Below are 60,948 nucleotides of genomic sequence, written 5' to 3' on the forward strand. Positions count from 1 at the left end.
ACAGAGACGAACGATAGTTCAGAAGGAAAAGGGGAAAAACTTATCAGTCTGTAGTCTTCTTGATTGCAGCGTCTTGGTTCTCCAACGGTGGCACCGGCAACATGTGACGTCTCGGAGGTGACTGTAGGGAACTGGGTTCCAATCCACGGAGCAGGAGATCAGTCTCTGATGGAAGTGGGAAGTTGACATACACAGAAATACCACACGCTGTGCTATTCCAGTACAGGTAACCGCCGGTGTGAGGCTTCACACCGCGGTGTATGGGAAACTTGGCTGAAGGGCTCTGGCCTAATCACTTGCAACTTGGAGTGGGGCGAGAGCGTTACAGTCTCTGGTCTCTTCTGTGAGTCACCTCCCGGCACAGAGGATAGCGGGGCACAGGCTGTCCGTAGACTAATTGCAGCGGACTTGTACGCAGGGTATAAGGCGTGTAACCCATGGTACTGTGTTTACGATTGTTATACACCCATACCAACTCAGCCACATATTCAGGCCTCCGAGCATTCCTATCCTCTTCCAAGGTCCTCAGCTTTTGAATCAAAGTACAGTTGAACTGCTTGCAGGCCCCATTTCCCTGGGGGTGATAGGGTGTCGTCCTAGACTTCTCGATCTGATACAACCGATGTAACTCCTTCATCACTTTTCCCAGGAAACAGGCGCCTTGATCTGAATGTATGTGCTTCGGACACCCGTACACCTGAATTAAGTTCTTGCAGATAGCGTATGCTGCGTACTTGGCCGTCTGGTCTCGCGTTGGGGTCACAACAGCAAACTTTGTGAAGTGGTCTGTCATCAATAAGCAATGTTCATAACACTGATGTGCTGGGCCAAAGGTCAGATAGTCTATCATCAGTAGCTCCAGGGGAGCAGATGTTACTATGGCCTTTATGGGGGCCCTTTGTCCAAGGGGCTTGGCCAACTCGCAGCTCCGACATAGTTGACAGATTTCCTCCACTACAGTTTTTAGTTGGGGATGGTAAATTAGTCGTTGCAACCACTGGAAGTTTTTTTCCGGTCCGAAGTGAGCTTCTCTTTCATGGGCCTTTGTAGCCACCTGGGGCGGCAATGCTTCAGGGATCACCATTTGCCAGGTAACGCCCAGCTCCCGTGGTAGTAGAACTTTTCGGTACAGTACTCCTTCACGCAAATGCAGTCTCTCCCACTGCCGCAGCATCCGCAGAGCACCAGGGGACAGAGCATCTCTTTCTTGCTGGCTGGGCAGTTGTCTGGATGTCACCCGCCATCTTAGCTGAGCCAGTTCTTTGTCTTCCTGTTGTATTCTGACCCACTTATCACATGGTTGCCACAGTATACACGTACGAGACACCATCTGTTCTTGCTCGAGCGTGGCTGCCACCGTCCTGGCTGAATCTTGGAATCTAAGTACCTCTTCAGCCTCCAGTTCCTCATCACGGTTAGGCCCTGACTCCCCGTAGTTCACTCGAGACAAAGCATTGGCATGGGTATTCTCTGCTCCTCTCTTGTCTCTTATAGTTGATCTTATAATGAAACTTCGCCATCCAAGCTACCCAATGTTGTTCCAGCGCTTTCCAAATGCGCTAACGGATTGTTTTCCGTGCGCACGTGAACCTCAGAACCAGACAGATATTCGGCAAATTTATCCGTCATAGCCCATACCAACGCCAACAACTCCATCTTGAAAGAACTGTAAATATCTGGGTTCTTTTCTGAGTCATGAAGAGATTGACTTGCTTAAGCGATTGTCACGCTGGCGCATTGGCAGGTTGGCGCGAGCGAGGGGGTTGTGGCCCCACTGTGCCACAAACCAGACAGCCCTTGAAGGTGCGTTACTAGGACAGCTACCTCGGTCTTCGCTGGAGCCTCTAATGGTGATGTCAGGCTTGTGCGACAGTAGCTCAAAAAATTGATCAATTATTTGCTAAATGTCTCATTTGAAAGTACAGTTAGAAATGAATGTGTATATGCACTTTATGTATTGCGTTCTAACCTTAGGCAACGCTGGCTTCTCTATTTTATATTTGTGCGGTAGATAGCTGTCATGTGCCACTCCAGGGTGGTGTCTGGCTGTGGCTGCTGATCCCACTGGGGAATAGGGCGCTGTGACAGGTGTGGGCGACAGGCATGACTGGCAAACAGGCAGGAGAACACGGCAGGCACGGATGACACTGGCAGGCGTGCACGGCAGAGACACTGGCAGGCGGGCACGGCTGAGACACAAGGACACGGGCAGGAAGGAGTAGTTTATGGATTAGGTAGAGACCTGTTCACACTGGAAGTTCAGGTACCGATACTGGCAGAAAGGAGTGGTGTATGAAGGAACAGGTTTGGACCTGGTCCCACTGGGGAAGAACTGCAAGGCTGCGGTGAGAAGCTGCAGTTAGTAGCAAGAGGTTCAGCAGCAGCAGAACAAAGCAGAACCGCAGGAGTGCGAAACACCAGCAGAGCTGCAAGAGTGTGGAGCACAGGCAGAGCCACAAGAGTGTGGAGCAAAGACAGATGGAGAGGACACAAGGATAGACAGCAGGGAAAGGAGCCACAGACAAGGAGACCGAGAGACAGAGATAGGACATAGTTCAGACAAGGTAACGGTGCGAGACAAGGTACTGGAACAAAGACACAGAGAGCCAGATATACTGTCTCCTGGAGGGCAGACAGGACAGGTACGAGACAAGGCAAGGAACAATAGCACAGGGACCAGGATATTCTGCCTCTTGGAGGGCAGAGCAGAAGCAGACAGGTACAAGACAAGGCTAGGAACAAGGACTCAGAGACCATGATATACTGCCTCCTGGAGGGCATACGGGCAGGTACAAGACAAGGCTAGGAACAATGACACAGAGACCAGGATATTCTGCCCCCTGGAGGGTGGCAAGACAGGCACAGACACAGGACTAGGAATCAAGCCTCCAGAGAAGGCGAAACACAGGACAGGACCTGGCAACTCAGCAGCAAGACACTAACTGAGTTAAGACATTGCTCAGGCCGCTACCTGTTATGAATGGGAAACCGAGGAGGAAAAACAAGACAACAAGCTAAGTCTCAGAAAACCAGAGAAGTTGGTAACTATGCAGATTGCAGATCCCTGATCTTAACCGCAACAACTAGCAGCAGTCGTGGAGCGTTCCTACGTTGGTCCTAGACGCCTCGTCACAACCAGAGAACTACATAAGCCTAAAGCAGGAAAAGAGGAAAACTAACTGCCCCAGAGCAGACCCCAAAGGAAAGACAGCCCCCCACATGTTTTGACGGTGAAACAAGATGAAAATACAAACAAAGGCAGAAAAATAGGCTGAGCAAACGATGGGGCCCGGCTAACTAAAAAGGACAGAAAAGGAAAGACACTGTCTGCAATCTGCCAAAAACAACCTACAAATATATTGTCCAACACTTCTGATAGCAAAATTAACCCTGAAGTCACTAGACTTCTAAACCTATATCAGCACTCTGAAATATTCTGAGACAGAGCAAAAAAGAGGCCAATCTAATAAGGGACAAAAAGCAGATTGGAAAATACTGATTAATAGGAGTGGAATTACAGCATAGCCCCAGCAGGGGCAGGCTGATTACACAACAAACTGAATTGACCAACAAGCGCAAGTGTGAACATTAGCAAAAAACAAACTTTATGTTATGAATGAGACACCGGAGGAGGAAAAAAACAAAAACACAAGCTAAGTCCAGAAAACCGGAGAGGTTGGTAGCTAGCAGATTGCAGACCCTTGATCCTGTTCACCACAACTAACAGTAGCCGTGGGGGGTTCCTACGGTGCCCTAGACCCCTCGTCACAGCCGGAGAGCTAAATAAGCCTAAAGAAAGAAAGGGGAAATCTAAACTGCCCCAGAGCAGACCCCAAAGCAATAGACAGCCCCCAACATGTATTGTTGGTGAAAAACAGAAGAAAACACAAACACAGACAGAAAGACAGGCTGAGCAAATGATGGGGCCCAACTAACTAGATAGGAAAGGACAGAAAAGATGCTGGCTGCAATCACGCAAAAAACCCTGCCAAAAATAATGTCCAACACGTCTGATAGAAAAGGCCCTGAAGTCACTAGACTTTAAAATCACTATATCAGCACTCAGGTATATTCTGAAGACAGAGCAAAGAGATCAACTGATCAGAGACAAAAATGGAGTTCAGCCCGTCCCAACCAGGGCAGGCTGAACACAAACACTAAGTAAACAGACAAAATCTCATGGAAAAATAGCAGAGCAAAAACTTAGCTTTTAGTAGACAGGAGCTAAACTGGATGCCAGAGCTCAGAGCAGAAAGGATCACCAGCAACCCTGGAGGGCGTCGGCTGCCTTATATCCACTCAGAAATTCCGGATGTCCAATTAAACTCCACCTGTTCAGATGACAGGTTCTTCCCATCCAGATCAATTTCACTACCTCCTTTCACCAGCAGAGGGAGTTCATCAAACATCAGAGGTGAAGGAGAAAATGAACTCATAACACTTTACTTGAGAAGACTGGAAGAGAGCTGAAGTCCAGGACCTGAGAAGCAGACTGAATCACCAGCACCCGGATAGGGCGTCGGCTGTCTTATATCCAGTCTGATACTCCAGAGATCCAATCATTATCTTCCTCATCAGGTGGCAGATCACTACCACTTAAACCAACCGCACTACCTCCTGTCACCACCAGAGCGAGAACGGAAGGGGAAATCTCAACTGGTGGAGCAGAAAATGAGTTCATGACAGCTACCACTGGGTGGAGCTGCACTAAATACTAGAGGCCTCTTGGTAATTGGCAAGGGGCACATTAGACAGGTGCACCCTGATTCCATAAGAACTAGAGAGTTCTGGCGCCGCCCCCTATGCATACAGCCAGGAAGCATTCAGCAAGCAAGCAGGAAGCAAGAGGCACACAGCATGGAGCCTGCTGCAGACAGAAGTCACAGCATGGCCTGGAGCAGTGAGTAAGTTGGTAAGTTGGTGTGTGGGGGTTGGGAGGCCATGCAGTAATGCCGGCAGGGTTGTTACAGCGATTACTCGCTCTTCCCCCTTCTGAATCTGGGACAGTACTGCTCCGAGTACATGCAAACTTCCATCTGTATGTACAACCCCTGTCAAAAATTATGGAATCACCGACCTTGGAGGATGTTCGTTCAGTTGTTTAATTTTGTAGAAAAAAAAGCAGATCACAGACATGGCACAATACTAAAGTCATTTCAAATGGCAATTTTCTGGCTTTAAGAAACACTAAAAGAAATCATGAACAAAAAATGTGGTAGTCAGTAATGGTTACTTTTTTAAACCAAGCATAGGAGCATAGGGAAAAAAATATGGAATCACTAAATTGTGAGACAAAAATTATGGAATCATGAAAAACAAACCAACAAAAAACACTCCAACACATCAGTAATATTTTGTTGCAACACCTCTGGCTTTTATAACAGCTTGCAGTCTCTGAGGCATGGACTTAATGAATGTCAAACAGTACTCTTCATCAATCTGGCTCCAACTTTCTCTGATTGCTGTTGCGAGATCAGCTTTGCAGGTTGGAGCTTTGTCATGGGCACTAAAATGGGAGCCGGGCTGCTATAGTATCTTTATAGAATTTTTATAGAATCTTTCTTTCTTTCTTTCTCTCTCTGTTCTTTATTTCTCAGTCTAATCTTTCTTTTTTTCTTTCTCTCTCTGTTCTTACTTTCCTCTCTTTCTCTCTCTCTTCTTTCTTTCTTTCCCCTCTTCCTCTATCTCTCTTTCGCTGTTCTTTCCTTCCCCTCTTTCTCTCTAATCTTTCTTTCTCTTTCTCTCTGCTTTTTCTTTCTCTCTCTGTTCTTCCTTTCTCTCTCTCTGTTCTTTCTTTCTCTCTCTGTTCTCTTTCTTTCCCCTCATTATTTCTTTCTCTCTCTGTTCTTTCTTTCCTCTCTTTCTCTTTCTGTTCTTTCTCTCTCTCTCTGTTCTTTCTTTCCCATCTTTCTTTCTCTTTATCTGTTCTTTCTTTCTTTCTTTCTTTCCCCTATTTCTTTCTTTCCCCTATGTCTTTCTCTCTCTCTGTTCTTTCTTTCCCCTCTTTCTTTCTCTGTTTTTATTTATTTCCCCTCTTTTTCTCTCCCTCTCTGTTCTTTCTTTCTCCTCTTTCTTTTTTTCTCTCTCTCTGTTCTTTTTTTCTGTCCACTCTTTCTTTCTCTCTCTGTTCTTTTTCTTTCTCTCTACTCTTTCTTTCACTCTCTCTGTTCTTTCTTTCCCTCATTCTCTCTGTTCTTTCTTTCTCTTTCTATCCCCTTTTTTTCTCTCTGTAATCTTTCTTTCTTTCTCTCTCTAATCTTTCTTTCTCTCTCTGTTCTTTCTCTCTCTGTTCTTCCTTTCTTTCTCTCTGTTCTTTCTTTCTCTGTTCTCTTTCTTTCTCCTCTTTCTCTCTTTTTTTCTATTCTTTCTTTCTCTCTCTGTTCTTTCTCTCTCTGTTCTTTCTTTATTTCTCTTTCTTTCTCTCTCACTCTGTTCTTTCTTTCCCCTCTTTCTTTCTCTCTCTGTTCTTTCTTTCCCCTCTTTCTTTTTTTCCTCTCTCTGTTATTTTTTCTGTCCCCTCTTTCTTTCTCTCTGTTCTTTCTTTCTTTCCCCTTTCTCTCTCTGTTGTTTCTTTTTTTTCCTCTCTTTCTTTCTGTTCTTTCTTTCCCCTCTATCTCTTTCTTTCTCTCTCTGCTCTTTCTTTCTCCTCTTTCTTTCTTTCTCTCTCTGTTCTTTCTTTTTTCCCCTCTTTCTTTTTTCTCTCTCTGTTCTTTTTTTCTGTCTCATCTTTCTCTCTCTGTGTTCTTTTTTTCTGTCCCCTCTTTCTTTCTCTCTGTTTCTTTCTTTCTTTCTCTCTGTTCTTTCTTTCCCCTCATTCTCTCTCTTCTTTCTTTCTCTGTTTTCTTTTTTCTCTCTCTCTGTTCTTTCTTTCTTTTCCTCAGTACCAGTCAGTGTGCCCACAGAACCAGTAGAATAAGAGGGGTAGGAAACTAGGCGGCACTGGTCACATTGATCCTTTCATACTTTTTACTGGTGTATAATCATATTCCCTGAGCACCCCCATAAAGTGGGCCAGCCCCAGACAACAGGGTACAAACAAATCACTATTACTATCAGTCCAAGTGGACAATTATATAGGTAAAGTTAATGATGTCCCTGTGCCAAGCAGTGTGGAGAATCAGAATACACTAAGGTGACCAGAGCAGCAGGTTATGGTGAGAAGAATTATATGGGGCACAAATATGCTGTATGAAGTAATATATGGTGCCCATTATACTGTATGAAGTAATATATGAGGCCCACTATGCTGTATGAAGTAATATAATATATAAATGGAGTTGGTTCACTACAATACCCAGAAAGGTTATCAAAATTAGGTCTATTTACTCTAGAAAAGAGAAGACTTAGGGGAAACCTAATATATATGTACAAGTATATCAGAGGGCAATACAGAGATCTATCCAATGAACTGTTTGTACCAAGGACTGTGACAAGAACAAGGGGGCATTCTCTTCGTTTGGAGGAAAGACAATTTCTGCACCAGCATAGAAGAGGGTTCTTCACGGTAAGAGCAGTGAGGCTCTGGAATTCTCTTCCTGAGGAAGTGGTGATGGCCAACTCACTGAATGAATTTACGAAAAGAATGGATGCTTTTCTTGTGAGTAACAGTATAGAAGGTTACGAATAACAGAATATTATAGGTAGATGGTTGACCAAGCTTAGGGGAAGGAATTTTTTTCCCTATGGAGAAAATGGGCTTCTACTCTGTGGGTTTTTTGCCTTCCCCAGGATCAACAATGCAGAACAGCTGCACTAAAAATAGGCTGAACTAGATGGACATAAGGTCTTCCTTCAGCCTTCAAAACTATGTTACTATGTTATGTTATATGAGGCTCACTATGCTATATGAAGTAATATATGGGGCCCAATATACTGTATGAAGTAATATATGGGGCCCATTATGCTTTATGAAGTAATATATGGGGCCCATTATGCTGTATGAAGTAATATATGGGGCCCAATATACTGTATGGAGCATTATATGGGGCCCATAATACTGTATGTAGTGATATATGGGGCCCATAATACTGTATGGAGCATTATGTGGGGATAGGGGATGACTTTCTGTTTGTTGTGGATCTCACCGCTGGCACCCCCATGATCCTGGGAAATGTAGCTTTGAAGAGCACCATGTAGATGGAGCTGTGGTCAATCATACGCACTGTGGTACCATTCACATGTGGCTCTTCAAATAACTCCTTTAAGAGAGTGATGAAGGGACGACAAAGTATAGCAAAAATTCACTGATTGGGGCTGATGAGTGTTATAGTTTGTGGGCTGGTGGAATTTGTGTGGCAGGGCTGCATTTTTGTCCCAGTCCGGCCCTGTGCAAGGCCTACCATTGCCATTAATGACCCTTGTTCTGGATACTTCTGTGTTGTTCTTGTATGTGCTTGTGTTGGCGCTGACATCCTTGTGTTTGGACACCTTTTTTTTCTATTTATCTAAATCAAAATGTCCACTATTGTACTCAGGTTTACAGGATAGATATGAAAATTTACTTTGTGTGCGGGGGGCATCATTTTGCTGTTCGCCTCAGGCAGTAGAGAGGCTAGATTCACCCCTGGTGGCACCGGCAACAGCGGCACGTGACATCTCGGAGGTGTCTGTAGAGAACCGGGTTCCAATCCACGAAGCAGGAGACCAGTCTCTGATGGGCGCGGGAAGCTCCCGTACACAGGAACTCCACACGCTGTGCTATTCCAGTACAGTTAACCGCCTGTTAGGGATGGCGGAACGCACTAATAAATAATAATAAGTTTGTTCGCCGCCAGGGGTCCACAGTGCAGTAGGTGTTACACTGCTGCTAGATAATGGCAGATGCACAATATGGCGGTATATCGCACACGGGTTGATTGTCACCCGGTGTGCACAGAGCGTACTCTGTTGTCAGTGACCGTACTACCACCAGACTTGGGCAGGCCAACCACAAAATCCATGCCAACCATCTCCCAAGGTCTGTCTGCCACCGGCAGAGGATACAATAACCCAGCCGGCCTCTGTCTAGAGGACCTTTTCCGCGCACACGAGACGCATGTCTGCATGTATTCCTTCATGTCTCGAGCCATGTAGGGCCACCAATAAGATCTTGCCAGGAGTTCTGTGGTCAACTTATTGCCGAAGTGACCACCCACCCTGCATGCGAGAACCTCCGGCCGTAGCTGAGGAGGGACAAAGGTCTTGCCCGGTGGCACTGACTGGAGCCACGGTCCTAAAACTCTCAGTAGGGAGAATTAGCTGAGGCTCAGCCTCCTCTTCCTCCGCTGAAACCACTGAGCGCGAGAGCATCCGCACGGACGTTCTTCTCTCCAGAGAGATAGTGCAAGGTGAAGCGGAAGCGGGCGAAGAAGAGCGACCACCTAGCTTGACGAGAGTTCAAGCGCTGGGCCGTTTGTAAATAGACCAGATTTTTATGGTCCGTGTACACCTGTGTAACAACCCTTCTGGCATCACTGCATGGCCTCCCATCCCCCGCACACCAACTTACTTTCGGCTTCAAGCCATGCTGTGAATTCTGTCTGTTGCCAGCTATGTGCCTCTGCTCTCCATGTTTCCTGACTGTGTGTATAGGGGGCGGCGCCTGAACTCTCTGGTTCTTATGCAGTCAGGGTGCACCTGTGTAATATGTCCCTTACCAATCACCTAGAGCCCTTCACTATTTAGTTTCGCCACACCCACTGACCTTTGCCTGAGCAATGTTTAATCTCAGTTAGTATCTTGCTGCTGAGGAAGCCAGGCCCTGTTCTGTGTATTTCCTCCTTCTCTGGAGGAATACTTCTTGTCTTGCCTTGTGCCTTGTCTGCCTGCCAGGAGGCTGAATATCCTGGCCCTTGAGTCTTGGTTCCAGTACCTTGTCTGTACTCTGTCCTACCTTAGTCTCCTTTCTCCTTGTCTGTGGCTTCCTTCCTTGCTGTATCTTTCCTTGTGTCCTCCCTGTCTGTGAATCTGCACCCTTGCAGCTCTATCTGTGAATTTGCACCCTTGCAGCTCTATCTGTGAATCTGCACCCTTGCAGCTCTATCTGTGAATCTGCACCCTTGCAGCTCTATCTGTGAATCTGCACCCTTGCAGCTCTATCTGTGAATCTGCACCCTTGCAGCTCTATCTGTGAATCTGCACCCTTGCAGCTCTATCTGTGAATCTGCACCCTTGCAGCTCTATCTGTGAATCTGCACCCTTGCAGCTGTCTGTGAATCTGCACCCTTGCAGCTCTATCTGTGAATCTGCACCATTGCAGCTCTGTCTGTGAATCTGCACCCTTGCAGCTCTAGCTGTGCATCGGCTTCCTTGCCGCTCTGCCTGCACGGCTCCCTAGCCGCTCTGCCTGCATGGCTCCCTAGCCGCTCTGCCTGCACGGCTCCCTAGCCGCTCTGCCTGCCCGGCTCCCTTGCCGCCCAGCCTACTCCACACTCCTGCAGCTCTGCCTACTCCACACTCCTGCCTATATCCATACCTGCACCTCCTGTGTGAACAGGTCCAAATCTTGTTCCAACATACACCAATCCCTCCTGCCTGCACCTGCTGTGTGAACAGGTCCCTACCTGCCCCTTCTCATACCACGCCAGTCTGTCCTGTGTCTCCAAGCCGTGCCCGCCTGTCCTGTGTCTCCAAGCCGTGCCCGCCTGTCCTGTGTCTCCAAGCTGTGCCCGCCTGTCCTGTGTCTCCAAGCCGTGCCCGCCTGTCCTGTGTCTCCAAGCCATGCCCGCCTGTCCTGTGTCTCCAAGCCGTGCTGCCTGTCCTGTGTCTCCAAGCCGTGCCGGCTTGCCCTGTGTCTCAGCCTGCTTGTCACTCGCACCTGTCCAGGTGTCCTGTTCCCGAGTGGGATCAGCAGCCACAGCCAGACACCACCCTGGAATGGCACCCGGCAACTACCTGCCGCACAAGCCTGACCTCACCATCAGAGGCTCCAGTGAAGACCGAGGTAGCTGCCGTAGTTACGCCCCTTCCAGGGTAGTTTGGTTTGTGGGACAGTGGGGCCACAACCCCCTGGCTCGCGCCACTCAGCCAAGGCGCTAGCGTGACAACCTGGAAGGAAAACCGGGCTCCCTCCAGGAGATGTCTCCACTCAGAAAAGGCAAACTTCATTGCCAGCAGCTCCCTGTCCCCGATAGAGTAGTTCTCCGCCGGTGAGAAGGTCTTAGAGAAGAAGAAGCAGGGATGCTTCCGACCTTGAGCATCCTTCTGGAAAAGGACTGCTCCTGCACCGACGGAAGACGCATCTACCTCTAGGATATAAGGTTTATCCACATCTGGACGGTGTAAGATGGGAGCGCCAGCAAAATGGGATTTTAGAGACGTGAAGGCCTTGGAGACTTGTTCAGGCCAAGCCTTAATATTAGCTCCTTTCTTTGTGAGAGCAACCAGAGGAGCTACCAGTGTGGAGAAGTGGGGGATGAACTGGCGATAATAGTTGACGAACCCCAAAAAGCGCTGCACCGCTTTGAGTGAATGTGGCTTCTGCCAGTCCATTACCGCTTGCAGTTTGGCAGGATCCATAGCCAACCCCTGTGCCGAGATGATGTAGCCCAGGAACAGCAAGGACTCCTCAAACTGGCACTTCTCCAGCTTGGCGAAAAGAGAGTTCGCCCGCAGACGGTCGAAGACCCTGCAGACGTCTCTCCGGTGGCGAAAAGATGAGGATGTCATCCAGATAGACCACCACCGAGGTAGTGAGCATATCGCGGAAGACGTCGTTAACAAAATCCTGGAAGACAGCAGGTGCATTACAGAGGCCGAAGGGCATGACCAGATATTCATAATGGCTGTCCCTGGTGTTAAATGCTGTCTTCCACTCGTCTCCTTCGCAAATGCGGATCAGGTTGTACGCCCCCCGTAGATCTAATTTTGTAAAGATCCGGGCCCCTCGCAACCTGTCAAATAACTCAGAGATCAACAGAAGAGGGTACTTATTTTTAACTGTTATGGCGTTGAGACCTCTGTAGTCAATGCAGGGACGTAACTCTCCGCTCTTCTTCTGCACAAAGAAGAACCCTGCACCAGCCGGCGACACCGACTTTCTGATAAAACCTCTTGCCAGGTTCTCCCGGATATATTGAGACATAGCCTCCGTCTAGGGGAGTGATAACGGATACACACAGCCTCTAGGCGGTTCCGTGCCTGGCAATAGATCTATCGGACAATCGTAAGGACGGTGTGGCGGAAGCGTCTCCACAGATTTTTTAGAGAAGACGTCCGCGTACTGATGGTACGGTTTGGGAAGCACGGAGAAATCCGCGGGTACTTCAGTGGAAGCTACCTGAACACTACCCCTCAGGCACCTTCCCTCACAGTCCTTGCTCCAACCCAGTATATTCCCCGAAGCCCAATCAATATGAGGGGAATGGCAACAGAGCCAGAGGACTCCGAGAAGCACCTTGTCGATGCCATCAGGCAAAATGAACAAGGACAAAATCTCACGGTGGGACGGTGAGATTGAGAGACCGAGTGGTGCTGTCAGGTGGGTCACCTGAGATGGTAAAGGTGCACCATTAACCACCCTGATGGTAACACCAGAGGAATAGCGTGCTTTAGGGCAAAGGTCGAGGACATAAAGTTCCCTTCTGCCCCAGAATCCACCGTGACCTCTACCTCCCAGGTGGAAGCCCCGCTATCTAAGGTCCCTCAGAATACTGGTTTGGGAGAAAGGGGTTTCATATTAGTTAGACCACCACCTACGACCACTGGACATGATCATTTTTTCGACCGCAGAGGACACGTGCTAGCCGAGTGACCAAACTGCCGGCACTGGTAACAACGTGCGAAGCTTCGCACCGGACGTGTCCATAGGTTCAGAAGGTGTAAGCTCCTGAGCGGGAAATCTTAGCGGCTCGGAGAGGTGGGAGCCAAGTTAACCCTTCGTCTGGATTGCGCACGTTCCAGCCCGCGCACCGTAAACCGGAGATGAATGTGGGTGGAGATGGTAATCAATTCCTCCAAACTTGTGGGGACCTGGTTGCTAGAGAATCTTTGACATGCTCCGCTAACCTTCTCCAAAACACAGGGACGAGTGCTTTATCAGGCCACTCCAGTTCGGAAGTCAATGTCCGGAATCGGATGGCATAATGGCTGACCGAGAGAGACCCCTGTGTTAGGGCCAATAATTGAAGAGAGGTGTCGTGCGTGATCCATGGTCTCAAAAAGACCTGCTTCAGGGCCGTGAGGAACTGAGCAGCGCCCTGAACCACGGAGTCATCACGCTCCCACAATGGCGTAGCCCACTCTAACACCCTGCCTGATAGGAGAGAAACAATAAACCCCACCTTAGCCCGCTCTGTAGGAAATTGAGTGGCCAGTAACTCAAGCTGGATAGAGCACTGACTCACGAAACACCTGCAGGTGGTGCTGTCACCAGAAAACTTATCGGGCAACGGGAGGCGGGTTATTGTCGGTATAGGCGTGGACATGCATGAGACAGCCTCTGTGACTGCATGAGCAGCGGCCACTATAGCATTCGCAGCTGAGGTGGAGCTCTCAACAGCCGCCAACCTGCTCTCTAGCTGCCGAATGTACCGCTGTAGCTGCTGCAGGTCCGCCATTACTAGTCAGACCCTGGTGCTAGTATGTTAGGGACGACGGAACGCACTAATAAATAAATGATAATAAGTGCGTTCGCCGTCCGGGGTCCACCGTGTAGTAGGTGTTACACCGCTGCTAGATAATGGCAGATGCACAATATGGCGGTATATCGCACACGGGTTGAACGTCACCCGGTGTGCACAGAGCGTACTCTGCTATCTCCACAGAGACGCTTAGAACATAAACGTGAATACCGAGCCTGTTGACCTCACAGGACTCGGCCGTGTGCACACACGGTAATCGTTCACAGGACTAGGCCCTAGACTCTGGGTCAAAGTCCATCTTGACCTACTGTGCATACGGCGTCGCTACCGCGAACGCCCCAACTGCTGCTGACTGCAGCGCGGGGACTAAACTAGCCGCAATACGACAATGCCTGGACATCATCATACACACAGTTAGCATCTAGTGTCTATACTAGCGCATGGCCGAGCGGCCATACGGGCCTTTTATAGCCGTGCGCTTCCGGGACCTTCCAGATCTCTGAGATGGACCAATTAGATCAGGAGAAGGATCTGAGCACGTGACTCCCGATCTCCACTGGGAGATCGTCTCGTGAGCATGCCCAGTAGCGCGGCGAGAGGACTTAGCCTCTGGAGTGGCTTGCTGCAGAGTAGGCTGCGCTACTATTGCTGGTCCAGAGGTGGCAGCAACAACCAGACCCAGAGAACTGGTCTGAGCAGGGCGTCTGGATCGCCGAGATTGCTGTGCAGGTCCCTGAGAGGTCGGAGGGGAATGGGAGACAGCTGGCTGCATGGCTCTGGATTCCTGCTGTGCAGCTGCAGGAACCCGACGCCCAACACCGCCGGTGTGAGGTTTCACATCGCGGTGTATGAGGACCTTGGCTGAAGGGCTCTGGCATATGTCACTTGCGGCTTGGAGTGGGGCGAGAGAGTTAGTCTCTGGTCTCATCTGTGAGTCACCTCCCAGCATGGAGGATAGCGGGGAACAGGCTGTCCGTAGACTAATTGCAGGTAAACTGTCACGTCGGCCTGTGCTCACGTGGTGTTCTGCCTTCACTGCACCCGACTGCCTGCCTCAGTTTCCCGCCTGCCCTCTAACCCCAGTGCTTTTTTAACCGTGCCCCGCCTACCTCAGTCACATGTAAGATATGGTCCCTCTCAGGAAGTCTTCCCATCTGCAACATTGGTGACAGTTCCGGCAGTTCCGGAACCGAAATGAGAGAGATACCCCTCATCTCGTTCTTCCTCTTACACAAGTATACTCGCTCATCACTATTCCTAATCCTACTGCTACTGCTGTTTCCTCCTCATGTACTGAAGTATTTGGAGAAGGAACTCGACCTAAATGCTGTGCCAAGGTATGTCTGGTCGAGGTCTATCCAGAAGGACAACCCGACAAGGCCTCCAGAATGTATGCCATAATAGATGAGCAGAGCAACAGGTCTCTAGCAAAGCCAAAACTCTTTGAGATCTTCAACATAAAGTGACAAACGGCTCCATACACCCTCAACACCTGCTCTGGTTGTATTGAGACTCCTGGCGGAAGAGCCTCTGGGTACATTGTCTCTTCAATGAAAGGGAACGTGCACATACCCTTGCCAACTTTAATTGAATGTGACCAGATACCTGATAACAGGGAAGAAATTCCCACTCCGGAAGCCACACTTCATCATCCCCACTTGAGGCACCTAACTAACCAGATTTCTCCTCTGGACACAAATGCTGAAATTCTAATCCTACTCGGGAGAGAAATTCTGAAGGTCCACAAGGTGTGTCAAAAATGCAACGGCCCAGATAATGCTCCATACACCCAAAGACTCGATCTAGGCTGGGTAATCGTGGGCGATGTATGTCTGGATAAGAGTCACAAGCTATCCGAAGTAAACTCCTTTAAAACGGATGTACTCCAAAATGGTCGCTCAACTCACTTCATACCATGCTCTTATCACTACGAGGTGAAAGAAAATTTCACAGACTTCATCCAAGAGCCTGACATCATTTCTACTTCCTATGGTGATGACTTAGGAAGAACAGTTTTTCACACAACACAAGAGGACAACAAAATTGCCTTATCCATAGAAGACAAGAAATTTATTCAAATAATGGACAGTGGATTCTTCAAGAATGAAATTGACCGCTTGGTTGCTCCCTTACAATTCAAGGTTACAAGGAACAAGCTTCCTAACCACCTAGAACAGGCCTTATCCAGGTTCACCTCATTGAAGAGAACATTGAGAAACAAGCCTGAAATGAAGGGCCTTTATGGACAAGATATTTTGCAACGACCATGCAGTGCCAGCTCCACCCTTGCAAGAGAATGAAGAATGCTGGTATTTATCTTGTTTTGAAGTTTATCATCCGAGAAAACCTAAACAAATCAGAGTGGAATTCGATTCAAGCGCCAAGCATCATGTTGTATCTATGAACGACGTTCTCTTCACTGGTTCCAACTTGACTAATAACCTAGTGGGAGTACTCATGGGATTCAAAAGAGAGCCAGTTGCTATTACTGCTGACATTGAACAAATGTTCCATTGTTTCATCGTGCGGCAAGATCAAAGAAATCATCTCCATTTTCTATGGTACCGAGACAACGACACCGACAAGGATATGGTTGAATACCGCATGACGGTATACGTGTTCGGAAACAGTCCTTCTGCAGTTGCTACATACGGCCTGTGTAGGACTGCCTCTGAAGGCGAATGAGAGTTTGGGAAGGATGCCCAAGAGTTCGTTGAAAAGGACTTCTTTTTGGACGACGGTCTCAAATTCCTCCCCATACTGGAAGAAGCCATAGATCTGCTCAAATGGACACAAGGTATGCTTTCTAAAGCTTGTTTAAAATTGCATAAAATTGCCTCCAATAGTGCTGCTGACAAGAAGGCCTTTCACCCTAAAGATCATGCCGCAGAATTCAGGGACTTGGATCTAGGCTCAGACAATCCACCAGTACAGAGAAGTCTGGGCTTGAGATGGAACTTGTTAAAGGACTCCTTCAGCTTTCAGGTTAAGGGTGCAAAAAAAACATTTACTAAGCATGGGGTTCTGTCAGTGGTGGACAGTCTATATGACCCACTTGGGTTTGTTGCACCTTTGACTATACAAGGCAAGCTTCTATTAAGACAACTCTCAGAGTCTATTAAGGACTGGGATGTACCACTCCCTCCTGACAAACAACTGAAGTGGAAGTCATGGAGGGAATCTCTTTGTGCCCTGGATAAAATCCACATATCACATTGTTAAGCTCCAGCATCCCTTGCTACAAGTCAAAGGAAAGAGATCCATACATTCTCTGATGCCTCTACTGAAGCTATTGCAGCTGTTGCCTATTTGAAGATTATAGACTCTAACAATGAAGCTTATGTTGGATTTCTATTTGGAAAGGCAAAATTAGATCCTAAACCCGAGCACGCCATACCCAGACTTGAACTCTGTGGGGCTGTACTAGCCATAGAGATTGCAGATTTCATACAGAGCGAACTAGCTATTCACGTGGATGACACAAGATTCTACACAGACAGCAAAGTTGTTCTGAGCTACATATACAACCAGACAAAACGCTTCAACGTGTATATCAGTAACCTCATTAAAAGGATTAGAAGACCCTGCTGACCTTGTGTATTGCCAGGTTTTTAACACTAAGATTTGGATACGGCTTTAAAGAAGGCTACTACTTGCGATACAACACAATTTTATTTCAAAGTACGAAATTAAAGGAATAATATGATTGAATAGTATGATTGCGTATACTTTTGTATATTTTAACATACAAAGGTTAAGTACATATAAAGATTAAATACATATAATGATTAAGTACATATACTTACATCATCCATCACCAAGAGGCTTTTAAACATAATCCATCTGGAAATTCAGAGAAGCAACACCAAGACAGATCCCCTGGGAAATTCACAACACTGCATGGGCGTCCCCAGTTATGCAGGTATCAACATTGTACACGTACAGGTATCCAAGTTTTTGCTTCTGTCTTAGTCATGCTTCTCTGGCCTTATATAGTGATTTACACTATGTAATAACTCTAGTTTCACCCTGCCCTTCCAGTGGCCAGCTTTAAAGAAGCTGAGATACCAGGCAAAGATCAAATGATGAGAATAGCACACATGGATTTAGATGAAACAACAATAACAAACAACAAACATATAGAAACTTAGAACTGTTTGTAAGGTGAGAGGGTTTCAGGTAATAAACAGTTCTCAAGATTGCATTACTATGAGCATTGTCAAACATATAGAAACTAGAACTGTTTGTGTATGAAAGGGTTTCAGCTAATAAACAAACAGTTCTCAAGATTGTGTCTGTCTGTCTGAACTGTGTGACCGGAAATGCAGCTATGTAATGGTCTGTATTCATTCTGTATATTTCAATATGGTCTCAAAATAGCCATTTTTATATTCACACTACACCTTGCTACTAGGCCTGTGTCTGTTGACGGTTTCGCAAACTGTTCTTGGTTAACAGGACCGGAGTTCCTTTGCGACCAGTGTGGAGAGACTGCCATTGAAGACAACCTCAGCCTTCAGGATCCAGACATTCACCCAGAGATCGGTCCTGATGTCAACACCCTCATCACCAATTCCAAAGAGAAGGTTGGTTTGACTGTCAGCGATATGGTCGGTTTTCCAGATGGACAAGGCTTGTTCGCGCCATTGCAAGGTGACCACAAATCTTTCATTAGGCCTATAGCAGAGGTTATCGTACTCATACTGGTTGAGAATTGATTATCCATCCAACCAGAAGGAACTTTTGGACTATTTAAAATGTTCTTCTGATTGTACTAAGAGAAGGCTGGTAGTGCAATAAGAGACTGCGCTGCTGTGGTAGAATTCAAGATATCTTTATTGCCAACGCGTTTCCTGAGCCAGTCCCAGCTTACTTCATCAGTTGCCCTGATGAAGTGAGCTGGGACTGGCTCAGGAAATGCGTTGGCAATAAAGATATCTTGAATTCTACCACAGCAGCGCAGTCTCTTATTGCACTACCAGCCTTCTCTTTGTACGAAGTCCTTGGACCTCGTGCAGACTGCTGCAGCTGTTTTATGCGAGGTGAGCCTAACATTTGCTGTGCACTCATCTACTTTCCATACAGACCTACGCATTGGAAGCACCCTGTCTCCCCCTTTTCTCTTCTGATTGTACTGGAACTTGAACCATTGGATTACTTCAAGAACTGGTTATAGACATTCATCTACATCGTTTATATGTTATTGTTATTTTTGCATTGCATCACTGCTTTGTCTTTCAGGGAGGTATCCCTCAGTGTCCTCAAGGAAATACCTCCACTTCAAGACTGTTAAATAGTGAAATCCAAGGATTTCAGCTGGGGAGTGTGCTGTTAGCTATATGGTTTAATTCCATCTATTGTATTTGTTGTACTTTGCTGCCATCTACTGGCCATTGTTATATTATGTTCTTCATGTATTACTAAGCTTTACCCATAATACCTTTCTCTCTGCAACTCCTCCTATCTGTATCTCACTTCCTTCTTTGTCAGTGCCATCTTGGACAGCACCATGCTTCAGGATTGGAGAAAGGATTCTCTTGTTACCTCTAACTTTGTGCTTCTAACCTGCAGTACTAACTTCTACCTCATCTTCATCCCTTCATCATCTCTGGTATCTCACTTCATCTCATCAAGGTACTGTGAATGAAACCTGTTGAATTCATCACTGCATCATCCTTCCGGACTAATCACGTGCAGCTCATCAAGAATATTAGCACAAGTTAGTGAGTTGACGCTATCTGCTATTGCTTATATAGAGAACGGTGTTCACACCCTTCAGACACATCTCACCCACGTACATCGGTGGCAGAATAGTGAGCGCACTGCAAAGTATGTCCTATGAGGAACAGTTAAAGGATCTGGGAATGTTTAGCTTGAAAAAAAGAAGGCTAAGAGGAGACTTAATAGCTGTCTACAAATATCTGAAGAGATGTCACAGTGCAGAGAGATCATGTTTATTCTCATTTGCACATGAAAACATGAGAAGCAATGGGATGAAACTGAAAGGGAAAAGATACAAATTAGATATTGAAAAAAAACTTTTTGACAATGAGGGTGATCAATGAGTGGATCAGGCTGCCACAAGAGGTGGTGAGTTCTCCTTCAATGGAAGAGTTGAAATAGAGGCTGCTTTAAAAACAGGGTGGCACATGTTAAGGAGCTGAAACTCCTAAACCCTTCATCCAATTTTAATGTGGATACCCTCAAATGAAAGCTGAAAGTCTGAACTTCAACTGCATCTGAATTGTTTTGTTTAAAATTCATTGTGGTAATGTCTAGAACCAAAATTAAATCTCTGTCCAAATATATGTGGACCTAACTATGCCTGAGATGGTTTTGTAAATCCTGCATTGAGCAGAGGTTTGGACATAATGACCCTTGAGGTCCATTCCAACTCTAACATTCTATGATTCTAAGCCTAAAAGCATTCATACTGCATAATGGCAATGCACTACCTTCAATTCCAGTTGGTTATGCAGTCCACATGAAAGAAACCTATGACAACATGAAACAGGTGCTGAGGTGCCTGAACTATGACCAACATTTGTGGTTCCACTCTGGTGACTTAAAGGTGGTTGCCGAATAGACACAAAGGGTTTAATTTCCCATATATATAAGCAGCTTATGGCTGTTCAATTATAAAAGTATCCTATCACAGCGAAAGTAAAGTGGGAAAGAGATGTGGGTCCCCTAATTCTGGGTTCCCCAACTCCAGTCCTCAAGGCCCACCGGGCACCAACAGATAATGTTTTCAGGATTTCCTTTGTATTGCTCAGGTGATAATTGCTTCACCTGTGCAATATCCTGAAAACATGACCTGTTGGTGGGCCTTGAGGACTAGCGTTGGGGAACCCTGGATTAATGTGTCTTTCGCCGCCTACACACACTGCGCCGTACACACACGGCGCTGTACACTTTGCGTTTTTGACACCACATAGCTCCATTACTGACACATGTTTCTTGTGTCAGTCTTGGAGATATGTGTAGTCAAAAACACATGACTTGTATTTTCACCACCAGTCTCTTCAGTCTGCTAATATTGCACAGACTGAATACCTATCTGAGGAACAATGGAAAGAGGTGCTGGATCTAATTCCTAAATTATCCTTGTCTGAATCACAAAGACTGTCCCAAATCTTTCTTATTCATAGAGTATATAAGACCCCAGTATCCTATTTAAAATTGTCAGAAGAGTGCACATGTGTCCAAGATTTGGAAAAAATGACGCTCACCTAATGCACATAATGTGGGAGGGTGTAAACATTGGGAACTACGATGAATGTTAATGTGAACCGTTTCGTATTTGGTTTGTAATGTTGTATATGTTTTTTTATTACTGTGTTTGTTCCATTTAGTTTTGATTGTTTCAAAAAACAAAATCAAAATGTGAATATATCTTAATATTTTTCACAATAAAAAATTATCTGATTGAAAACAAGGTTGCCCTCTTACTTGGTCTTCAGGGTGGATACACAAAGTACTGCTGTTTTCTGTGTGAGTGGGATAGTCAAGCAAGAGAATATCACTACAATAAGAGAGTCTGGCCTCTCCCGACATTCACTTCAGCCAGGGAGTAGAAATGTCCTGCATCCAGCACTTGTTCACCCACAGAAGATTTTGTTACCACCATTGAAAATTGCCTGCAACAGAAGTCCCTATTTAGTGTCAGCCACAGGTGAAAACTATCAAAACTGTGCATAACAATGATCTAAATAAATGCAAAATTGCACCGAGTCATCCTCCCTGACAGTGAAGTGTTAATATGTGCTTGGATCACTTGTACTATTTGCCACCTACGTGCTATAGATTTGCACTACGTGCTGCTGCCTTGATCCTCCATTATGGCTGCTAGATACATTTTGCTTCTCTTTTGCTTGGGATTAGTTTTGGGGGACTCGACCGGCTGCATGAAAGTGAACCCCTGTAAATGTCTAATGAAGGATGGCTCGGGGGTTGTCAACCTGGCCGCATTAGGAAATTTGGAGGGTTTTCTGATACAGGACAGGAAGGTTCAACGCGAAGTGGAGGGGAAAATGATGGAACAGTCGGTGACCTTCAGTCCTTGTCATCCCTTCAGTGAACCCATGGCCCTTATGAACTGCTCCTATGTGGCCGTGTGTGTTGTGTCCAGGTAATATAATGCAAAAGGGGATGTGGGGGGAAGGCTATAATTTATATTTAACCTTGCTAATCTCTGTCCTGCTAGTTTGTTATACTTCACCTGCCCTGATACATTGTATCAGACTTGAAGGACAAGTCACCATCTTATGTGTCGTTCATTGCAGAGCTGATACGTTCCTTCACAGCAAGTAGAGATCTTGAAAATCATTAATTATGAAATGATGACTCTTTTCTCACATAACAATGCACTAATATGGGTGAAGCCCATGGAACTATCATTCTTGATTTTTCTTTGTAGAGATCCAGAGGCAAAAGGAGGCGCCCCCCAGTATATGGGATTTGGGAAGCATGACGACAATGAGTTCACTTACAGTAACGAGAGCAAAATTTTGTCAGTCACCTACAGATGTAAGTCATCTATGGAAAAATGTGGGAACTGCAGATTTTTAGAAAAATATTGTAATTACTGAAGTGAACATTTAACTCCTCACCACAGTCAATTTTAGTCCTTATGATAAAATTTTTTTTTTTTCATTTTTTTTTTTAACAGTACTTCCAAGTGTTATTACAATTTATTTTTCAACTAAGTCATTTCTTTAAATGAGCTGTAGTTTTTATTAGCGACATTTGGTTGATCCATTTGGTGATAACTAGAACTTCTATTTTTTTTTTTTTTCAGATTTTTTGAGATATAACAATTTTATTTCTAGGCATTTTTTAACATATTATTAAACTTCCTTTTAAACTTTTTTTTTTAATTCCACTAGGAGACTTGATGAGATCAGGAGAGTAACTATAGCTGGTGCATTAGTTGAAGTTGCACTCGAGCACTGCAGCTTCAGGGGGCCGTAAAGGTCTCTTTAGTACATATGAGACCAATACTTATAAAACTATGATATTTGGGGACTCTGTTGGAGCTTTTGGATTGGGGCCAATGAGTTGCCAGTTAAGCCATTGTATGTGACTGATGGTACAATATACTGCCGGGCCTAACAGTTATGCTAAAATGGTAGACCTGGAGGTCATTGTTAGGCCGGGGTCACACTAACCAGCGCAAAATACGGTCCGTAGTTTACATGCGTAATACGGATGAATGTCCCCTAAACAGTGCAACGTATGTCATCCGTAAGCAAGGTGTGGTCGCGTATTTTGCGCATGTAAGCATTTGTATGTAATCCGTATGGCGAGATTTTCTCGCAGGCTTGCAAAATGGACATATAATGGAGCTCTATGACAGGGTTTCTAACAGAAACCAAAGAATAGATATAGACACATAGAATGCATATATATATATATATATATATATATATATATATGTATATACATATATATATATATATATATACTGTATATATGTATTCTATGTGTCTATATCTATTCTTTCTTTATTAAACCTGTCAGTGTGAGTTTACTGTATAGCGCACTGAATTGCCGGCTTTGCTAAAAGACACCTGGTGCGTATTTCTCGCAGGTCACATGTGTGGTCCGTGTGTAATCCGTATTTTTTGCACACCCATAGACTTGCATTGGCGTACTACGGGCGTAGTACGCTGACAATCGCAGCATGCTGCGATTGGCACGGAGCATAGAATACGGATGAGAAATATACGGCTGGTGCGAGGGACCCCATAGAGAATCATTGGTCCGTGTCTAATGCGTGCTTTTAGCGCCTCTCACTCGGCTGTATTCCTCGCCAGTGTGACCCCGGCCTTAAAGTGAATCTATCACTAGGCTTTTCCTAATTAATCTGACAGCAGCATGATGTAGGGACAGAGATCCTGATTCCAAAGCTGTATCTCTCAGTTTACAAGCTGCAACAGTTGTGATACAATCACAGTTTTCTCTGCTTCAGATCTAGCAGAGCTTGGAATGTTGAGCTGTACATAACCCCACCCACACCACTGATTGGCTGCTTTCGGTGTACACTGTACATTGACAGCTACTAATTGGTGGTGAGGGTGAGGCTATGCAAAGCAGTTGACCAGGAGGCATGAGACACATAGTCATGTAATCATATGCTCCTGCTATTGAAGCAGCAAAACAAAGCACAGTAAGTGACACATCTCTGGAATCATGGTCTCAGCCCCTACATCAGATTACAAAGCAAAAACTTACTGAAATATTTCCTTTAAGCCTTTAACTTCCATAGCGACTAAATGGCTCCCTGTGATCACGTTGCGGAGAGGCGTTTGGGCTGACAGTCATCTCCCTTTGTCCAACGCCTGAGATACCACGGCTGTTTTTGACTATGACTTCTAGGGGAGGCAGGTCTCAATTTTATCTACAGTACAATCCAGACCATTAGCCATATGTTACAGCTGTGGAAAGTACTACCGAACATCACCGTGCATGTATGGTGGGTTTGAGGAAGGGGTGAAAGTGGAACTCCATATCCCCTCTTTATGTGAGGATTCACCTGATAATGTATTTCATGCTTGTAATCTGTAATAATTCTATCCTTACAGTAGTGGAAATTACATATCCTTACACTCACTAAGGCAGTGCTCCAGTATAAAATATGGGGGAACAGGCAAGAGCAATTGTAACAATCCCAATAGACAATGTAGCTGAATTTAAATAACTAAGCTTCTCACTGAAGATACAGTAGAGGGTGCTGTGTCTCTACAGGAGGCTTTAGAGAGCTCCACTTATATGGCAGCACTTTTCTGCGTTCATACCTAGTACATGAGTTCAGTCAAATCTTAAATGGGTGGGGCTATCATGATGCCATCCTTAGACAATGAATAAACGGCCAATTCTGTGCCCGCCTCAGTACAATTTGACAGTGTAGATTTTCCAAAATTTCATTTTTTGAGTCATCAGACCTCATTTATTACACTTGATGGGGGTGGATGACGTCCTGACAGCCAGACAGGGTGGTAAACTGTACAGAATTTTCCTAAGGCCTCTTTCACACTTCCGTGTTTGACCATCAGTCAATATCCGCCGTTTTTTTGGCGGATCCGTTTTTTCCCCCATTGAGTTGCATTACTGGTGGATCTTGACAGATGGCCATCCGTTGGAACCGTTTTTTGCGGATCCGCCAAACTTTCTGCGTGGACGGACCTTGCAACGTTTTTTTTGTTGTAGGATCCGCATTTTCCAGTGCACATGCCCGAAGAAAGGAAGTCAGGGAAAAAATTAACCCTGAAATCCTTTCTGGCGGACGAAAAAAATTCTCTCACTCACACTCTCTCTCTCTCTCTCCTTCCCGGCCAGCGGTTCCTTTAAAATTCTGCGGATCCATCAAAAAACGGGATCCTGTGGCATCCGTTCACATCAGTTAGGAACGGATCCGCTTTTCCGCCTTTTTGGCGGATTTTAACTGACAAAAAACTGAAGTGTGAAAGAGGCCTAAGTTCCAGAGATCATCTGTGCCTTGTAATTCCTTCAGATGCCATAATGCAGGTTAAGACATGATTATGAGGATTTTTTTTTCTTAAGTATTTTCTGTTGTAAGGCGGTAAGTTAAAACAATGCCCGCCTGTCTGGTATTTAAAGGAGCTTATCCTATTATCCATGCTAGAAACAAGAAGGGATATTGTGCCCATATTGCCACAAAGAAAGTCAATCAAAATGTCTCAAGAATGTCTAGATAAATGTTTCAGAAAAAATATTTAGGCCAACTCAATGGCATTTGTCATGGCTACGACTTCATGAACTTTAAGGGGATGTTCATACACACTTTATACACCACAGATTTTTAGGGTATGTGCACATGTTGCGGATTTGCTGCGGATCCTCAAGAGATTTACAGTACAATGATAACCTATGTGAAAAAAAATTTGCTGTGCACATGCTGCGGAAAATTACGCACGGAATCCGCAGCGGTTCACTTTCCGCAGCATGTCAATTCTCGGTGCAGATTCCACAGCGTTTTTACATCCATTCCATTATGGAAATCTGCAGGTGTAAAAACGCATGCCAAATCGGCACAAAATCTGCAGGAAATCTGCATAAAAAAAAGCGCAGATTTTGACCGGCGGATTCTGTCAAGAGATGCAGATTCCACGCGAAAAAATCCGCACAGCAATCCGCAAACGTGTGCACAGACCCTTACAGTATCCCAAAATTGCAGATACTTTTCCGGTGCACACTCATAGATACAGGACATTGATTGTAATGTGCGGCTCCCTGATTAAGTTAAGGGCCACATCTAAAGTTGCTATTATGTTCTAGGTCAACCATCACAGAAAAAGAGGCTGTGGATTTTAGTCTGGCTAGCATCCTGCTGAAAAGCACATATGGAAAGAGACATGTAAACTGCTGTTTGTTAGTCACTACCATTCAGCCAATCAGATTTGTCCTCAATAATGTTTGCACAGTAATCTCTATAACTTTCCTTTTTGGAGGAATGCCATACCGCATAGTTTACAAACTCTTGCGTTGGGAGCTACATTATGGAAGTTCTTAGTGCACAGTAGTCTATCTCATACCTGTCTGTATTTTAAGTTAAACTTTTAAATTTTTTATATTTTATAGCTGCTATTCAATAGTATTAATTGATGGGGGCTAATTAGACCCTCTCTGCCTGAAGCAAAGGAACTTACATCCCTAACTTTCTATTAAAACTGTTCAGTTCATCTGTGATGAGGGTCAGCTTACGCTGAGTCATTTCTTCTTTGAATGAGTGGACCCTCTGAACCGTGGCACCCATCCTCCTAGGGCGAGCTAACCTAGTGAGAACCACCCCCTATACAGGGAGTGTCAGGGGCAAGACCAAGGGGGTGAGCCACCACGGCAGCTGGACCAGACCGCCAGCTCAGGGAAACAAGACAAGGTGAGACGAGACGTTAGTTCAAAGAAACTTCATTTAAGGAAGGCTTCAGGGATAACATCAGGTACAAACATAACCAGAACAGGGACAACATAGCAAGGTGCGTGCAAGGGCACGCCAAGGTCCAAATATGGTACGTGCAGATGGTAGGCGGAGGCACGATGACATCAGACTCCGGACAGCAAGCGAACATCAACCGGGACATCAGGTTCTGAAGCTCTGTAGGCAATCATCAGGATCCGGACATCCGAAAGTCAGCCAGGGTTCCATGCAAGGAAACAAGACAGGGTTAATGACATGATGCGTGTCAACGGACACGCCAGGTTCGGGTTCACAGGACGAGACCTACGCGTGCCAAGGGGCATGCCAGGGAGAGACAAGGACGGAGGCCTGCACGTGTACAGACACGACAGGGACAAAGTCTAGCAGCGGAGCGTAGGCCGAAGCCCAGAGCTGGGCCAAGGGAGCACCTTGGGACTAGAGAGGGTACAGAGCGGAGCCTGCATGTGTAGGAGACACACCAGGGACAGGGTACAGAGACGGGGGCCTGCACGTGTAAGGAGTCACGTCTGGGACAGGGTACAGAGACGGGGGCCTGCACGTGTAAGGAGACACGACAGGGACAGGGTACCTGAAGCCACAAAGCAAAGCGAGACAGGAAACATGGAAAGAAACACAGAACAGAATCGGAGCAAACAAGGACAACAAGACAAAGCAGAGCAGAGACGAAACATGGCACGAAGGACAAACACTAGACAAGACAAGAGACGGAATACGAGCACGGAGCGTGTGCAGAGACGCACTACAGAGCTAGGTGCAAGGGCACAGAATAGAGGGAGCGCCCCACAGACCAAGCAGCCATGCAGGGACACAACACAATACTCAGGCCCTGAGCATAGGAAGGGGCGGTCTGATATAGGGCATAGCACCTCCTCTTCCGGGTCAGGACCAGGGTAGAACTTCCTAGTTCAGATGCCCCAGGATCACAGAGCGCAGTCACATGATCAGGGTTTCAGACATGACGAGATGATCACCGAACAAGACAGTGCAGGATCCTAGGAAGGACACATGATCAGGGATTCTAGACATGACGAGATGATTGCAGAACCAGACATTGCAGGATCCTAGGAAGGACACATGATCAGGGATTCTAGACATGACGAGAAGATCACAGAAGGCAAAGCAGAAACGCAGGCATCTTGCAGCTCAGCAGACAAGAGCTGAGTGTGCACACTGCTCTAGGGAACAAGCAGAATAGCAGACAAGATATGTGCATGCACACCGCTCCAGGAGTTCTTGAGGCAAAACAGACATGGCGGACATGACAGTACCCCCCTCCTTAAGCCCTCTCTTACCGGGGCTGGAAAGAAGAAAAAAAAAAAAAAATTCTTCGGCAGAAACCAGAGTTTAGTACAAACCACTCCAACAACATTGATCCGACATCTGAAACGGACACCTACACCGGTCAAGACACGGGAGCCGCGAACGAGACACGGGGATCCAGTGGGGAGGACTGCGGGTAGACAAGCAAGTCTTCTTACTCTGGCTGCCATCATTTCCAAACAAGTTCAGAGGTCAAGAGCAGGGTCTCATTTACATCAGAAGAGTGGATGGGGTACCGCCATTTTCAAGCGAGTTCAGGAGACATAGACCAGATCAGGTTCTTCATCAGACGGGTAGCAGAGGTACCAGCGGAGTCCATGGCCTGAGTATTCTGTGACGAGCGTCAGCTTACGCTGAGTCGTTTCTTCTTTGAATGAGTGGACCCTCTGGACCGTGGCACCCATCCACCTAGGGCGAGCTAACCTAGTGAGAACCACCCCCTATACAGGGAGTGTCAGGGGCAAGACCAAGGGGGTTAGCCACCACAGCAGCTGGACCAGACGGCCGGCTCAGGGAAACAAGACAAGGCGAGATGAGACGTTAGTTCAAAGAAACTTCATTTAAGGAAGGCTTCAGGGATAACATCAGGTACAAGCATAATCAGAACAGGGACAACATAGCAAGGTGCGTGCAAGGGCACGCCAAGGTCCAAGCATGGTATGTGCAGATGGTAGGCGGAGGCACGATGACATCAGACTCCGGACAGCAAGCGAACATCAACCGGGACATCAGGTTCTGAAGCTCTGTAGGCAATCATCAGGATCCAGACATCCGAAAGTCAGCCAGGGTTCCATGCAAGGAAACAAGACAGGTTTAACGACATGATGCGTGTCAACGGACACGCCAGGTTCAGGTTCACAGGACGAGACCTGCGCATGCCAAGGGGCATGCCGGGGAGAGACAAGGATGGTGGCCTGCACATGCGAGGGCACGCCAGGGACAGGTACAATGGCATCGACCGACAGGGTCCAGGTATCTGGCTACAGACATCAGCTCCGGACATCAGGCCGCAGTCATCTAGGTCCGGACCTCTGGCAGCGGTCGGCAGGTTATGGAATCCAGCAGGCACACTAGGGTTAAGAGCAGAGCAAAAGAGGCAAAAGGCTTTGTGCAAGAGTAGCACGAAAAGGCACAGTGCGAGAACCAGCGTGCATGCAAGAAAGCACGGAGACCACGGCGGGGGCACTGGCAGGTGGTACCGACGATGGCAGTTGCAGGTGGGCACGACTAGAGGAGGCACCGCTGCGGGGCCACACAGCCGGGAACCACTTTAGCACTGGACGGGGGCACGGCTGAGGCACACTGGCGAGCACAGCTAGAGGCGGCACGGCTGAGGCACACCAGGCAGGCACAGGCGACCAGGCATATGCACGGAGCCACAAGGCAGGGCTAGGCAAAGGGTACAGGACAGAGCCACATGCGAAACAGCATGGCAAAGCCTAGTACGAAAAGTGCAAGAGCGCACGAAGCATCAGGGACAAGACAAAGAATGAGGCAGAGACCTGCGCATGCAGAGAGCATGCCAGGGACAGTCTAGCAGCGGAGCGTAGGCCGAAGCCCAGAGCCGGGCCAAGGCAGGGACTTGGGACTAGACAGAGTACAGAGCGAGGCCTGCACGTGTAGAGACATGCCAGGGAGAGGTTCAGAGCGGAGCCCTGCACGTGTAGAGACACGCCAGGGAGAGGTTCAGAGCGGAGGCCTGCACGTGTAGAAAAACGCCAGGGACAGGGACAGAGTCTAGCAGCAGAGCGTAGGCCGAAGCCCAGGGCCGGGCCAAGGGAGAACCTTGGGACTAGACAGGGTACAGAGCGGAGCCTGCACGTGTAGGAGACACGCCAGCGACAGGGTACGGAGACGGGGGCCTGCACGTGTAAGGAAACACGTCAGGGACAGGGTACAGAGACGGGGGCCTGCACGTATAAGGAGACACGTCAGGGACAGGGCACAGAGACGGGGGCCTGCACGTATAAGGAGACACGTCAGGGACAGGGCACAGAGGCAGGGTAACCTGAAGCCACAAAGCAAAGCGAGACAGGAAACATGGAAAGAAACACGGAACAGAATCAGAGCAAACAAGGACTACAAGACAAAGCAGAGCAGAGACGAAACATGGCACGAAGGACAAACACTAGACAAGACACGAGACAAGAGACGGAATACAAGCATGGAGCGTGTGCAGAGACGCACTACAGAGCTAGGTGCAAGGGCACAGAATAGAGGGAGCGCCCCACAGACCAAGCAGCCATGCAGGGACACAATACTCAGGCCCTGAGCATAGGAAGGGGCGGTCTGATATAGGGCATAGCACCTCCTCTTCCGGGTCAGGACCAGGGTAGAACTTCCTAGTTCAGATGCTCCAGGATCACAGAGCGCAGTCACATGATCAGGGATTCTAGACATGACGAGATGATCACCGAACCAGACAGTGCAGGATCCTAGGAAAGGTCACATGATCAGAGTTTCAGACATGACGAGATGATTGCAGAACCAGACAGTGCAGGATCCTAGGAAGGACACATGATCAGGGATTCTAGACATGACGAGAAGATCACAGAAGGCAAAGCAGAAACGCAGGCATCTTGCAGCTCAGCAGACATGACGTGAGTGTGCACACTGCTCTAGGGAACAAGCAGGATAGCAGACAAGATATGCGCATGCACATCGCTCCAGGAGTTCTTGAGACAAAACAGACATGGCAGACATGACAGACATGGCGGACATTACATCATCCTTTTCAGCCCTTGGTTTGAGCAATCAGTGGGGGTGTCGGGACCCAAGCCCCCACTGATCAACACTAGGGGCAGCTACATGTAAAAAAAAATTGTAAAGCTTACTTACCCGTTAAAGAGGACACGTCACCAGATTAAAAGTGGTCACTTGTTGCTCTTATTTTATTCCTGCTGCTCCCCTACTGTAATATATATATATATATATATATATATATATATATATATATTATATTATATTTGCCATACAGTTCCAGAGTTATGGGCCTTTTTACTTCGTATTTATTTTTGTAGTCTTTCAAAAATCCTCTGGGGCATGTCTTTAGGATACTCTGTATATTTACCCTGTGAGCCACACCCTCTGGTCACGATCATAAAAATTATTGTAAAAAAAAAAACCTCATATCTCTGAAGCTGTATGGTTGATTCAAAAAAGAAAAATAACAAAAAACTCAGGGAAATTAAATAAGAGTTAAAAATGGTAACTTATAGCATGGTGACAAATTCTCTTTAAAATTACTGCCAGGGTTACTTACCTTACATTCACACCTAATATTAAAGTATTAGGCCTGTTTCACACTTACGTTTTTACAGTCAGTTGCCAGCCGCCAAAAAGGCGGAGAACGGATCCGTGTCTGTCGAAACACCAACGGGAGCCACCGGACCGTTGGTTTGACAGGATCCGCCGATCTAGGAGTGTTAAAGGAACCGCAGTTATGAAAAAAAGTACCGCCGATGTAGCAGGGCCGCGAGAAGAGAGCGGATATGAGCCGCGAGAAGTGAGCGGGGAACTCGCGGGCATGATCTGGGAGCTGCGAGAAGAGAGCGGGCATGATCCAGTCGCGAGAAGAGAGGATCGGAAGCCGAGAGAAGAGAGCGGGTATGAGCCACGAGAAGTGAGCGGGGAACTCGCGGGCATGATCCGGGAGCCATGAGAAGAGAGGATAAGGAGCCGAGAGAAGAGAGCGGGCATCTCGCGGTGATGAGAGAGAGAGAGATTTTAGCGGCTCCCGGGACAGTACTTCAGGGTTAAAATGCTTCCCGGAGTGAAAATAGCGGACCGTCACCGCAAAAAAAGTTGCAGGGTCCGTCTCATCCGCCTGGGAGCCGCTAAAATCTTGGCGGATCTGTACAATAACGTGTATGACGGACGACCGTCAGTCAAGATCCGCCAATAATGTATGTCTATGGGTGTAAAAAACGGATCCGCCCCTTTTTTGGCGGATCCGTTTTTTAAAAAAATTGGCGGATCTTGACTGACGGGAAAAAGCTGATGTGTGAAACAGGCGTTAACCGTTGGTTTAATTTTCATCTCATAAATCAATAGTAGACATGAACTTAAGGAACTTTGTAATACAACTTATTCAGGAAACTTACTTCTATGACCTCCTGGATTTATCTTTCGCTCTCAATTCATGGGTGAAATCTGTATTCAGTGAAGACCGATTTCCCCATAAGGCCGGGGTCACACTAACCGACGCAAAATACGGTCCATAGTTTACATGCGTAATACGGATGAATGATCCCTAAATAGTGCTCCGTATGTCATCCATAAGCAAGGTGTGGTCGCGTATTTTGCGCATGTCAGCATCTGTATGTAATCTGGCATCCATATGCAATCCGTATGCTGAGATTTTCTCGCAGCCTTGCAAAATGGACATTTAACGGTTTTGAGGCCTGCTAACTATTTAAATAATTAGCCTGCACCCTATTTATTGCCTCAGGAACAGGTGGCTGCCTCCATTCTGTCCATTTGTGACCTTGCCTTCACTAGATGTGTTGGTGTTGTATGTGCAACATGGCAGAGGGTCTAAGTTTCAACACAACTGAGCAGGTTCTCTTCAACTGGCTTTTGTCACGCCGCTTTGGTCACCCATACCCAGTGATAGTGGATCCGCGGAGGAGGAGACGCATGTGGGTCCATCCACTTTTGAGGCAACGACTCACAAGAGGTCATTTTCACCGCCTCTATTCTTCTCTGCGGGAGCATCCTGTTAAATTTTACCAATACTGTCACATGAGCATTGCCACATTTGATCGACTCTTGGAGACAGTGCGCCCTGGGATAACCTTTCAGGACACAAGGATACACAAAGATATATCTGCAGAGGAGCGACTTCTACTCACAATACGGTATGTACTACAAAACCACATTCTCCATGTTCATAATGTGTGGGCCAAAGTATGTATTTTTGGCTTATTGGACTAAGTTTAATGCCCTCATCTTAGTCCACATATGTTTCAACTTACAGACCAGAATGTTAAGTCTAATATGTACTGAATATCACTTAGTCATTGTGCAACCAAATATGTGTGTGTTAGTCTATCTCAATTCCTACCAAGTTTGGTCGGCATGTAACTGATTTTTTGGACTTTCTGCATTCTAAAATTATCCATTTCTGTTATTCTTCAGCTTCCTGTCCACTGGCCTGTCTTATGCAGCCCTCCACCATGAGTTTCTCATTGGAAGATCTACCATTTCTGGCATAGTCAGGTTAACATGTATAGAAATCTGGACAAGACTCCATCAAGTCGTCATGCCCGAGCCCAGGATGGAAGACTGGTTGAGGATATCAAGGGACTTTGAGGAGAAATGCCAGTTTCCTAATTGTATTGGGGCCCTTGATGGAAAACATATCCGGGTGCGTAAGCCGCCAAACTCTGGCTCCCAATTCTTCAATTATAAACAATACTTTTCTGTTGTATTGTTGGCTCTGGCAGACCCTCAATACAAGTTTATAATTGTTGACATTGGGGCCTATGGAAGGACGGGAGACTCTAGAGTCTTCAATACTTCCATAATGGCTCGGCGGCTACGCACCAACCAGTTGGATCTACCACCACCATGCCAGCTACCAGGCTCTACTGAAGAATCAGTCCCTTATGTCCTTGTGGCAGATGAGGCGTTTCAGTTAACACGCAATGTCATGAGGCCATATCCCCGGCGCAACCTTGACCACAGGCGCAGAATTTTTAACTTGCGCCTATCACGTGCTAGGCGACTGGTGGAGTGTTCCATTGGCATTCTTTGTGCCAAATGGCGGGTACTCCAGTCTGCCATTCAGCTGAGTGAAAAAAATGTTAATGAGGTTGTTAAAGCCTGTGTGGTTCTGTCGGGGTCGTAAACGACAATAAATCCTCATTCACCAGTCATTCCAAATCATTGTGCGAGCGCAAAACATCTGGTACCAATTAAGAATGACTCAGACACGCAGCTGATTCAGTCTTAGCTAATGTCCCGCATCCACACCTGTCAGGATCAGTACAACAACTGGCTTTATTTACAAATACACAATACTATATTGAGTGTTAGGGGAAGGCGTGCATTAGGCGGGGTTTATGCAGTATACATCTAGTGTCCAGTCTCTCTCTGATTCGTCAAAACGTCTCCCGATGGTTACTTCTTCTTCACATTCCTGAGTTATCTTTTTTAGGAGAAATGAAACTTAACTTAACTCTATAGACACTGAATTTAAGTGAAAGTGAACACTGGCAGCCATCTTTAATACAGTTACATTTGCATTAGCAAGCAATTAGGAAAAACTTATTGTTTCACAGTATAAAAGTATAAAAGTTATATAAGAAAATATATTTTCACCTTGACAATCCCCCCTAAACACTAAGTTTATCCCTTAATGAAAGATCCTTCGAGACTGTCCATGCGATGGGAAAAGGGGAGGTGGATTTCTTCATCCAGACACCTCAGAAGCTCTCCCCTAGCGAGAGGCCTCCAGGCAGCTGAACCCTTCACTAACCTCACATGGAGTTCTCCCGCTGTCCCTAAACTAAGTCTCTTAACATCATCTGAGAATGGGGGGTTTTGTCTACTCTCTTGAGGGGAATATACTTAGGGATCTCCCCTAGATCAGTACCATCGTACTCTGGTGGGTCTACTTCTTGATTGAGGAAGGTGCCAATCGGAGTTGCTTTGGCAATAACCTTTTTATACAAGGGAATAACACAACAAAGAGTTATCGATCCAATTACAAGGAGGGCAATCAGTACTATACAAGCTTGTTGAAGGAATCCCTTGAGTCCACCCAACCAGCTGGAAAAGAAAGATGTGTCTACTCCAGCATTAGTTTTCAATTCTGCTGCTAACCCAGTTATCTTTTTAAGGGCTATCATGGTTTTTCCATTCACTCCAGAGTTCTGAGGGATATAGGTACAACACTCCTCTCCCACCATCCCACAAACTCCTCCTTTCTCAGCTAATATCATATCAAGGGCTAGTCGATTTTGGAGTGTCATTCTAGTGTTAGGGCCCAATTCTTCAACTATACCTTGGAAGGCATCTTGGCTGAAATTGACAAACCTTTGTTCACTGTAATATATGTAATTGATCCATTCAACATTTTTATTAATCTGCACCTGTGGGATTATAGAAGCAAAGCCAGCATAGATCTGGTTCTGGGCTTTAAATTGGTCAGGCACCCCCCTTGGCACTCCAATAGCATCAATATATACTAGTGGATCTTCTTCATAACTCATATGGAGCTGATCGAGGCTTCTCCTTTTCCTGGTAGGTTCATCAGGTATCTTTGGATCCCAGGGTAGAATCTTGAACTGCATAGCTAGTTTAACAAGGGTGCATTGGCCTGTCCAGGCATTTGGCAACCTAGGACGGAGCTTACCGTCTCCACATAACCAATAAATGTCATACATATATTGTGTATGTTTGATTAACAAGTCAGTATCTAGAGAACTATTCTCTTTGCAGAAACCTGTCTCGAAGATCCCTACTGGTGTACCTGTGGTGTCGTGGGAATTATAGCAGGTGTAATTGTCAGCTAATACAGTTACTTCTCCTGGGACCTTTAGTTTGGGTTCCTTATGAATTAGTGGGACGTAATCTGGGCAATCAGTGGGCTTCAAACCTTTCAACAAATTCATGACACAGGCAGTGGTGTTGTCATCAGGGAAAAGCAATGCATGTGTGTATAGGTGTGTATTCGCAGCAGCACAAGCAATACATCCTACAGAGATATTCTGGACTTTTACATTGTACCTCACCCATTCTAACCACAAATTTTTCCTTGGGGCTGTTTGTGTTTCTATGGAGAAAACCTCTTGCCAACTGAGACCTGGAATGGGGATCACTTCATTAACTACATTTTGCAAACGCTCACCTGGGCCTATTTTAGGTGTACTGGTAACGGGGGCCTTGGTTGGTCTGAAGCTAATATCCTGAAGCCGTATATGGCCTAAATACGCATAAGGTCCAGCACTAAATACATAATTATAATGCCTTCCTAGTACGAACGTCTGCAGATCAGCAGATTGAGGACTTTCAAGATTTAGGAGAAGGGGGTGACAGCTTCTACCCCATTTACAGCCCCTAAATGGTTGCAGAAGGGCTGTTAGATGCATTCTCTCACGAAGACTCCTACCCGTCCCATCCTTGGGGAACATGGCTTCGCTAGGTTTATATCCCCAATCATTCCCCGTACTCCAGGCAGCATCTGTCCAATAATGACAATTATTGTTGTCTTGTCTGGTAACACACATATAGAACTGGATGATCCCCTCTACCACCCGTTCAGTCTCAAGGCACTTGACTACATCACAGAAATCAAATCGCCAGATATTCACCGGGGCTGTCAGGTTTACCCAGAGAATAAAGGGACCAGAATTCTTATTTACAATAGGGGCCGAAGAGGTAGGGGCGAGGATGGCCCCCAGTCCCAAGGTCAAAAACAACAGCAACATTTCCCTTCAGTCACTACTGTGACTAAACACTGGTTCGGTCTCTTTTACAGTGTGAAGCATGAATCCAGGTGCTCTTTCCTTCAAGTTTTACTGCAGTGGGGGTGACCAGGATCACCGTGTGGGGTCCTTCAAATCTCGGCTGGAGACAATCTCTGCGCACAAACTTTTTCACATACACCAGGTCTCCTGGCACAAAGTCATGGACCACGTCACCTGTGGATTCTGGAAGAGAAGCAGAAACTGTAGAGTGGGTGTTAGACAGTTCCTTAGACAATGCAATCACAAATTGTACAACTTTATCATTTGTCTCAGACAACTCTTGTGGCCTAATGTCTCCTATTTTAGGTGGAGCACCAAAAAGAATCTCAAAGGGAGTCAGGCCGTGTTTTCCCTGTGGGGTGTGTCTGATATGGTATAGGACCACGGGGAGCAAATCTGGCCATGGGAGTGGGTGGTCCTGGCTCATTTTAAGCAACTGGGTCTTAATTGTGGAGTTCATTCTCTCAACTTTGGCTGAACTGGAGGGGTGATAGGGGGTGTGCAGACCCAAATCTGTCCCTAACATGTGCCACAATTCCTCGTAGACATTGGCAGTGAAGGCTGGGCCTTGATCTGATTCAACAACTTCGGGAATTCCAAATCTGCACGAAATTTCAGTGATGAGCTTCTTAGCTGTAGTTTTGGCAGTCATGTTGGTCACTGAGTAGGCTTCGGGCCATCCTGAGAACATATCCACAGCCACTAGGACATACTCATACTTTCCTGACTTGGGCATCTGAATATGATCAACCTGGATTCTCTGCCAAGGGTAGTCTGGTTTGGCAAGATGCTGAAGTGGAACCTTGGCGGTGGCTGTTGGGTTACAGATGGCACAGACTGGGCAGGCTCTTGAGTAGGCTGTGACAGTGGTAGAGATTCCTGGGGCCCAGTAGAGCTTCTTGATACAGGCCAGAGCTTGGTTCTTTCCTCGATGAGTTGATCCATGAGCCCATGCTGCAACGGCTGGATACATTCTTTTGGGTAGACAGGGTTTCCCATCCACCTTATAGAGTCTAGGAAATTGGTATTGTCCGGCAGAACTACGATTCCCATGAATGGCTCCTGCAGCTTCCCACTGCTTCTTTTCTTCTTTAGAGGTCAACTTTTGTTCTTCCCACAATCTCTCTTCAGGTGGTCGGGCTGGCTTCCAGACAGATCCGGTGGCAGGGTATTCCATTTCCATGTCTTCTATCAACTCCCTCTTCTTTCTTCGGGCTTCGGACTTCTCAAAGTCTCGTTCTCCTTCGGCTTGGGTAGCTTCTTTGGTTGCCTGTTCTCTTGTTTGTGCTCTGGTAAGCACAGGCATCACAGGTGTATCAGTGCCTTCCCAACAGGGTTTTTCTGGTGCTGTTTCTTCTTCTTCCCACTTTGCTGAGACATTCTTTATGGCAGCAGCTTTGGCAGCTTGATCTGCTAAATGGTTTCCTCTAGTCTCCTTCGAATTGACTTTCCCGTGAGCTTTGACCTTGATCACCGCAATTTGTACAGGTAGCTCCAATGCCTTCATCAGGGCTTTAATCCTTAGTGCATGTTTAACAGGGGTTCCTGTAGCCGTAATGAACCCTCGGGACTTCCACAGGAATCCAAAATCGTGACAGATTCCATAGCCGTATCTTGAGTCAGTGTAGACATTGGCCGTCTTCCCTTCTGCTAGATAACATGCTTGTTGTAGGGCCACAAGTTCGGCTTCTTGAGCCGAAAGGTGAGGTGGCAAGGCTTCAGCCAGAAGGACTTCTGTTTCAGTGGTGACCGCATATCCAGTGTGGAACTTGCCATAAGAGTCTGCAAATCGAGATCCATCAGTCCATAGTTGCAAATCAGGGTTGAGAAGTTCTTGAGTTACCACATTTTGTGGTGCAGAGGCTTCTTGTTCCAGTGCTTTTACACAGTCATGCGGGTCATCAGGTGACCTCCCGTCTGGTAAGTCCTTATACCCGTCAGGGAACTCCCCCCTAGAATGTGGAAGCAAAGTGGCTGGGTTGATGGTAGTACATTTCTGGAAGGTGATGTTGGAGGGCAGAAGTAGAGAGCACTGAAGTCTGAGATGTCTTTGGCTCGTTAGATGCTTAGGAGATGTTTGTTGGAGGACAGCAGAGAGATCATGTCCAGCTTGAATGACCAAGTCATGACCAAGTGCTATGTCAGCAGACTTATCCAGAAGAACATGGGCTGCATGCACAGCCTTGAGGCAGGAAGGAGCAGTTCTGGCAACAGGGTCTAGCCTGGCTGAGTAGTAGGCCAGAGGACGGAAACGATCAGCATGTTTCTGTGCCAGCACACCAGAGGCATGTCCTTCAGATTCTGAAACAAAGAGATGAAACGGCTGAGTGTAGTCAGGGAGACCCAGAGCAGGGGCGCTGACAACAGCTTCCTTGAGAGCCAGGAAACAGTCCTTTTGCTGAGCATAGATATACGGATTTTCAGCATGATCCCAGTCCGGTCCTCCAGTCTTGAGGCAATCATACAAAGGTTGCATGAGTCTTGAAGCATCCGGAATCCACTGTCTGCAGTAGGTAATGAGTCCTAAGAAAGACTGCATAGCAGAGTATGTCTTTGGATAAGGGATATCCTCGATTGCATGTTTTCTGTCCTCGGTGAGGTGTCTCGAGCCTTGAGAGATGCAGTGTCCGAGGAAGACGACTTTCTCTTTGCACCACTGGACCTTGGCCTTTGAGACTTTGCAGTTGGCAGAATGAAGAAAAAGGAGCAAGGACTCAGAAGCAGCAAACAGATTCTCTTCAGTTCCACAGAGGAGTAGGTCATCAACATACTGGAGAAGCGTGACATGAAGATTCTGTAACACCCACGGATCCAGGGTCATCTTCATAGCATGAGTGAACTGGTTAGGGGAGTTCTGGGCACCCTGTGGTGTCCTGGTCCAGGTCAGCTGAGATCCTTGAAACGTGAAGGCAAATAAAAACTGTGAGTCTTCATGAAGCGGGACACTGAAGAAAGCATTAGCCAGGTCAATAACGGTGAAGAGTGTTGCTGAAGTAGGCACTTGAGAAAGCAAGGTGTTTGGGTTGGGTACCACAGGAGTTTCCAAGATGGTGGCTGAATTGACTGCTCTGAGGTCCTGTACAAGTCAGTACTTCGGAGGGTCTCCAGGAGCTGTCTTCTTCTTCACTGGAAACAGGGGTGTGTTACAGGGTGAAACACATCTGATTAGCACTCCAGAATGTAAGAGGGAGGTAATCTGAACTCCAAGGCTCCGCTCTTGGGCAGCCTTAAGCGGATACTGAGGTAGTCTGGGGTATGGGTGCCCAGGTTTGAGGTGGACTTTTACTGGAGGCACTTTGAGCAGACCCACATCCTCAGGTCCAGTTGACCACAGAGTGGTAGGTAGATTGGGCAAATCCGGGGAAGGTGTCGTTTGCAGAGTCATCATCATCAGAGGGAAAGCCTTAAGGACACAACGATCTTCAGTGCCTTGTTGTGAGGCAGGATCTTGTAATTGCAATTCCATCCCTTGATCACCGAAGATGATGGTAGCGTGAAGCCTTTGAAGGAGGTCAGCTCCTAGAAGGTTGACGGGGCAGGTTTCAGACACCAGAAATTTGGCAAAGACACCAGAGAATGGGCCAGCTGGGACGGGAACAGTGAGTGGTGATGAGGTTTGTTGACCTTCAACTGCAATACATGTGAGGAAATCTGAAGACAGGGAGATTGTAGGAGGCAGCTGAGATGAAGAGATAACAGAGGTGGCCGCCCCAGTGTCCACTAAGAACTTGAGAGGTTGATTGTCCACTTCCAGGGTCACTGTACCACAAGACGAGGAAGTACAGGTGGCGGGAAAAGTGGGCACCGGTTGGCCTGAACTTCATGAGTGTGGAGGAGGAAGAGGTCTCTGAGGGTGCCCCCTGCGAGGACAACTTCTTCTCATATGACCAGGGCTGGCACACTCCCAACACAGAGGTCTCCCTTGGTCATCACGAACTGGTCTGTCCCTGTAGTTTTGGCCCTGGGACCCTCTCGGCCTCAAGCGTGGTGATCCATACCGATCCTGAGCCTGATACACCATAACAGGTACTTCTGAGGCTTCTGCCATATACATGGCTGGTTTCTTCTTGCCTTTGTCCTTCTGTGCTTCCTTCTCTGCTTCCTTTTCTGCTTCTTTTTCTTCCCTTTGAAGCATTTTCTGATAACTCTTCACAACAGTGAGGGCCTGTTTTAGGGGACCATCAGGTAATTCGGGACGAAGCTTCATGACCTTATCCTTCAGTGGATCTTCCAGACCATCAATAAAAGCATGGACCAACAAGGCTGCCTGCGTCTTCACATGAGTTGAATAACCCAAGTCTTCAAACTGCATAGTTAGTCTGGCAGCGTATTTCTCCACAGCTTCACCAGATTCTTGTTGTATATCCTGTATTGATCCTGCTTCGTCACAGAGACGATCCTGGGCCCACTTTGTGAGTTGAGCGATAAACTCCTTTCCAGACTTGAACTTGTTGAGAGGTCCTGCTTTAGTGGGGTCCAATTCCTTCATGATGGTGGGGAGAAAATATTCGGAGGCTTTGATTGAGGTGATGCCTGATAGATCAGACCATGTAGCCCCGTAGATGCTCCTAGTCTGTTCCAGTTTCCTTACATACAGCATGGGAAATTTGTCCGGGTCAGGTAACTTGTTAACAATAGCATCAATTTGTACCGGAGTGAAGGGTTTGTATTTCAGCTTCAGCCCTTCTTCTTCTTCGTCATGTGTCACTGCCTCATCCTTCGGGGCAGTTGGGGGTGCTGTGGGTATTACCTCATCCAGGGGCTTTATACCTGTGTGCATCAGTGGTATCATGTATTCAGCTACCAAGGGCATGATGCCCTCTAATCCGGATTCATGGTAACAGACGATCCTAACTTCTTGTAAATCGAGATCTGGGGTTGATTGGAGACAATTCTTGATGACTTCAACGTGTTCCTTCATATAGGGGCCCAGTGGGTATCCAAAGAGTCCTGAAGATATCAATGGTATAGCCAAAGTTCTACGAGGAAGTGTATCTCTCCCTAGCCGTCCTGCAAAGATAAGCACTGTCTGTAAGGCGGTCTGCAATATTGTACGGCAATGCTCGGGTGTCCTGTAATCATATATAGGGCCTGCAGTGTGTAACACTATATCACAGGGCAAATTCCCTCCCTGGGTGGACATAGCGTCTCCTGGATGCAAGGGGCCATAATTGGTAAGGTAGGCCTGACACTCTTGGGTTATGGCTGGGCCTCCCTTTTTAGCTATCTGTTGGGCCAAACCACCTCTATGCGACAGGGTAGAGTTAGCTGGGTTCACTATGGCTCCTACCTGGTGGGTAACTATGTCCCCATACCCCACTGAGAAAAGAACCTGGGAGCCCTGAGGTGTGATGTAATAGCGTGAATGACAGGGGAACCAGATTTCAGGGTCATGGGGCAACCTAGAGGATTTGTTGAGAGGGGTAGGTAGTGGGCTCCTTCCGGGCCGGGGGGATTCGAACGGACCTAATAGCAGTGGCGGGGCAGGGGGAATTGTAGCAACCTGATTGTCAGAATCTTCTGATCCCTCATCATCTCCGATAGCTTGGCGCCTCATACGCATTACGGACCGGAAAGCCGTACTGCCGGTCAGGGCATCAAGAGTGAAGGGACCTTGACCAGGTGTATTTACAAATATCACAGTGGGTTGCACCGGGAGACTAGGCCCAGAGGCCGGAACAGAAACAGGAACATTAGAGGTGGGAACAGCATCGGTCGGTGCCGGAGGTTTCTCAGGAAGTGGTGGTCCCTGATAGTACTCGCCGGAAAGTGTTACCAGCGGACATAGTGGCTGGGGAGGAATTCCGGGTGCACCAAGATGGCTGCCAGTGGAGGCGTGGCATGCCCCACTTCCGTCCATGGTCTGGGCGGAACCCCAAGGACGGCCCGCCCCACACACACGGCAGGTTTCCACCCAGGTTGGATTCTGCACGCCACAAACAGGACACACCCACGCTTCTGGAGAGCTCGTCTTGTCGCCATTATAGGGCGGTGGTTGGGACTGCATTTTCATCATCAGTGGCACGGCGGCCATTTTACAATCTATAAGATCACAGTTCAAAGGCATTTTATAACCAAACACAGGTTCCGCATTGTCTGATCCTCCTTCCCCATCAATCTCTTTCCATCCTTCATTCTTCAAGCCTCGCGCAACTCGCAGATGAGCTTGTGCTTGTTCTAACAATCCTTTATCTTTCAACATGCCTCGTTTGTTCTCTATGAGATTATGCCACATAGCCGGCTGTAATCTCCCTGACGAGGGCAATCCTACATGCTTATACAATCTCTCAACATTCTTGACTGCCTTCTTGCCTTCCCGTGACGCTACTATTGCCTTGACCTCCACAGCATCCTCATCTAACTTGTGGGGCACAGACTTCTTCTGCTTTAAGATACGCAGCATGACTCTTACAGAATACTATGGTTCTCTGCAGAAAAACCACTGGTAGCGATATCAACACTGATGTTCCACAGTACGGAGCCTCACGTTCGACGTACTAGGAAAAGAGCCTCGCGCTCAATATTTCCTTTCCCTAACCTTGAACAGCAGTGATTAACAGATTATCCTGCCACGATATTCCAACAGTCGGGAGGCGGTCTCCTAGTGAGAGCCCTCCACAGAAATACAGGTGGTCCCTTCTCGGGACGTCTTAATTACCTAGCTGGTACAATATCACAGAGGCTGCGTCTCCTATCCCTTCCTCTAAGTTGCCCCACAATCTGCAACTAGCTCAATTTATCACTCCACTTCACTACTAGACAATAGTCACGGGTAGGGTGGTTGAATGGAGTACAATGACCGGTGGAGGAGGTGTGGTGTACACGAGGACGCGCAGAATGCGACGTCTCTCAGTTGCTGGTTCAGAGCGTGGCACAGGATCGCACTCAGTCTCACCACTCGACCGGTCACCCCTCAGACCCAAGGAGACCACAGACAAACCAATAACGGCTGAGACACTAGCAAGTGTGACACATACAGTGTATATGATCTCACTTACCGTGTTTTGGAGGGTGATCAGTCCTCGAGGTCAGCCACTACAGGTATCATCCACAGACATCCAGGCATGGGTCCAGAGGAGCCTCGGATCACTGTCCACGCCCCACGTTGGGCGCCAAATTGTCGGGGTCGTAAACGATAATAAATCCTCATTCACCAGTCATTCCAAATCATTGTGCGAGCGCAAAACATCTGGTACCAATTAAGAATGACTCAGACACGCAGCTGATTCAGTCTTAGCTAATGTCCCGCATCCACACCTGTCAGGAGCAGTACAACAACTGGCTTTATTTACAAATACACAATACTATATTGAGTGTTAGGGGAAGGCGTGCATTAGGCGGGGTTTATGCAGTATACATCTAGTGTCCAGTCTCTCTCTGATTCGTCAAAATGTCTCCCGATGGTTACTTCTTCTTCACATTCCTGAGTTATCTTTTTTAGGAGAAATGAAACTTAACTTAACTCTTTAGACACTGAATTTAAGTGAAAGTGAACACTGGCAGCCATCTTTAATACAGTTACATTTGCATTAGCAAGCAATTAGGAAAAACTTATTGTTTCACAGTATAAAAGTATAAAAGTTATATAAGAAAATATATTTTCACCTTGACAGTTCTTCATAACTTCACCAGGATACATGATTGTTCCTCCTCTGCTGCTTGTTGTGCGTAGGCCGGACAATGTGCGCAGGGTGAGACCACCTATCAACCCTCAACGTAGACCGCTCTCTGGCCTCAAAGTGCGTGATATTTTCACTAATTACTTTATCTCACCTGAGGGGGAAACTTCTTGGCAAGAGCATGCTGTGTCTATGTTATAATTTTTGGTTTTATGTGTGTCTAAATATATATATTTCTACCCCTTCTGATTCTATGACTGTTTCATTGCATTGCTAAGCGTATGTTAGTATGCTGACACTGTTTTTGAGAAATCACACAGATACGTAAGCTGTAGTAGACAAATTTTTACTTTTGCCTTTTTTTGTTTGTTTTTTCAAAGGCAAACATATTATTGCCATATGAAAACTGTGGCAATGGGCCAAATTGCCCTTTTTTGAAAAGTAACATTTTCAAGCAGAACACAAAATAACATTATGCAATAACAACATTGCTACATTAGAAATTTTCAATCCAAAGGAAAAAAGAGGTGGTCTCCAGCACCAAAATTATTGATAAAAGATAACACTCACATTTCTTCTGAATGTTTTCCAATCATATTAATATTCCACCATGACAGGCAAGGCTACCTTACGCCTTTCAGACAGATATTACATGTCTGTACAAAAGAGAATATTTCACCGCGCTATACTGTAAAGTCAAAGGATGAAAATACACTACTCACTTGCTAATGTCTAGAAAAGGCGTGCTGGCCTTAGTGAAGTTCTCACTTTTTTGCCAGCTATCTATAGTCACAAATCAAGGCGACCAGCCTTAAGAACATCACATCTCTCTATGTCTTAACAAGTGAGTAGTGTATTTTCATCCTTTCACTTGACCAGTATAGCATGGTTAAATATTTTCTGTTCTACAGAAATGTAATATCTGTCTGAAAGGCGTAAGGTAGCCTTGCCTGTCATGGTGGATTATTAACCCCTTACCTACAATTGACGTAATATTCCGTCCATGTGACCATGGACCTAATTACCATGGACGGAATATTACGTCATCGCGATCAGCGGCGCCCACGTGGTGAGCGCCGCTGATCGCGGCCGATTGTCAGCTAATTATCATAGCTGACACCCGGCACAATGTGTCAGGGGCGGTCACGGACCGCCCCCGACACGTTAACCCCTTGCACACCGGGATCAAACGCGATCGCGGTGTACCGGGGGGTTAAAGGGAAGCATCGGCAGGGCGGGGGCCCCCCCCGTGCTTCCCTGAGCCCCCCACGGCAGCGCAATGTGCAGCGCTGCTGCGGGAGGCTCCTTTCCTCCAGGCCCCCGAATCCAAGATGGCGACGGGGGCCTTCGGGGGCCTGAGGAAGCTGGCTTCCTCAGTGCCTGCAAAGCGCAGGCATGAGGAAGCCTTCAGCAGTGCCTGTGTCAGATCGCTGATCTGTCACAGTGATCTGTGATGTGACAGATCAGCGATCTGTCACAGGACAGTGATGTCCCACCTGGGACAAGGTAATAAAGTAAAAAAAAAAAAAGTGTTAAAAATAATTAAAAAAAAATCGCTAAATAAATTAGTAAAAAAAAAAAAAAATATTCCCCAATAAATCCATTTTTTCAAAATAAAAAAAAACAAAAACAATAAAAGTACACATATTTGGTATCACCGCGTCCGTAATGACCTGCCCTATAAAACTGTCCCATTAGTTAACCCCTTTAGCGAACCCCTTAAAAAATAAAAATAAAAAACGAAGCAAGAAATAATGATTTATTATCATACCACCGAACAAAAAGTGCAATAACGCGCGATCAAAAAGACGCATATAAACATGCATGGTACCGCTGAAAACATCATCTTGTCCCGCAAAAAACGAGCTGCCATACAGCATCATCCGCAAAAAAATAAAAAAGTTATAGCTCGCAGAATAAAGCGATACAAAATTAATTATTTTTTATATAAAATTGTTTTCATTGCAAAAAACTGACAAAACATAAAAAAAGACCTAAATGAGGTATCGCTGTAACCGTACTGACCCGAAGAATAAAAACGCGTTATCAATTTTACCGCACGCGGAACGGTGTAAACGCACCCCCCCAAAAGAAATTCATGAAACGCTGGTTTTTGTTCATTCTGCGCCCCAAAAATCGGAATAAAAAGCGATCAAAAAATGTCACGTGCCCGAAAATGGTACCAATAAAAACGTCAATTCGTCCCGCAAAAAATAAGACCTGACATGACTCGGTGGGTCAAAATACGGAAAAATTATAGCTCACAATATGTGGTGATGCAAAAACTATTTTTACAATAAAAAGCGTCTTTTAGCGTGCGACAGCCGCCAAACATAAAAACCGCCATAAATCGTAAATCAAACCCCCCATTATCACCCCCTTAGTTAGGGAAAAATAAAAAAACTAAAAGAAAATGTATTTATTTCCATTTTCCCGCTAGGGTTAGGGTTAGGGTAGGGTTAGGGTTAGGGTTAGGGCTAGGGTTAGGGTTAGGGCTAGGGTTAGGGCTAGGGTTAGGGCTAGGGTTAGGGTTAGGGCTAGGGTTAGGGCTAGGGTTAGGGCTAGGGCTCAGATTAGGGTTAGGGGTGTGTTGAGGTTAGGGTTGGAGTTATAATTGGGGGTTTCCACTGTTTGGGCACATCAGGTGCTCTCCAAAGGCAACATGGCGTCTGATCTCAATTCCAGCCAATTCTGCGTTGAAAAAGTCAAATGGTGCTCCTTCCCTTCCAAGCTCTGCCATGTGCCCAAACAGTGTTTTACCCCCACATGTAGGGTATCAGCCTACTCAGGACAAATTACAAAACAACTTTTGGGGTCCAATTTCTCCTGTTACCCTTAGGAAAATAAAAAATTGGGGGCAAAAATATAATTTTACGGAAAAAAATGTTTTTTTTATTTTCACGCCCAGGCATTATAAACTTCTGTGAAGCACTTGGGGGTTCAAAGTGCTCTCCACACATCTAGATAAGCTCCGTGGGGGGTCTAGTTTCCAAAATGGGGTCACTTGTGGGGAGTTTCAATAGTTTAGGTACATCAGGGGCTCTCCAAACGCACATGACACCCGCATACCAATCCATCAAAGTCTGCATTCCAAAACGTCACTACTTCCCTTCCGAGCCCCGACGTGTGCCCATACAGTAGTTTTCTCACACATATGAGGTATCAGCGTACTCAGGACAAATTGGACAACAACTTTTGGGGTCCAATTTCTCCTGTTACCCTTGGGAAAATAAAAAAAATGGGGACTAAAAGATGATGTTTGTTGAAAAAATACGATATTTTTATTTTCACGCCCGGTCGTTATAAACTTCTGTGAAGCACTGGGGGGTTCAAAGTGCTCACCACACATCTAGATAAGTTCATTAGGGGGTCTAGTTTCCAAAATGGGGTCACTTGTGGGGGGTTTCCACTGTTTAGGTACATCAGGGGCGCTCCAAACGCACATGACACCCGCAGACCAATCCATCAAAGTCTGCATTCCAAAACGTCACTACTTCCCTTCCGAGCCCCGACGTGTGCCCATACAGTAGTTTTCTCCCACATATGAGGTATCAGCGTACTCAGGACAAATTGGACAACAACTTTTGGGGTCCAATTTCTCCTGTTACCCTTGGGAAAATAACAAAACGGGGACTAAAGGATCATGTTTGTGGAAAAAATACGATTTTTTTATTTTCACGCCCGGACGTTATAAACTTCAGTGAAGCAGTGGGGGGTTCAAAGTGCTCACCACACATCTAGATAAGTTCCTTGGGGGGTCTAGTTTCCAAAATGGTGTCATTTGTGGGGGGTTTCTACTGTTTTGGTACATCAGGGGCTTTCCTAACGCGACATGGTGTCCGATCTCAATTTCAGCCAAAAACGTCAAATGGCGCTGCTTCCCTTCCGAGCTCTGCCATGCGCCCAAATAGTGGTTTACACCCACATGTGGGGTATCAGCGTACTCAGGATAAATTGCACAATATCTTTTAGGGTCCTGTTACTTTTGGAAAAATAAGAATTGAGGGTGAAAAGATCATTTTTGTGGAAAAAATATGATTTTTTAATTGTACTGCTGTACGTTATAAACTTCTGTGAAGCCCTTGGGGGTTCAAAGTTCTCACCACACATCTAGATAAGTTCCTTGGGGGGTCTAGATTCCAAAATGGTGTCATTTGTGGGGGGTTTCCACTGTTTTGGTACATCAGGGGTTTTCCAATCGCGACATGGTGTCCGATCTCAATTCTAGCCAAAAACGTCAAATGGCGCTGCTTCCCTTCTGAGCTCTGCTATGCGCCCAAATAGTCATTTACACCCACATATGGGGTATCAGCGTACTCAGGACAAATTGCACAATAACTTTTAGGGTCCTGTTACCCTTGGAAAAATAAAAATTGGGGGTGAAAAGATCATTTTTGTCTAGTTTCCAAAATGGGGTCACTTGGGGGGTTTCCACTGTTTAGGTACATCAGGGGCTCTCCAAACGCGACATGGCGTCCGATCTGAATTCCAGCCAATTTTGCATTGAAAAAGTCAAACAGCGCTCCTTCCCTACTGAGGTCTGCCATGCGCCGAAACAATGGTTCCTCCCCACATATCAGGTATCAGCGTACTCAGGACAAATTGCACAATAACTTTTGCAGTCCAATTTCTCCTGTTACCCTTGGTAAAATAAAGAAAACTGAACCTGAAGTATTTTTTTTGTGAAAAAAAAGTTAAATGTTCATTTTTTTTTTAATATTCAAAAAATTCCTGTGATGCACCTAAAGGGTTAATAAACTTCTTGAATGTGGTTTTAAGCACCTTAAGGGGTGCAGTTTTTAGAATGGTGTCACTTTTGGGTATTTTCTATCATATAGACCCCTCAAAGTGGCTTCAAATGTGAAGTGGTCCCTAAAAATAAAATGGTGTTGCAAAAATGAGAAATCGCTGGTCAATTTTTAACCCTTATAACTTCCTAACAAAAAAAAATTTTGGTTCCAAAATTGTGCTGATGTAAAGTAAACATGTGGGAAATGTTATGTATTAAGTTTTTTGTGTGCCGTATCGCTGTGATTTAAGGGCATAAAAATTCAAAGTTTGAAAATTGCGAAATTTTCAAAATTTTCGCCAAATTTCCATTTTTTTCACAAATAAACGCAAGTTATTTGAATGCAATTTTACCACTACCATGAAGTACAATATGTCACGAGAAAACAGTGTCAGAATCACCGGGATCCATGAAAGCGTTCCAGAGTTATGACCTCATAAAGGTACAGTGGTCAGAATTGTAATAATTGGCCCGGGAGTTAACGTGCAAACCACCCTTGGTAGTGAAGGGGTTAATATGATTGGAAAACATTCTGAAAAAATGTGAGTTTTCACTTTTTGCACAAAGTTTGGTGATGGAGACCACCTGTTTTTTCTTTGGATTGGTATTTATAGCACCAGTGAAACCGCACTGGACATCTCCTGGCATCAGACTGATTGTGGACACAGAATTATAAATTCTCATACGTTGGGGAAGGAGAAAGCGGAAGAGCAGCCTGTGGTTACTGCTGGCTACTCTGCCCAACATCGCCCTGTGTGGGGCCATACTGTTGCCCATGATGTGGGTAGTGTCCTGCTTCCTGTGATTGTTGGGGGTATTGGCCAGAGTAATAATGAGGAGGGGCATCTTGTTGGCTGTGGTAGGCACATGTCTCATACCCACCAAGATAGCCATATCGTCCCCAACCAGGTTGGGACCAGCCTCCAACACTGGGTGGGAACAAGTGGCCATATTGGTGTGGTTGGCTAGAGGCAGACATTTGTGGCTGCTGTATTGAAGGTTGGGTAGTGGGAGGAAGGGGGTGAGGTGTAGGCCCACGTATTTGAGGATCCTCAGATCCTGCTTGAGCTCAGATCCTGCTTGAGCATGCATTTGTGGGGGGGTGCCTAAGGCGCATGAGATTTCTTGGGGAAAGCTGCCACCTCTCAATATATTCAAATAATTCATAGGGGATATTGGGGTATGTGCACGCATCAAGCATTATCTGAAAACATCCTCGAATACAGAGCCTGACCTCATGGGAAAGGGCACGGAGATAAAGGGCCAGGCTGCGTGAGTATGCCTCCTCCCCATCATCACTATTTACTCTGGATAAATAATTTAGGACCCCAGTGTCCACATTAGTGCGGGTATCAGTGGCAGGTATTTGCCGCCTTCGGCTTCTTCCTCACCGGGATGTGCCAGCAGGCTGTGGGGAGCCCCGGATGTGGCCAGTTGGGCTGCTGCTGATGTTGCCCTGCTCCTCTGCTCTTGCTGATGCTGCAGCAGCACCAGATGGTCCTGGTGGTGGGCTTTGGGGCGCAGGCAATGGCACTTCCTGACTAGAATCTTCAGCCATGCTCCTAGTAGGGGGAGATGGGCCAGCCACCTCTTCCCCTGCAGACACAGGATCGATGATGGGGTTGGTTTCGGAGCCAGTTCCTCTGTCCATAAGGTTGGACTGAGTTCTGTTATGAAATAGAACAGAGCCAAAAATAACTAAATATTTTTGGCCCTGTAAAGTATCTGTGCAATGTGGTGTGAGGTATCTACTTACGGTCTGAGATCCAGAATTGGGGCGAGGAAGAAGAGGCGGTCATAGTATATGTACTTTCTCTTGACGTAGCCCGCATCACCACTCCTGGACCGCTGCTGACGTTCCCGGCGGTATTGGCCCCGGATGCTTCGCCAGCGTCTCATCACATCTTCCACTGCAATGTGACAGGAAATATTGTCAAATTCACATATTTGATAGGTCACATTTGCTACCAGTTGTCTAGGCATGGGGCCTTCTGGGGTGTCCTTTCTACCCATGGTGGCATATCTAATTGGGGCATACAGGCCAGATACACAGGGTCACATTAGTTGATGTATCAAGTAACTACACTTAATAACTTGTTTGGCTAGGAGGATGAGGAGCTTGTGGCCTGGCCCAAATTATGGCAGTGTCAAACCACGTGTCACATCAAAATCTAACGGCCTCATGAGGAAAAAAGTACAAGCACAGGAGGGGGGGGGCTGATTCTGTATGCATTTTTTTTGTGCGGTAATTTTACTAATTTTTTGGCTTGTACTTACTCAGTTTCTGCTGCTCCTCACGTGGCCGATCACCAAAGTCATGGAACATCTGCCTACATATGCGCCTCCATGACGCCTCCTTTCTTGCCCGGTTGGCATAATGGGCATCACGTTGGTCCCATAGTTCGGGCCGTTCCTGCACCAGGACAAATAGCATTTCCACATTCAGAAAAAATGTCTCCATGACGCTGCTGTACTCCGTGGAGGCTGACTTCCTGGATGTCTGGAGCGCTATTTGAGGTGATTTGCATGTCTAGGCTTCCTGATGATGGATTGGGCCATTTCCTGGCAGCAGCCAAAAGACCTGCGTATTTCTCGCAGGTCACATGTGTGGTCCGTGTGTAATCCGTATTTTTTGCGCACCCATAGACTTGCATTGGCGTATTACGGCCGTAGTACGCTGACAATCGCAGCATGCTGCGATTGGCACGGACCGTAGAATACGGATGAGAAATATACGGCTGGTGCGAGGGACCCCATAGAGAATCATTGGTCCATGTGTAATGCGTGCTTTTAGCGCCTCTCACTTGTCCGTATTCCTCGCCAGTGTGACCCCGGCCTTAGGCCAGGGTCACACTGGCGAGGAATACGGACGAGTGAGAGACGTTAAAAGCACGCATTAGACACGGACAAATGATTCTCTATGGGGTCCCTCGCACCAGCCGTATATTTCTCGTCTGCATTCTATGGTCATGCTGCGATTATCAGCGTACTACGGCCGTAGTACGCCAATGCGAGTCTATGGGTGCGCTAAAAATACGCATTACACACGGACCAGATGTGTGACCTGCGAGAAATACGCACCCAGTGTCCTTTAGAAAAGCCGGCAATTCAGTGCGCGATACAGTAAAATCACACTGACAGGTTTTATAACACAAACGAAAGAATAGATATAAACACATATAATACATACATATATATATATATATATATATATATATATATATATATATATATATATATATTTATACTTCACAGAGTTCTTCATAGCAGAATAGCCGCTAATTCAATTGCCGGCTTTTGTGATATCATTCCCCGACCCGACATGAAATGACACATGGTTTACATACAGTATAGCATTTCATTTCATGTTTTCTTTTGTATGTCTTTCATTAGTAATTAGATGAGGGTTGATGTGTAAAATTTGGGAGGTGTAGGTGTTAATTTAAGGGGTTAATTAGTTGTTAAAAAATGTGTGGGCTCCCGCATTGACAAATTACCGTGGGAGCCCACACATTTTTTAACAACGAATTAACCCTTTAAATGAACAGCTACACCTCCCAAATTTTACACATCAACCCTCATCTAATTACTAATGAAAGACATACAAAACAAAACATGAAATGAAATGGTTTACTGTATGTAAACCATGTGTCATTTCATGTCGGGTTGGGGAATGATTTTACAAAAGCCGGCAATTGAATTAGCGGCTATTCTGCTATGAAGAACTCTGGGAAATATAAATATATATATATGTGTGTCTCAATGACATATGTATATATATATATATATATATATATATATATATATGTATTCTATGTGTCTATATCTATTCTTTCGTTTGTGTTATAAACCCTGTCATAGGGCTCCATTATATGTCCATATCGCAAGCCGGTGAGAAAATCTCAGCATACGGATGGCATACGGATTACATACGGATGCTTACATGCGCAAAATACGCGACCACACCTTGCTTACAGGTGACATACGGAGCACTATTTAGGGGTCATTCATCCGTATTACGCATGTAAACTACGGACCGTATTTTGCGTCGGTTAGTGTGACCCCGGCCTTACTGAGATGGGAGATGACAGTTGGTGCTTATAAAGTTCTATGAAGGGAGAGGAGGAGCTTTATAAAAAGCATATATAGACACTGTGCTGCAAGTTCTCCTGAAATGACAGTTACAGTTTCTCATAGGACTTCATGAGCACCAACTGTCATCTCCTCTCTTAGTAATGGGAAAGTCTGTATTCATTCAAGACACATTTTACCCATGAATTTAGAGTTTTCGGAATAAAAGATCACTCCAGGATGTGAAAGAACCAGATTTCTCTGATAAGATATATTGCAAAGAATCTTATTTTCATGTGTAATATTGATTTATGGGGGGGGGGGGGGAATGAAAATGACGGTTACTGTTTAACTTTCACTTTTCTAGACAACGAAGACTCATTCATATGTATTGTCTTTTGCATGCGATAAACTGAGAGATCAAGAAATACAAATTAATCTAAATCCACTCCTGAACATTGTGATTGTGTCTCTTCCTGTAAAAACATGAATCCATTGTGGAATCTTAAAAAAAAAACCTCTGCTTGTGCTGCGATATTAAATGTGAAATCCCAAGTCCATTTATAGTAATGTCCTGATGCTGCAGTATAAATAATAAGGCAATAAGTACCTGGTCTCTGTCCCATTTACTTTTTTATTGCAGATTGCTTGGCAAAACGACAGGCCTGGCAACAAGAATAGCTGGCTCGCCAGAATGCATTAATGGTTTGGTCTGCTTTCTCCATTTTAATAGCTACTTAGCCCAATTTAGCAGGATAACGGAGTGATGATGAAGTCTAGACACAGATTGCAGCGTTGTGCTGTGCCACTAACACAATAATGAGATTCCCAGTAAAGGTCACTCTGACTACATTACACTGATCAGCTGTGTATAGCTAGTACCACCATATTATCTCCAATAATGTGCAATACACTCACTGTAGATATACCAATCTGCAGCTCGCTATCTGTTCAAGACTGTACTAGGCTCTATGACCAGGCAATCAGTGGCGTAACTAGAGTCTGGTTGGCCATGATTCAAAATTTGCACCTGGGCCCCCCACCTCACTCACATATTGGTCAGATGTATAGGTTCTTGTAGCATTCTAAGTCCTAGAAGGACATACTTGTTGACTCCCTCCCCCATTATGTAGTAATGTCCCCCATCCTGGTATATATATCCCCCACCCTGGTATATATGTCCCTCATCCTGGTATATATGTCCCCAATCCTGGTATACATATTTCTCCCGTTCTGGTATATATAAACCCCATCCTGGTATATATGTCCCCAATCCTGGTATACTTTTCACCTGGTCTTCCACTGTTCTTTATCACCTAAAAAAAGCAATCCTACTCACCTTGCCCACACTCCAACACCGCACGGCGTTGTCTTTTGTAGCCGGCTGATAACTTCAGCATGCTAGTGACGGGCAGCACATGAGGTCACTGTCATGCACCCCCAGTCATGGACACACCGACATCAGTTGCTGGCCTCTGATTGGCCGGCAGCCTGTTCTGCAGCGCAGGGACCCAATGGGTCTCTGTGCCCCAATCCATTTCAGCTGAATGTACGTCCTCAGGTCCCCTCTCGCATAGGCCTCAGTGTCAGTCGCACCCTCTACAACTGCGATCATTACGCCCCTGTTTTTAGCTACTGTATGCCTTTGTAAGGAATTTGATAGTATAAAAATAAAGATAGACTAACATATGTTCACCTGGCATAGGTTGAAAGGACACTCTTTTGGTGTTTGTTGGGATTCGTTTTGCATACCTGATAGGAGGTTTTTAAATGTAGGCTCTTAAAGGGTTAACTTATCACAGGGGATCTAATCATTGGAACCCACCGTGACCCCTAGACTGAGATTCTGGAATCCAGAAATCAGGCTTTGCAAATCCTCACCTTGAATGGAGCGGAGATGTGCATGCTTGACCTCCACTCCAGGCAGTTATTCATGTCTGTCAGTCGTACAGACCAGGGTTCCCCAACTCCAGGCCTCAAGGCCCACCAACAGATCATGTTTTCAGGATTTCCTGAGTATTGCCCAGGTGATAATTGCATCACCTGTACAATACAAGGGAAATCCTGAAAACATGACCTGTTGGTGGGCCTTGAGGACTGGAGTTGGGAAACCCTGGTACAGACAATGAATGGAGCGGATATGATGTGCATGCTTAACCTCCACTCCAGGTGGTTATTTATGTCCGGCAGTCCCATAGACGATGAATGGAGCGGATATATGCATGCTTGACCTCCATTCCAGCTGGTTATTTTTGTCCAGCAGTCCCATAGATAATGAATGGAGCGGTTATGATGTGCATGTTTGACCTACACTCCTTGTGCTTATTTATGTCCGGTAGTCCCATAGACAGTGAATGGAGCAGATAAGACGTGCATGCTTTACCTCCACTCCAGCCAGTTATTTATGTCTGGCAGTCCCACATGTATGTCTCCTCTATTCAAGATGGGGCTCTGCAGAGCGCATTTTCCAGGTTCCAGAGGCACAATCTCAAGATCACTGGGAAGAAAGGATCATGACTGGCTTCTCCTCTGCATGATCTTTGGTGTCCTCCCATATAATATTTTGTACTTGTGTGTGTCTGCTCCAGGGCAGAGTCTAGAGGCAATGAAAAAAAAAAAAAGATTGGGGTCAATAATGCAAATAGGGGTCATAAACTGGGGACCATTAGAAATACCAAGTGTGCTTATCTACACCAACCATTTGCAGACATGACTAGCACGAGTTTTGGAATGGCAGTCTGAACCTAGCCTAATGCAGGGGAGACATGGAAGACCCATGGATGTAATGCATACCTCCCAACTTTTGAAGAAGGGAAAGAGGGAAAAATGTGAGGCGCGCGCAGCGCGCCACGGAGATTTTTAGGCCACGCCCAGACCACACCTATTTCACAACTATTCACACCTATGTCCACGCCCCAACCACACCCATTTAGTTCTGCTGATCACACTGGTACTGAGGGCACAGAGGCTGGCATTATGGGCACAGTGGCTGGTACTGTGGGCATACTGACTGGTACTGAGGAAAAAAAAGAACAGAGAGAGAGAGAAAAAAGGAAAACAGATTGAGAGAAATAAAGAAAGAAAAGAGAAAGAAAGAGGTGAAAGAAAGAACAGAGAGAACGAGAGAAAAAAAGGAGAGAGAGAAAGAAAGAAAGAAAGAAACAGTGAGAGAAAGAAGGAACAGAGAGAGGAAAAAAGAGGGGACAGAAAAAAAGATCAGAGAGAGGAAAAAAGAAAGGGGAAAGAAAGAACAGAGGGGGAGAGAGAAAGAAAGGGGAAAGAAAGGGGACATAAAAAAGAACAGAGAGAGAGAAAAAAGAAAGAGGGGGAAGAAAGAAAGAACAGAGAGGGAGAGAGAAAGAAAGAAGGGGAAGAAAGAACAGAAAGAAAGAAACAGGGGAAAGAAAGAACAGAGAGATAGATCAAAAGAAAGATGGGAAAGAAAGAAAGAACAAAGAGAGAGAGAAAGAAAGAGGGGAAAGAAAGAAAGAACAGAGAGAAAGATGGGAAAGAAAGAACAGAGAGAATGAAAGAAAGAGGGGAAAGAAAGAAAGAACAGAGATAGTGAAAGAAAGAGGGGAAAGAAAGAACAGAGAGAAAGAAAGAAAGAAACAGAGAGAGAAAGAAAAAGAACAGAGAGAGAAAGAAAGAGTGGACAGAAAAAAGAACAGACAGAAAAAATAGGGGAAAGAAAGAACAGAGAGGGAGAGAGAAAGAGGGGAAAAGAAATAAAGAACAGAGAAATAAAGAAAGAAAGAAAGAAAGAAAGAAAGAAGGAAAAAGGGGAAAGAAAAAAAGAAAGAACAGATAGAGAAAGAAAGATGGGAAAGAAAGAAAGATGGGAAAAAAGAACAGAGAGAGAAAGAACAGAGAGAGAGAGAAAGAACAGAGAGAAAGAAAGAGGGTAAAGAGAACAGAGAGAGAAAGAGAGAACAAAGAGAGAGCAGGGAAGAACAGAGAGAGAAAGAAGGAAAGAAAGAAAGAAAGAAAAAGAAAGAAAGAAAAAGATTAGAGAGAGAAAGGAAGAGGGGAAAGAAAGAACAGAGAGAAAGAAAAAAAGAAAGATTAGAGAGAGAAAGAAAGAAAGAACAGAGAAAGAGAAAGAAACAAAGAGAGAAAGATTCTATAAGGATACTATAGCAGCCCGGCTCCCATTGTAATGCCCACCCGAGCCTCCCAGTGCAGGACATATCATGATCCGCTCACATGGCCGGCATCCCTGATTCCAAAGCGATCCTGCTGTCCACGCTGTCGGAGGAGGATACAGTGATGGATCTGAAGCATTCCCTGAAGTGCCTCCATGGTTCCGTCACAATCTCTTCCCGAAATTGCTTCATTTCCGGTCAGCTTCTAGCACGTCACTTCCGGTGGAATGTCACGTGCGAATTTTAAAGTGCTCCTCAGGGCTCCGCTGGAAAAGTAAGCTCCCGGCCGGGACAGTGGGGCAGACACTTTCAAAATCGGGACTGTCCCCCTGGATCCGGGATGGTTGGGAGGTATGAATGCTCCCCACTGTACACCTTGTACATGCATGGCTCTGCACACCTCATACAGACACAGTTCCGCTTTGTATGCCTCGAACACACGGCTCCGCTCCGTACACCTCGCACACACACAGCTCCACTCAGAACACACATGGCTCCACTCCATAAACCTCGTACATATGCGGCTTTGTTCCATACACCTTGTACACACGTGACCACGCTCTGTACACTTTGTACACTCATGGCTCCACTCCATAAACCTTGTACACATTCGGCTTTGCTCCATACAACTCATACACACGCGGTTCTGCTCCGTACACCCCGTACACATACTGCTCTGCTGCGCTCCGTAAACACACGGCTCAGCTCCGTACACTTTGTACACACAGGGCTCCGTTCCGTACACCTCGTACACACGCGGCTCCGCTCCGTACACCTCGTACACACGTGGCTCCGCTCCGTACACCTCGTACACACGCGGCTCCGCTCCGTACATATCGTACACACGCGGTTCCGCTCTGTACACCTCGTACACACTCGGCTCCGCTCCGTACACCTCTAACACACGCAGCTCCTCTCTGTACACCTCTAACACATGCGACTCTGCTCTGTACACCTCGTGCACACACGGCTCCCCTCCGTACACCTCGTACACATGCGGCTCCGCTCCGTACACCTCATACACACACGGCTCTGCTACATCCACCCTGTAAACCCCTCCTGACCCCACACAGAAACTTCCCCCATCCAGCACCATGACGACCAGCACAGCAGAGTCCTGCATACACCGAAGCTTCTGATCATGTGACCCCTGACTCCTCCCCTCCTGTGACCTCATCACAGGTCCTGTGCACACAGAAGAGAACAGAATAGTGACGTCATCGCAGGCTATGGTGGGTCTCTGGGAAGGTGAGGATGGGGTCGGTGCATGGGGTGGCTTTCGGCTTATCAGTGAAGTGCAGGAAAAATAAGCTCCCGCCCGGGACAGCGGGACAGGCAGTCAAAAACAGGACTGTCCTTCCAGATCCGAGATGGTGGGGAGCTATGTGTAATGTGCTCAAGACACACCTGCAGAACAGCTAACACATTTGAATGAGTCAATAAATGGAAAGACATCTGTCCTACAGGACTCCCACATTTTTTTAGAAGCAGTTAAGTGTGCCCTGCCACAAGACAGTTAGCTTCTTATTAGTCATGCAATAGTCCATGTGCCTTTGAAGTGAAAAATTGGTTGCTTCTTGGCTAATACTATAGTCTGTTCAATAGCAGGGGAAAAAAATACTTTTTTTTGCTTTGCCCAAAGCACCTCCCATGGGTTTTTTTTATTAGGTTAAAGAGAAACGGCCGTGTTCATTTGTATTTAAAAAATCAATAGCGCCATGAAAATAAAAAATTTTGCAATATATTTAATTGGAGAAATCCATTTTTTTCTCCTCCTAGACTGATCTTTCACTCTCAATTCAGGGGTAAAATCTGTACTCAGTGAAGACAAATTTTCTCATTACTAAAATTCTATGCAGGAGGGAGGAGCTAGTGGCCGCGACAGACATTATGCTGCACGTTCTCCTGAAACAACAGGACAGGTCACACTTGCAACTGCAATGCGAGTCTCTCGCATGAATACCTGGCACTGCCGCCGGCACTCGGGACCGGAGTGTGCGGCTGCATGTATTTCTATGCATCTGAGCGCTTCGGTCTGAACCGTCGCCAGGTATTGAGGTGCGAGTTTCTGGCATTGCATTCGCAAGCGTGACCCCGGCCTAACTGTCATTTCAGGAGAACTTGCAGAATATCTGTGTCTTGCCTCCAGCTCCTGCCCCTCTACATAGAATTTCATGAGCGCCAATTGTCATCTCGTATCTCAGTAATGGAAACAATTGTATTCACTGAAGACAGATTGAATTTAGAACTTTGAGAACTAAATATAAGTCCCGGAGGAGAAAGAGGTGGATTTCTCTTAGAAGATATCCTATAAAGTTTCATATTCTCACTGCTAATGATTGATAAAAGAACAATGTTAGTGACGATGCAAAGAAAAGGGTAAAGCCATATCCAAACTCTGCTGAATTTTATGCAAGAGGATATTCCCCAAGGTGTTGTAAAACCACAAAACTAGTAATAGCTTTAGGCCGGGGTCACACTTGCGAGTGCAATGCGAGAAACTCACATCAATACCTGGCACTGCCACAGTCGGTTCGGACCGGAGCATTCAGCTGTATAGAAAGACATGCAGCCGCACACTCCGGTCCCGAGTGCCGGCGGCAGTGCCGGGTATTGATGCGAGAGATTCGTGCGAGTTTCTCGCATTGCACTCCCAAGTGTGACCCCGGCTTTAGGAGAACTATGAATAATAGGGTCACCCGATACAAATAAGCTGAAGATGTCACAATGTAACATATAACAATCCTCTTCCTCAGCCTCACCAGAGAGTCCTTTGAGAGCTGTTGTCCACTATAACTGCAGCCCGGTTACTTTGGTCACCTTCCCCCTGGTGGAGGACACTACTGAGGTTCTGGAGATCTCTGTGCAGAGTCCATGTGCCTGTCCGAGCAGTTGCCAGGCTGAAGATGTAGGTCCGGGGAACATCATCCTCATCATGTTTGCTGTGTCACTAATATCATACTTCTTGTTTGGTGAGTATACAGTGTCATACAAACCGTAATAGGCGACCATCTGAGTCTAGCCAGGGAATATTAACTTGCCTAGTGTCAAAATAGATATTTCCAGCTTTTGGCTCAGGCCAGGTTAGAATTAAAGGGGTTGTCCATGCTTAGATTTTTTTTTTCTTCACTAAGAGCGCCTCATTTGTTTATTGACTGCTTCTAGTATTGCAACCTTTGCCACATTCACTTGGATGTCCAGATCAGTAGTGTAAAAAGTAGTGCAAGTAGCAGCTCACCTTCTGGGAATTTGGGCCACAAGTTACAGGAGACAAATCCAACAATCAAACAAGCATTGTGCTGTTACTGGAAAACAGTAGACTTTTTTTTTCTTATCCTGGACAACCCCTTTATATTTTTGCATGCATTGTAAGACTGCTTATATGGATCAGCTGATGGGCACATGTCCTGCTCCCCCCACTCTCTACAAATGTCTATTGATAATTTCTCTCTGTAGGTGCTTCTTCCCTGCGCTCCATGCAAACACAAGAAGGAAGTCAAATCACCCCTGAACCTCGGATCTGGTGTGGGATTTGCTGCTGGTCTAGGAGAAAGCAGGAAACCATCTTGACAGACAGTTGTCATGAAGACGACTCCATAGATGTATAAATAAAACTTTAAATATTTTTTTTAATTACAGCTGCAATACCAAATGCGGCCTACAGAACAGAGTGGCGCTGTTTATACTGTTATATAAGAAATAATTACTGGATTGCTGGCAAATAGTGATTGTTATGGTAATTGAAATAAAGTGTGTGTTGGATTCTTTGGCCATCTTGGATTTCCTCCATTATAACCCCAGGTATCATTTGACCCAGACAAGACAGGTCTTTCTGATAATTACAGCCCTCCAGTCATTGGCGACTGACTTCCTTTAAACCTTATTGATAACTCCTTTTACAAATGTGATCGTGATGACCCTTAAATTACGGCGATTACAGGGGCACTGCTGTTGTGCTAACAGAGTAGGTTCATGGCCCGGGGATGTGCATTACCGGCAGCTATTTAGGA

At 46.1% G+C, this 60,948-nt stretch overlaps 1 protein-coding gene across 1 annotated transcript; it reads left to right on the forward strand.

Annotated features, from left to right (window-relative positions):
- Positions 1 to 21,123: 21,123 nt before the first annotated feature.
- Positions 21,124 to 60,709, forward strand: LOC141101697 (uncharacterized). Its single transcript, XM_073590978.1, has 4 exons — positions 21,124 to 21,690; positions 21,979 to 22,088; positions 59,695 to 59,910; positions 60,395 to 60,709. The coding sequence occupies exons 1-4, from the start codon at positions 21,401 to 21,403 to the stop codon at positions 60,544 to 60,546; spliced, it is 768 nt and encodes a 255-aa protein (XP_073447079.1). The 5' UTR covers positions 21,124 to 21,400; the 3' UTR covers positions 60,547 to 60,709.
- Positions 60,710 to 60,948: the final 239 nt, after the last annotated feature.

This window comes from Dendrobates tinctorius, unplaced genomic scaffold (genome assembly GCF_039654945.1).
Source record: "Dendrobates tinctorius isolate UK_male_01 unplaced genomic scaffold, ASM3965494v1 ptg000120l, whole genome shotgun sequence".
NCBI classification, from domain to species: domain Eukaryota; kingdom Metazoa; phylum Chordata; class Amphibia; order Anura; family Dendrobatidae; genus Dendrobates; species Dendrobates tinctorius.

Bases quoted from the DNA above. Each gene is read 5' to 3' on its own strand.
- LOC141101697 (XM_073590978.1), top strand. From the start codon at position 21,401: ATGGCTGCTAGATACATTTTGCTTCTCTTTTGCTTGGGATTAGTTTTG. The intron at 21,691-21,978 runs GTAATATAATGC...TTTTCTTTGTAG, and splicing joins GCCGTGTGTGTTGTGTCCAG to AGATCCAGAGGCAAAAGGAG. The intron at 22,089-59,694 runs GTAAGTCATCTA...CCTCTTCCTCAG, and splicing joins TTTGTCAGTCACCTACAGAT to CCTCACCAGAGAGTCCTTTG.